We start from the raw sequence: 68,844 nt of genomic DNA, 5'->3' as shown, positions 1-68,844 counted from the left end.
TTTGGTCTGTTTCTGAGATGCTGCTGCCACTGCTGAGGGATTCCTTGGGGTTCCATGGCCTCACACACCTGAACATGGAGTGTTCCAGAACCAGCCACCCCTGTGGTCCCCATGTGCCCAAGGTCATTGTGATGCATGAGCTCTGACTGGGTCCATGGGGTGCTCTGGAGGTGCTGCAGATTCTCTAGGGTTATCCCAAGGATGCTCTGGGACTGCAGAGAGACACAGGCCATGGGATCAAGCTGCTCCAGTGGAAGGTGTCCCTGCCCATGGCAGGGGTTGGATCTGGATGAGCTTTAAGGTCCCTTCCAGCCCAACCCAGTCTGGGATTCCAGGACTCTCTGCTGTGCCAAAGTCGGTCACTCTGTACTTGTCATACGTGGCCGTGACGCCTGTTCCATTGCCCAGGCTGAGCTGTGACCCCTCGCATGCTGCACCTCCGCACCAAAGGCACTGAGGAAGAGCAGCCCCTGAGGGACCTCCCCGAGCCAGCTGGGCAGAGCCTGGTGCCCCCGCAGTGACTCCCGGAGCACCCCTGGGTGCCCAGTGGCCATGGGCACGATGCTGCCGCCATCACAAAGCCCTGGCGGTCGCTGTGGATTTGCCCATTGTGACAAACGGGGCCCCCACGCTGAGCTGAGCGGGGGCTATTGAAGGAGCCAGAGCCCTGCAGGAACCAGTGCAGAGGAGACCCCTCCGTCGGGAGGCTGCGTCTCCCGTGGCTGCCCCGCACATCCGGCTACGCGTTCTTTGACTTTGCGATCCCGTTTGAGTGCGGCTGGAAACGCGTTGTGGGTGCTGCTGTGAAGGGAGGAGAAGCTGTCGGGAGATGCGCTGCTGCCACGGCAGCTGTAGGAGGAGAGGATGGGTGGAGAAGGAGGCACCAGGCTTGTGCCAGTGGTAGGTGGCTGAGGAAAAGGATGCGTGAACGCACCCCTCTCAGGGCCGGGCTTCACTTTCCCCCCACCCGCTCCCTGCCCGCGTCTCTGTTTCTCGGAGCTGTCCCTGCCAGGAGCTGCTGCTCGGTGTCCAGCTCTGCTCCCTCTCAGTACTCCCAGAGCCAAGAACGCTTTTCCTTCCCTGCCGGGGGTTGTTTCTTCCCCCTCTCAGCGCCAGCAGCGGCTTAGAACCGGTGCGGACCAGGGGAATCTCCTTCCCCTGGGCCAGCCTAGGGGTGGGGGGGTGGTACGGCGCTTGCCTCCCCCTGTCGCTGCTTGGCGGCTGCCCTCTCCTCCGCCAGGTAGACCTGGCGTGCGCCGGGGGGGGGGGGGAGGGAAGCTGTCGGCTTGTCGGAGGTAGACCTGGCATTGGCCTCCTGCCTTCGTTTCTCGCCGTTTGGTAGACCTGGCCTCCGCCGGCTCGCGGTTGGGGAGCCATGTAGTGCCGTGCCGGAGGTAGACCTGGCATCCGCCTACTGCCTATGTGTGCGGCATTCTTGCCGTTGGTAGACCTGGCCTCAGCCATCTCGCAAGGTGGGGGGGGGGGGTTGCCCGCGGTTAGAGCTCGGCCTTCTTTTTTCTAGGTTTCCTTCGTGGTTTGTGGCGGCGGGATGGCTGTCTTTTTTTGGGGTTTTGGTTTTGGTTGTTTTTTTTTCGGTTCGTTTTTCTGTTTCGGGTTTGTTTTCGATTTTTTTTTATTTTTATTTCCTCTCTTTTTTTAGGTTAGTCGAATCATCCTCCAATACTGTGGGGTGTTCAGTACGGATCCCACAATGGGATGCAGACAGGCTGGTCGGACACAAGGGTCTCGTCTTTCTTGGGACACTGACAGGCTGATCAAATATAAAGGGGTCAAGGAAATCCCCCTTATAATGTTACAATGTGGTCTGAGCCATAGGGCTCAGGAAGTATTGCTTTTGATTCTCATTGTGTGACAAAAAAAAAGAGGGGGGGAGTATAATGATGGAGCAAACCACTTTGACTGTTAAAAATGTGCAGTCTGTTTCTGCAGCTGCTTCACATTCTGTTTGCACCAGATGCTTCTGCTTTAAGGAGTCACTTGAACCTGTCTACTTCTCAAGAACTGATAACCTGGGGAAGGGGTATATTTGTGTCCTCCTACCTACAGGTCCATGGCGGCTGCCTGTACAGTTTGTCAAGCCTTGCCATGAGTGGCACAGATGAGTGGAAGAACTCGATGCATCAGGTACAGGAGCTGATACCCCAAGCAAAATGAGACAGAGGAAGAGAAAAACGAATGATTGCAAAACATCACTTGGGGGCAACTGAAAATTAACAACTTGAATATGTGTGCTTGTAGATTATTAGAGGTTGTGATTTTGTGTATAAAACCACCTGTATGCCACATGTTATAAAGGTTCAAGTGACTTCAAATCAGACTAATCTTACTGAAATAATGCTTCCTAGAGTAGTGGGTTGTTATGTTACACAAGTCCAGCAGGGATAGAGCAGACACACCAAATTGTAAACTTTTAGTAAAACTAAAAAGGGGGAGATGTGGAGACAGTTCTCACAGGAGAATGGATATTTGGTACATGAGCTCTGAATAACTCTGAGGGATACAGCAAGGCCGTGGGAGGCCTGAGGAAGCTCAAGCAAGCAAGATAAGAAGAAGCTGGAATTCACTGAGTGATGAGAACTGTGGACTGTTGGCAAGTGTTGGAGGTCAAGTTCTCACACCTGTGCTTAACCAATTCTATGTTAGTCACTAAGGGTCTTCAAGACAAGTATCCAATCATGATATGCCAAATTGCTGTAGGTGTGTATAAGCAGTAGGATATAAGGAGTTAATGCTTTGCAATAAATGGCTTTTTGTCTCATCACATTGATCTCTGACTGAGTCCGTTCCGCGGCAGCCATGGGCAGGGGTGCCTTCCATAGAGTAGCCTGCTCCAAGCTGGCCTTGAGCACTGCCAGGGATAGAGAATCCAAACCTTCTCCATCCTTCCCATGCCAGTGCCCCAGTGGGATTCCCTCCCAGGGAAAGCCTTCCTTATCTCCAACCTGCAATTCCCAGTCAGAGCACATCACCCCTTGTACTACGGCTCCAATCCCTGCTCTTCCATTCCCTCCCAGCTTCACCACGCATTGGCTCGTGATGGTCGGAATCACGGACCTGGCTTCTGCCAATTCTGAGAGCATCCCACAGAGCTCCACAGCATCCATAGGGATTCAAATCATCCCAAGGCATTCAGACTCTCCCATCTCCCCATATGCCCCGCCCCCCACGATGGACCTCCCACCCATGGAACCTACTCCCCCACCCACCCACGGAACCTACCTCTATGTAGCATCAGCCCCAGCACCAAGGGACCTGCATCCAGCACCCGTATCCCTGGGGCAGTTGCGCTTTGGGCGCAGAGGTGATTGCAGCTCTTTGGTAGCAGCTCCTTGGTGTCACCCTTAGCAGTGATGGCAGTGATGGCTTTGATTCGTGTCTTCATTCTGCTGCCACTGGCCTGGTTGGTGCATGGCTCATGGGACAGCTGTGGGTGAGCGGCACCAGCCTGCAGGGCTCCTGGTATTCCATAGGGAGATGCTGCTGCTCTCAACCACGGTCACGTCAATGGGCTGGTGGGGTTGGGAGAGCCCCACTTCCTCGCCATCACCCCATGCGCTGGCACAGTGCAGCTATGGGCCCCCCCCAAAGGGTCCTTTCTCCCTGAAGCACCCTATGGAGTGGGATGATGCTTATCTATGGGGCACCCCACATTGTCCCTTGTCCCTGCAGCACCCAATGGCGCGGGAGCATGCTCACCCTTCATCCCTAACCATCAAGTCTTGGGTTTCTGCTTCCAGAGGGAGACAATGGGGGCACAAAATTACAAAACACAATCTAGAAACCTTTAGAATCAGTTCTAAGTAAAGTTTCATGGCTTTGTAACAGTAGCAATGGAAAATTACTGAGGTGCATGATACAGAGAAAAGACAACAGAGGACAGTGAGACAACATCCTGAGAATTCGTGTACAAGAGAAATCGGTAGAGGTGACATAGTTTGAAGAGAAACAGTCTAGAAGAAGAGGACGCAGGGATAAGGAGTATCTGGGAAGGGCAGGGGTCCAGGATGGGCTAGAGTTAAAGTAACTGAGAAGTAGGAGAACAGGAGGATTCTTATGTCTCTGGTGCTAACGAACCAATGAAGCTGTAGGAGCATGTACAGCGCATGCTTCAAACGCTGCCAGGATTGATGAAGACTGTTGGAAGAAGTGAACGGCCCTCAGAGACCACCACATTTGTGTACACATGCGGGGAACTGCCTGGAAAATGATGTCATCCATACGTAGCCTCATGAACATGTATGTATGCCCAGGGCCTATAGAAGGACGGCTGTGTAGCAATGTGGGGACACACGTTCGGAGGAGCTATCCCCCATGTCTGCCAGTGCAGCAATAAAGAATACCTGCTTGTCAGCTTGGAAACTTTGTTAGCGGGTTTGTTCCTGCAGTTGTCTCCGTATCCATTTGTCACCCCAGATGGGACCCTCTCTGCTCGGCTGCAGGACCCGCTGAGGACAGGGCTCCCTAGGGCCCTTGGGAATTTTTCCCGGAGGGACCCGTTGACTCTTTCGGATCACTGCGGGAGCAGACAAGGACCATCTTCATCAAAGGTATTCTTTTCTTTTGTATGGTCTGTAAGGTGCAGGGGGCATCTTGCATAAAGACTGCATTGGTTATTGGGTTGGGTTGGTAAGCGTACATAAGGTTTGGAAGCCTTCCATAAATCGAGATAGGAAATTTCACAGGCAAAGGCGTACAGCCGGCTGCTAGTGTCCATTTGGGATACACCCACAGGAAACAGGGGTTCTTGTGGTTTGGGGCTTGAAAAAAGCAGGGGGTGTCTTGTGGAAATGGTTTTAGATCTTGTTGGTATTTGATTTATTTTGTGGCTTGTTACATGAAGGATTTTGGTATCGGTGACAGACTGTTATAACTGTGTTATTAATTGTGGTTTGATTGAATTTTAGTCTCTGTCTCTGGTTCAAGTGTTGTGACTGTGTGTAGTGTGTCTGTGGGATCCCGTGTGTGTGTGAGATTGATAACGGGATATGGGCAGAGTGATCATGAAAAAGAGTCCTTTACGGTGCATTTTGGCACAGTGAAAAGAACTGGGAGGGTCTCCTGGGGCTCGGTAAATAAGAAAACATTGGTAAAATACTGTAACCGATGGTTATCTTTGTATACTTTGGAAGATCAGGAAAAACGGCCTAAAAATAGAACTCTGAACTATCATACATTGTTACAATTAATGTTGTTTTGAGGCCGCAAGGAAAATGGCATGAAGTAATGTATGCAGATATGGTTTCCACTTTAAGAAACCATGCGGAGTGACAGACTCAATGCAAAATTGATATAGCTCCGCCAGATCCCGTAATTTTGGCTTTGGAAAAGGACAGGGAAAAACTGAAAGTTAAGATGGAGAGAGGCTGTTCAGCCTCTGATATTGGGGAAAGGGGTTTAAAGTCAAAAAAACAGTAAGATAGGTTAGAAAATTATATATCCCCGGTACCTGCGAGAGGAGCACCCTCTGCATCTGTCCTATCTGATACTGATAAGGAGCAAGAGGTTGCTGTCACTGGCACCAAGCGGCAGATGCACATTCCGAGGTCAGAAAGGGTTAAAGCAGCAGTGCTGTTGCAGAGGCATCTGCAGCCCCTGCAGAGCAGGGTGACTGTGAGGGGAAAAAAGGGAAACCAAGGGGGAAAGGAGGGGAGCTCACACAGCTCCTGTGTTTGAGCATGGGATGGGTGCTGGGACAGGCAAACAAGTGGGGACAGACGTGTTGACAGTTCCCAATGTCCTGTCCCTAAATCCTTTGTGTAAAGCCCTTCTCCAGCTCCTAAAGCACAGAATCCCACTAATCCTTGTGTTCCTGGCAAACTATTGGCATTGCTCTTACCATCCAAGCTTGCATCCCAAAAGAATACAAACTGGTGCCAGGAATTCCATGCCTGGAGTAGTTTTCAACAGGGAGTTAGAGACACCTCAGTTACTACAAGGAGCATCCCTCTTTGTCTGAGGAGAAGACTTGGATTATGGATGCCACCAGGTCCCTATTGGAACCAGATTAGCCTGAAGGTCCCTTCATCCCAAATGATTCCATAAGAAATGCAATCCAACTCCCATTTTCTCACTACTGATTGTAACATTTATGAACATTCCCTCTTTTTGCCGTGTTTTCCCTAACAGAATTCCAATTCCCTGACCTTTTCCAATGGATCTGGAAGCCTGGGGAGATTTGGAGCTTCAGTCTTGTGGCTGATCCACAGCGCTCAACCATATTGGAAGCATGGGAACATTTCTTCCCAAGGGATTCTGGAAAGAGGGATGAGGAGATGGGAAGTAGGTATAAGCAGATGGGAGCCTTCCCATTAAAAACCCACTGGAAAAAGGGCTTCTTAACAGGGTTTTAAGGGAAAATGATGGATGAGGACACAAGGGCTAGAGCCAGGCCAGGATTTGGGAAGTGTTTCCACCCCATTCCTCTTTCAATAGGGAATTTTCACTCTAAGCGCTGAGTTGTAAAATGGTTTGGCTTGGAAAGGACCTGAAGCTCAACCAGGTCTTGTAGGGACACCTTCCAGATTGTTCCAAGCCCTATCACTATTCCCTATTGGGAATGTTGCCCTCTTCTCCCCCACCATTCTAGTGGAAGGTGGCCCTATTGGAACTGGATGAGCTTGAAGCTCCCTTCCAAGTCAAACTGTTCCATGATTCCATCATCTTCATTGCTGTTCTTCTTTCCATTATTGCGGGAAATGAAGCTTTATCCAGCCCTTTCTTGGGGTTTTGGAGGTGCTTTTACATTCCAACAATGTTCCCGGCAAAGCAACAAAGAAAACCTGGAAGTCCTGGAACTTTGAAGGGTTTTCCCTGTGTCTGGGATGTGGATAAAGTGGATGCACTTGGATGCGGATAAAGTGAAGTGCTCACCCTAAGGAAAGAACTGAAGTTCTTTGGGCTTCCTCCACAGAACAGGTCTCATCAGGGATGTGGAAAGAGATCCCATGGCATAGATCCCAGTAGGAAGTACGTGGCTTGGGCACTGAATCCAAACCTGTGCCCAGAGTTCCCTTGAGCAAGGGGCAGGAAAAGCCCCAAAGCATTCCAGAAAGCAGGAATCAAAGGGTGGATGAAAGGGATGTGCACAGAGCCAAAGAGCAACCCTGTAGTAGCAACCAAAAGGCAGCGAGGCCAAAGCACAGCTTAAGGAAGCTGGGATTGAGTCAAAAGCCACCTGGAAAAGCAGGAATCCTGCTCCAAGAAGAATTTGGGGGATACTTCCTGCTCTTCCATAGTAGGAGAAGTGATGCTCAACACCTAACTATTGAGTAGGGCTCAGTTAGGTCCAGGTTAACCAGTGCGTGTTTCCCACCAACACCTAAATATTGAGTAGGGCTCAGGTCCACATTAAGCAGCGATGGAGCAGGCGGCACTAGGACCCTGATACGGGAGGCAGCGGACGGGCACTAGGACCCTGATACGGGAGGCAGCGGACGGGAACTAGGACCATGATACGGGAGGCAGCGGGGGGGGGCACTAGGACCCTGATGCGGGAGGCAGCGGACGGGCACTAGGACCCTGATACGGGAGGCAGCGGGGGGGGGCACTAGGACCCTGATACGGGAGGCAGCGGACGGGCACTAGGACCATGATACGGGAGGCGGGGGGGGGGGGGCAATAGGACCATGATACGGGAGGCAGCGGACGGGCACTAGGACCCTGATACGGGAGGCAGCGGACGGGCACTAGGACCCTGATGCGGGAGGGAGCGGGAGGGGCACTAGGACCCTGATGCGGGAGGGAGCGGGAGGGGCACTAGGACCCTGATACGGGAGGCAGCGGGGGGGGCACTAGGACCCTGATGCGGGAGGCAACGGGACGGGCACTAGGACCCTGATGCGGGAGGCAGCGGACGGGCACTAGGACCCTGATACGGGAGCTGCGGAGTGCTCGGGGCCGGGCCCCGCTGGTGATGGAGGCGGTGCGGAGGTGGGGGCAGGAGCGCTGGGTGCGCGCGCAGCTGCCGCCATCGTGGAGGGCGCAGCAGAGGGTGGGTGCGGGAGCTGCGGAGCAGCCATTGCCTGGAGGGGGGGAGAGGAGGGAGAGCGGGAGCAGGGAGAGAGGAGCATGGAGGGGAGGGAGGAGGAGGAGGAGGACGAAGAAGAAGAAGAAGAGAAGGAGCAGTGGTGGAGGCCGCAGCAAGGTGCGTGCTTGTGGCGCTCGGGTGGTGGAGGTTGGAAGTGCTGGGTTGCTGGGGTTCTAGGGGTGCTGTGGGTGCTGGGGATTCTGTGGGTGCTGGGGATTCTGTGGGTGCTGGAGCTGTTGTGGCTGCTGGCAGTGGTGGGAGTAGTATGCATACTATGGGTGCTGCGAGCTCTGTGGGTGCTGGGATTGCTATTGGTGCTCGGGTTCTATGGGTGCTGGGGGTTCTGTGGGTGTTGGGGTTCTATGGGTGCTGTGGGTGCTGTGGTTCTATGGATGCTTTGGATGCTGTGGATGCTGTGGGTGCAGGGGTGCTTTCAGTGCTGGGGATGCTGAGGGTGCTATAGGTACTGGGGTTCTATGGGTTCTGGGGGTGTTATTGGTGCTGTGGGTTTTGTGGGTGCTGCTGGTACTGGGACTGCTGTGAGGTCTATGGGTGGTGGGGGTGCTGGGGTTCTATGGGTGCTGGGTTTGCGGTGGGTGTTCCCTCCCCATCCCAAGTCAGCCCAAGCGCCCAGCCCCAGTCCCCATCCCCTGGCAGCGCCTTCGGGTTCCCGGCCTCCAGCTCTCCCCTTCCCTCCCATAGGACCCAGCGGGAGCCGGCGCCCCCCTGCGGGCAGCAGCGTCATTGCACACCTTGACCTCGACTGCTTCTATGCGCAGGTGGAGATGCTCCGGGCCCCGGAGCTCAGGGACAAGGCCTTGGGTAGGAGGAACCTTCCTGATGTTCCCTATGGGAGCATCCTCCTGGATCTGTTGGGAACTTTCCCTCTCCTCCTGTATCCAGCAGGAATTTCACCCCCCCTGGTGTCCCCCTTGTTGTAGGGGTGCAGCAGAAGTCCCTCGTGGTCACCTGTAACTACGAAGCCCGGCGCCATGGGGTGAAGAAGTTGATGTCCCTCAAAGAGGCCACGGAGAAGTGTCCTCACTTGGTGCTGGTCAATGGAGAAGACCTCACTCCCTATAGGGAGATGTCCTACAAGGTCACAGGTAGAGGACAATCACTTTGGTATATCCCATAATAGCAGCATCTGATGTTCTCCTCCTCTAGAAGGACACCTACTATGGGTTACTCCAACCTGGCCTTGAAGCAGAGGTGGAGCAGCCCCAGCTTCTGAATCCATCCCATGTCCTGCAGGGTGACAGGCAGAGGGCAACTACTTTGGTACATCCTGTAATAGCAGCATCTGATGCTCTCCTCCTTGAGGACACCTACTATGGGTTGCTCCAAGCTGGCCTTGGACCGGGGATGGAGCAGGCCCAGCTTCTCCATCCAACCCATCCCATGGCCTACAAGGTCATAGGCAGAGGGAAACCACTTTGGTGCATCCTATAATAGCAGCATCTGATGTTCTTCTCTTTGACAAGGACACCTACTGGGGGTTGCTCCAAGCTGGCCTTGAGCCAGGGATGGAGGAGGCCCAGCTTCTCCATTGTCCTGGGTTTAGCAGGAGCAGTCATTTTTCCTCCTTGGGAGCTGGTGCAGCACTGTGTGTTTTACTTTTGGCCTGAGAACAGCGCTGATAACACTGATGTTTGTAGTTACTGCTCACATGTTTGGTCTGACCAAGGACTTTGTGAGCCTCACGCTCTGCCAGGGAGGAGGGGAAGCTGGGAGGGAGCGGAGACAGGACACCTGACCCAAACTAGCCAAAGAGGTATTCCATACCACAGCACGTCATGCCCAAGATGTAAGTGAGAGTTACCCAGAAGAGCTAGTTCACTGCGGGGCTGGACCAGGTATCAGTCGGTGCTCAGTCGTGCTGGGTATTATCGGTCGGCGGGTGGTGAGGTGTTGTATTCTCTTCCCTTGTTGTTTCTCTTATCAGTATTATTATTGGTGGTAGCAGCAGTGATTTGTGTTATACCTTAGTTACTAGGCTGTTCTTATCTCAACTTGTGGGAATTACATTCTTTTCGCTTCTCCTCCCCATCCCTCTGGGAGCGGGGGGAAGAAAGGGGAGAGGGTAGGGAGTAGGCTGCGTGGTTCTGATTTACGGTCTGGGCTTAAACCACGACGTCCATCCAACCCATCCCATGGCCTACAAGGTCACAGGTAGAGGCCAACCACTTTGGTACATCCCATAATAGCAGCATCTGATGTGCTCCTCCTTGAGGACACCTTCTACAAGAGGATGCTCCAAACTGGCCTTGGACCAGGAGTAGAGCAGCTCCGTGTTCTCCATCCAACCCATCCCAATGTCCCACCATCCTCATAGGGAAGAGCTATGGACATAGGGATGGGCTGTCCAGAGAGGTTGGAGCATCCTTCTCTAGTAGGTGGCCCTATTGAAACTCCATGAGCTTGCAAGTCCCTTCCATCCATAGGGAGCCGTCAACCTCTTGGAATCAGTTGTATCCCTCTTATCTCAGGTTGTCTTCTCCTCCTAGAGCTCCTGCGGGAATATTGTCCATTGGTGGAAAGACTTGGCTTGGATGAGAACTTCCTGGATATCACAGATGTGGTGGAGCAACGCATAGGCTGCTTCCATCCAAGTGGATGGGCTGGGATCCGTGTCTCAGGCCATGTCTACAAGGACCAAGGTGAGTATCCACCTCGGCTTGGGAATAGCTGGAGAAGTGGACTTGGGAATGTCCAAGTATCCTGGAATTATGGAATAGCTTGGAAAGGACCTTTGGGATCCATGGAGGCATCAGAGTGGCTTCAGTGCATGAAGGGGCTCCGGAAAGATGAAGGGCTTTGGATGAGGAGCTGGAAGGATGGGACCATGGGAAGCTTGGGATGCAATCTTGGGAAGTTCATCCCCATGAGGCTGGTGGTACAGTGGGAATCTTGGGAAGTTCTTCCCCATGAGGCTGGTGGGACTGTGAGATTTTGGGAAGTTTTTGGGATGGGATCTGGGGAAGTTTGTCCGCATGAGGCTGGTGGGACAGTGGGAGGTGGGAGATGTCCCATCCCCAAGGCCAAGCTGGAGCAACCTGCTCCAGTGCAAGGTGGCCCTGGATGCACTCTAAGCTCCATCCATGCCATTCCATGATCTAGGAATGTGCTTCCACTTGATCCAGGTGACCAAACCCTCCTGCAGGGCTGGAATGCTACATGCCCCCCCAGAAAATCCATGGAATTAGGTTGACTCCCCCCATCCTTCCCACTTCTTTCTCCTTCCCAGCCATCAACGTGCAGGATCCAACCCATCGTAAGCTTGCCATTGGATCCCAAGTGATGGAAGAGCTCCGGGAATGCCTTTACTCCACGTTGGGCCTCACCAGCAGCGCTGGGGTGGCCACCACCAAGTTCTTGGCCAAGGTGGTCTCTGGGACCTTCAAACCCAACCAACAAACCCTGCTCCTGCCCCACAGCACCCAGGAGCTGCTGAGGAACCTGGGGTCCATCCGGAAGGTGCCAGGTAGGTGCTGGGGTCTCATCCAGGAGGTGCTGGGCACCCCAGGGAATTCATCCTTGCACTAGACCCAATGGTTGCGGTGTCCTTTAGGAGGCCAGAAGAGCTGTGTTGGGTTGAAGGCACCACCGGTATGGATGGGACATCTCTCACTTCCCATTATCCCATCCTTCCCACGAGGAAGAACTCTCTCAGCTTCCATCCCAAGGACCCCTCGGATAGGATAATGCCATTCCTGTGTCCTTATCCTGACAGGCATTGGCTCCAGGACTGCGGAACGCCTGGAAGCATTGGGTGTGAAGACAGTGGTGGATCTCCAAAGGTTTCCATCTGCTGGCTTGGAGAAGGAGCTGGGAATTGCGCTTGCTCAACGGATCCGGAAGCTTGGCTATGGGCAGGATGAGGCCCCTGTGACACCATCGGGACCTCCTCAGGTAGGAGACTTCCTTGAAGGAATTCTCAAGAAGGTCCTTCCAGAAGGTTCTGAAGCTCTGTGTGTCCAAGGTTCATTCCATATCTCCCTGCTTCTGTTCCTCTGGGGAATCTGGGATAGAATCCAAGTGATGGGATTCCTTCTGCTCTTAGTCCTTTAGCGATGAAGATTCCTTCCGGAAATGTTCCTCAGAGGCAGAAGTCCAGGAGAAACTGGGAACGATGCTTCCAAGCCTCTTGGAAAGGTGATTGTCTCCAGAGCTCTTCCTGATGGGATCATGTTTCTCATGGAGTGGCTTGGAAAGGGCGTTTTCCATGGAGTAAAGAGGGATGGGGGGGGTTCATTGTGGCCTTGAAGGTCATCTCCAAGCTGCCGATACCATGATCCAGTGATCCATGATCCATGCTGTGGCAGCTTCCATAGACCTGGAATAGCACTTACTCCTCGGTGCTCCATAGAATCCGCCGGGATGGGAGGCAACCACGCACCATAAGGTTGAGCATCCGCCGCTTCTCCTCATCAGGAAAGGGGTTCCATCGGGAATGCCGTCAGTGCCCTATCCCACCGCATCTCCTTCCCAAATTTGGGAAAGGTAAGCTTGGAATTTTCCCCTTTGTGCTGCTACAATGGGATTCTTCTCTCCAATCCCATTACTTAAGATCATCCCATTCCCAACTGTTCCAGCTTTGGGAATCTTTTCCATTCCTTGATCCCAAGAAGAGGGGGGCTCTTTGGAAGCTGTTTGCTATGGGGCTGCTGGGACAATGGAATGGGTTGGAAGAAGCTCTGGCCTCCTTTGCCTTTGCTCTATCTGCTCCATGCCCTTATGTTGAGGCCAGCAGGACATGGATGGAGCATCCATGTGGGAATATCTATGAGGGCTGGAATCACCTCCCATTGGAATCAGCTTTAGGGGGACATAGGAGACATTGAGACCAGGATGCTCCCTTTCCTACTGAACTGCCTGTTATTGCATGTGTTCCTTGGGATCCAATCCCTGTTTCCCAAGGGTTTTCCCATCTTGTAGATCCTGGGAGCCTCCTCTCCCCCTTGGGGAGCATCTTAATGAAGCTCCTGCGGAAGATGATCCCAACAGAGCTCCCATTCCACCTCACCCTCCTCAACGTCTGCTTCTCCAACCTCCAGGAGCTTCCCACCAGGAAGGGTTCCATTGGCTTCTACCTCAAGGGCAAGGGCCCAGCACCTGCTTCTGGCCAAGGAGGGAGTGGGAAGGTGCTTGTCTAGGGTGCTTATGGGTGCTGGAATGCTGAGGATTCTATGGGTGCTGGGGGTGCTAGGGTTCTGTGCATGTTATGGGTGCTGGGGGTTCTATGGGTGCTTGGGGTGCTGGGGCTGTTGTGGGTGCTGCAGGTGTTGTGGGTTCTGGGGATGCTGGAGCTGTTCAGGCTGCTGAGGGTTCTATGGTTGCCGTGGGTGCTAGGGTTGTTGTGGGTGCTAAGGGTGTTGTGGGTGCTAGGGTTCTGTGTGTGTTATGGGTGCTGGGGGTGCTGTGTTTGCTGTGGGTGCTGGGAGTGCTTTGATTGCTGGGGGTGGTGTGCATGCTGGGGGTTCTGTGGGTGCTGGAGGTGTGGGTGCTGGTGGTTGTGGGGGTGCTGTGCATGTTATAGTTGCTGGGGGTTCTATGGGTTTTGGGGGTGCTGTGTTTGGTATGGGTTCTACGAGTGCTGGGGGTGCTAAGGTTGCTGTGGGTACTGGGGGCTCTACGGGTGCTGGGGCTCTGTGGGTGCTGGCTTGCTATGGGTGCTGGGGTTCTATGGGTGTTGGGGGTGCTTTCAGTTTTGTTGGTGTTGTGGGTGCTGGTAGTGGTGGGTGTGCTATGGGTGCGTGGAGTTCTGGGGGTGCTATGGGTGCTGACGGGTGCTATGGGTGCTATAGTGCTGTGGGTGCTGGCGTTCTGTGCATGTTATGGGTGCTGGGAGTGCTGTGGTTGCTATGGGTGTTGGGGTGCTATGGTTGCTGTGAGAGCCCTCTCCTGGCCTTGGTCTGCCTGGAGCAGGCTCCAAGGCACCCTTGGCTGTGGCTCAGGCCGTGGCTGGTCCCTGGTTGGTGACGCCCAGGCTGCTCCTGCTTTGATCTCTGCTCTTTCCATAGGAAGCTGCAGATTCCCAAGGGAAGGGGAGCGCCTCTTGCAGCGGAATTCCCAACAGCAGGAAGCTTCTGGAGGGAGAGGAAAGCCCACGAAGACCTGGAACAATTCCCTCTTTTCCACCCATTGCCCAGGAAGTTCTTCCAGAAGCTCTTAAACAAGAACTCCCTTCCCAGCTGGAATTCCAAGCTGGGAATGTTCCCGCTCAGCCCTCACTGCCTTTTCCCAAAGAGATCCCAAACCCTTCCCAAAATCCAATGGGATTAAGCAGTGCTGTTCGCCCTGCAGGGTGTACTAACCCTGTAGGAGCAACACAGGCCTTTGAGTATCCCAGCAGGACAGGGGTCAGGATGGAGAAAGAGCCTCCAGAAGCTGGGATCATCCTGACTGGGTCATGTGCTTCTAGCTGGGATAAGGAGGCCCCTGCAGCAGCATCAATGGAGCAAACCCATTGTAAAGATGTAGTAATTCCTCCTGATGTGGATAAGGAGACTTTCTATGAGCTCCCTGTGGATGTGCAACGGGAATTGTTGGCCCAATGGAAGAGTGGATCCCAAAGGACGGATAAACCCTTGGGAAAGCTGAAGGCAAGGAAAAGGAGGAGGATGGAAGTGCCCTGTGGCTCTAACAGCTTGTGGAGATACCTTAAACCCCGAGAAGAAGGGTTCGGAAGGAGGGAAGCAGCTCTCGGAAGCGCTTTACACCTGGAATGGGGTGGTAGTAAAGAGGATGCTCCAACTCCAGCCATTCCCTTCCCAAAGAGGCCATAACCACGGTATAAACCCATAGTAATCACAGTGTAGACCTATAGTAATACCATTGTAAACCTGTAGTAACCACGTCCCAAAGCATTCCCAATGGCGTTCAGAGTGGGTGTTCCTGTATCATTCCCACCTGGAGCAAAGCAGGAGTTGCTGTGTAACACTTCCCTGTGGTGTGGATCCATCTCAACCCCAATGTAAATCCATTCCTCCTTGGATAGTGGATCCAGGGGGTTGAGAAGTGAATCCAAGGGCAAATTCCATGCGGATGCAGGGCTTGAGGTGCTGCTTCTCTCCACAAAGCACCTCAAGGCCATGGAATGCAAGGGATTACAAGAGGTGGGAAAGCATCCTCCAGATGAAAATTCCTAAAGGAAGAGTTACTCCAAGGTGGGTGAGTTACGCACCCTTTACCCATCCTTCACGTATCCTTTACCCCCCGTCTGGGGTTCGGAGTACTGGGGTCAGGGGTGAGGACCCATTAGGGTTTAGGTGCTGGTATCCCATGGGTGATTCCCATGGATCCAGGGAAGCCCTCAATGACTCCGGTTGGAATCCAAAGGTATCCCATAGGTGATGCAGTGGCCGGCGGAGCTCCCGTCTCCAGCCTGGAGGGAAGGCAATGCCGCGGGGCATGATGGGACTTGTGGTCCTCAGCGCTGCCGGCAATGCCGCCGCGAAGTACGCTGGGAGTTGTAGTCCTAGAGCTCTGCTGTGCCTACCGCTGTCGCACTCGGCTGCGTGCAGCCATCCGGCCGCGGGGCATGCCGGGAGTTGTAGTCCTCCCTGGTACTTCAGTCACTGCTACGCCTACAGCTCCCACAATGCCCTTTAAGCCGACGGCGTTCCGCCGCGAGGCATGATGGGAGTCGTAGTCCTTTGGTGTCGCTCAGTGCTGCGCCTACAACTCCCAGCATGCCCCGCGCCATTTTGCGGCGGAGCGCGGCCCTTTCAAACGCGCTCCGCGGGCTGAGGTGAGAGTTGGGATGGAGGCGGATTCCCGGCATGAATGGGGCCGGATGAGACCCCTTGAAAGGGGGACGTTCTATGGGGTCTTGTGAGGGAAAGGGGGGGGATAATGGCGGCTTGGTGGGGGGGGAAGGGCGGGACGGGGAAGGGGGGTGGTGACGATGTGGGGCTGATGGTGATGATGTGGAGCTGATGCTGTGGGGCTGAAGGGTGCTATGGGGCTGATGCTGATGATGGGCTAACGCTGATGTGGGCCTGCTGATGCTGATGTGGGGCTGATGGTGCTGAGCATCCTCTCTTGTATCCTTCCCCCCCCCCCCCATTCCCGCTGTTATTCCCAATCCCATCCCTTCATTCCTTGCCCTGTGCTTCCCTTTGGGTCCCAATGGTCATCCCAAAGGGACCCATCCTGCTTCATGTAATAGATGCTAAGTAACCCCTTTAGTGCACGTTATTCCTTGTCCTTTCCTTGTAGGTGCATGAGGAAGATTCCCACATGGATCATGGCTGGAAAACCTGGATCACCCCTGCATCCCTGGTGTCCTCCCTCCTTACTCCCTGGAGCAGCTGCTACTCCCAGCCCTATTCCATCCTTTACAGGGAGCATTCCTACAGCTCTGCATTGGAAGCCTTGGAAGCATACATTGAGGACTTCAACCTGAGCCAAGCGTCTCCCTGTGGAAGCATGGGGAAGATCTGCATCCATGGGAGCATTCCTAAGGAAATCAGACTTTCCAACCACTATGCCAAGGAAAAACAAGGTAGCAAATGTTCCTTTTTCCCCCTCTTCTTCTCTTTTCCTTTTTCATCTTCCCTTTTCCCATTCCCCTTTTCCCTTTCCCTTTTTCCCTTTTCCCTTTCCCTTTTCCCTTTCCCTTTTCCTTTCCCTTTTCCTTTCCCTTTTCCTTTCCCTTTTCCTTTCCCTTTCCCTTTTCCCTTTTCCCTTTCCCATTCCCCTTTTCCCTTTTCCCTTTCCCTTTCCCTTTTCCCTTTTCCCTTTTCCCTTTCCCTTTCCCATTTCCCTTTCCCCTTTCCCTTTTCCTTTCCCATTTTCCTTTCCCTTTCCCTTTTCCCTTTTCCCTTTTCCCTTTTCCCTTTCCTTTTCCCTTTCCCTTTCCCCTTTCCCTTTCCCTTTTCCCTTTCCCCTTTCCCTTTCCCCTTTCCCCTTTCCCCTTTTCCTTTCCCCTTTTCCTTTCCCCTTTTCCTTTCCCCTTTTCCTTTCCCCTTTTCCTTTCCCCTTTTCCTTTCCCCTTTTCCTTTCCCCTTTTCCTTTCCCCTTTTCCTTTCCCCTTTTCCTTTCCCCTTTTCCTTTCCCCTTTTCCTTTCCCCTCTTCCTTTCCCCTTTTCCTTTCCCCTTTTCTTTTCCCCTTTCCCTTTCCCTTTCCCCTTTCCCTTTCCTGTCACGGAATGGACTCAGAGATCAATATGATCAGACAAAAAGCCATTTATTGCAAAGCATTAACTCCTTATATACTATTGCTTACACACACCTACAGCAATTTGTCATATCATGATTGGATACTTGTCTTGAAGACCCTTAGTGACTAACATATAATTGGTTAAGCACAGGTGTGAGAACTTGACCTCCAACACTTGTCAACAGTCCACAGTTCTCATCACTCAGTGAATTACAGCTTCTTCTTATCTTGCTTGCTTAGGCTTCCTCAGGCCTCCCACGGCCTTGCTGTATCCCTCAGAGTTATTCAGACCTCATGTACCAAATATCCATTCTCTTGTGAGAACTGTCTCCACATGGGCTTTATGGGGTAATTATGGGGCTCTATGTGGTAATTATTCGGCAATATTGGGACACAATGAGGCAACAATGGGGCTCTATGGGGCATTAATGAAGTTCTATGGGGCGAGAATGGGGCTCTAAGGGGCAATTATGGGGTTCTATGAGGCAACAATTCTGTTCTATCGGGCAATAATGGGGCACTATGAGGCAACAATGGGGCTTTATGGGGTAATAATGGGGCTCTATGTGGTAATAGTTGGGCAATAATGGGGCTCTATGAGGCAACAATGTGCCTTTTTGGGGTAATAATGGGGCTCTATGAGGCAACTATTGGGCAATAATGGAGCTCTATGAGGCAACAATGGGGCTTTATGGGGTAATAATGGGGCTATATGTGGTAATAATTTGGCAATAATGGGGTCTATGAGGCAACAATGGAGCTCTATGGGGTAATAATGGGGCTCTATGAGGGAACAATGGGGCTTTATGGTGTAATAATGGTGCTCTATGTGGTAATAATTGTTCAGTAATGTGGCTCTATGAGGCAACAATGGGGCAACAATGGGGCTCTATGGGGTAATAATGGGGCTCTATGAGTCAAAAGTTGGGCAATAATGGGGCTCTATGAGGCAACAATGGGGCAACAATAGGGCTCTATGGGGTACTAATGGGGCTCTATGAGTCAACAGTTGGACAATAATGGGGCTCTATGGGGTAATAATGGGGCTATATGTGATAATAATTGGGCAATAATGAGGCACTATGAGGCAACAATGGGGCAAGAATAGGGTAATAATGGGGCTCTATGAGGGAACAATGTGGCTTTATGGGGTGATAATGGGGCTCTATGTGGAAATACTTGGGCAAAACTGGGGCTCTATGAGGCAACAATGGAGCAACAATGGGGCGTTTATGGGGTAATAATGGGGCTCTATGTGGTAAGAATTGGGCAATAATGGGGTTCTATGAGGCAACAATGGGGCTTTATGAGGTAATAATGGAGCTCCATGAGGTAATAATTGGGCAATTATGGGGCTCTATGAGACAACAATGGGGCAACAATTGGGTCTATGGGGTAATAATGGGGCTCTATGAGGCAACAATGGGGCTTTATGGTGTAATAATGGGGCTCTATGTGGTAATAACTGGGCAATAATGGAACACTATGAGGCAACAATGGAGCAACAATGTGGCTTTTATGGGGTAATAATGGGGCTCTATGTGTTAATTATTGGGCAAGAATGGGGCTCTATGAGGCAACAATGGGGCTTTATGGGGCAATAATGGGGCTCTATGTGATAATAATTGGGCAATAATGAGGCACTATGAGGCAACAATGGGGCTAGAATGGGGTAATAATGGGGATCTATGAGGGAACAATGTGGCTTTATGGGGTAATAATGGGGCTCTATGAGGGAACAATGGGGCTTTCATGGGGTAATAATGGGGCTCTATGAGGGAACAATGGGGCTTTATGGGGTAATAATGGGGCTCTATGAGGGAACAATGGGGCTTTTATGGGGTAATAATGGGGCTCTATGAGGGAACAATGGGGCTTTTATGGGGTAATAATAGGGCTCTATGTGGTAATCATTGGGCCATAATGAGGCACTATTGTTGGGGGTCGAGCATGGGCGCTTGAACAGGCCTACAGCAAGCTGTGAGAAAGTGAACTTATGACCCCAGGTTAAAAGAAGAAGAAGTGTCAAGATCAGCAAACAGGAATGCAATAACAAGATGCCAGAAGCATGATGTAACGCTAAGCTGAAGCCAAGGTGTGAACCCAATCAGGAGAGGTAAAGGGGAGCGTGTATAAAACCACCTGTATTTACTAGGCAGTTGCTAACAAGAAACAGTACCTTGTATTGTATGGATTTGTCACTTGTAAAAGAGGTGTTAAAGAATGCAAAATTGCAACAGCTGCTAGAAAATGCTAAGGCAAAAGCTAGAAAGATTCTAATATGATGGCACTGTTACAAAGCAGGTAGTGGAACAAATGAAGAGGGTGGGAGAAATCCACTGGTAAGAAGTTTCTTTGGTTAGTCCCTTGCTGTCATCAGCATCTTCAACATGCTGATGCACTCTGTGATAGTTACTCTGCTAATGTAAATCTGTGTGTACTTTGCTGTAGTAGTGACTTGTTAGTGGGTGAAGCAGGTGAAACTCTGCATTGACAACAAGGTGCAAGGACTGAGATTGCTTACCACAGTCAAGGGCAAGACTGGGTTGGCCTCTGTGTCTGCCACCAGGAAGAACCTTTAGCTTCGCTGCTGGCTGCAACCCAGCAGGTGTAGAGCAGTGGAGACACATGCTATGCCAGACCTTGATGTGAGGGATGGCCTCCGCTGTTATCAGAGAGCTATCCAGGAGAAAAGGTTAGGCCCAGCTGTGTACAGCTATCAACAGAACCATACTGACTGCCAGAGAAATACACAAATCCCCAGAACTCAACAACATCAAGAAACAGCAATGACAGAAATCTTTGTAATATCTGTTCTATTATGTGTGACCGTGGGTAATGGACAAGTATACTGAGCACATCTGGTAAATCCTCATTATTCCATCCTGTTACATGGTGTGTAAATAATGGACCAAATTCCTTTGGGAACACCGTTTCCTTCCACAGCAGAGTCCCCTTTCCTGATCCACGGAAGCCCAGAAGGAATCCCTGCATCTTCCTTGCAGGATAACGGGATAAGGTTTGGAGTCCGTGCTGCCTGGATGCTGATGGAGATGGAGAGCAGGGAATGGGAACCTTCGGGCTCCGGAGCTCCTTGGTCCAGGTTTGTCTCTGCCATCCTCTTCCCTAAGGAAAACTGCGCCGTTCCCAGCACCAGAGCGCCCACAGGGTGCAGCATCCCAGGTTCTGCTGCTCCGGTGCGCTCCGGAGGATGAGCAGGGTCTGAGCCGTCAGGGAACGGAGTTCGGGATCGGCCTCTTCCAGCAACACTTCCAGGGCTGTGATCCAAAGAGACCGGGATGAGCCTCCCATAGCCCCCAGCATCCCCCCCCCAGCCCCTGCTCCCTCCTCACCTCTGCAGATCTCCTCCAGTGTCCCTGAGCTTTCCCCTCTTAGGGGCCGCGCAGCCAATCCTGTGCACAGGGATCCATTGGGATCCATCAGCATCCACTAGGATCCATCAAGGATGCAGCGGGATGGGGACCGGGATGGGGCTCACCAATGAACCTGACGGCTGCCTCTCGCAGGGGGACCTGAGCATCCCGCAGGTACTGCAGACTGTGGTGCAGGCATGCCTGCATCCTCTTCCTGCTCCGCTTCACCTGCAGAGGGAAGGGGATGCTATGGGAACGCCCCCCCATTCCCATCCCGATATGGGATGGGCAGAGCGGTCCAACAGGTTCCAATGGGAATAAAGATGGATGCAGGGTCCATACCAAGCATTCCATAACCCTCCACATCTGCTTGGTCTCCAATAGGTGCTGGAGGTCTTCCCATCCCAGGAGCGTCGCCACAGCAAGGAGAGCTTTCCGGGAAGCCTGCAAAGGATGGGATGGGAGATGGCCCCTTGGGAATGATCCCACCCTCTGGAATGTGGGATACAGGATGGGGGGGGGGGGTCCTTACCTTGACCACGCTGTGGCTTTTGTCATTTAGATGGAAGAAGACGGGGAGCAGCAGATCCCAAGTCTTGCTCCGTATCCTCCTCCAGTCACATCCAAGCATCATCTCCAGGAGGAAGCAGACCAGGCGGATGGAGAGCGCCCGGAGCCGCTCACATCCCTGCAGGAAAAAGGTGGGATATGGGGATGGATCCCGACGGGATGCGATGCCCCGGAGCCATCCAAGGGGTGGGGGGACCCCATGCAGCCCTTACTGCATCAAAGAAGGGCCGCAGGTCCTGCACCAGCCCCACGGCAATGGGGCTGGCCTCCTCCCTCGAGAGGTGCTTCATCACATTCTGTAGGATGAGCAGGCCTTTTATCTGGAGCTTCTCTGTGACATCCCAGAGCCTGCCCAGGATGTGGGGCAGGAGCTGCTGCAGTTTCCTTGCCTGCAGGAAGAGATGGGGGCTACTTGGGGGGCAGTCGGAACCCAAGGCTCTGGTGGCCAAGAGGGGCCCCCATGGCCAGGTCCTGCCCCATAGGCAAGAGGGTGCCATTGAGAACAGGGCTCCCCATGACCCATGCCCTGCCCCATGGCTGTGCCCTGCCCCATACCCATGCCCTGCCCCATACCCATGTCCTGCCCCACAGCCCTGCCCCATAGCCATGCCCTGCCCCATGCCCATGACCAGCCCCATACCCATACCCTGCCCCATACCCATACCCTGCCCCATACCCATGACCAGCCCCATACCCATACCCTGCCCCATACCCATACCCAGCCCCATACCCATGACCAGCCCCATACCCATACCCTGCCCCATACCCATACCCTGCCCCATACCCTCCCCACGGCCCCGCCCCCCAGCCCTGCCCCCATTCGTGCCCCCCTCACCAATCTGCATTCCTTTGAGAGCCTCAAGAGCTTTTCCATCAGTGCAGCCACGGTCACCACCCCCTGGGGGCCCTCGGCCCCCCCAGCATCGGAGGCCCTGGGCTAAGGCAAAGGCAAAGGTGCTGGGACCCCCCCCCCCAATCCGGCAGGATCCATAGGGAGCCATGGGGGGGGGGGGGGACTCATGGATGGAGGTGTCCCACGTACCTCGATCATTCCCAGGAGCTCCTGCAGGGTTTCTATGGGCTCAGAGATGCTCAGGACCATGTCCCACATGACCAGGTCGGAGCTGGGAGGGAGATGGAGGAGTCAGGGTGGGGTGGGAATCCCATGGGATGCTCCATGGGGGATCCCCATAGGGGGGATGGAGGGAGGAGATCCTTAGGGATGTCAAAGCAGCAGAAAGGGCGTTAAGATCATCCCATTCCAATCCCATGGATTGGGATAGAGGGACCAGATCCTCAGCATCATAAAGGGCTTTAAGATTATCCCATTCCAATCCCATGGATTGGGATAGAGGGACCAGATCCTCAGCATCATAAAGGGCTTTAAGATTATCCCATTCCAATCCCATGGATTGGGATAGAGGGACCAGATCCTCAGCATCATAAAGGGCTTTAAGATTATCCCATTCCAATCCCATGGATTGGGATAGAGGGACCAGATCCTCAGCATCATAAAGGGCCTCAAGATCATCCCGTTCCAACCCCAGTGCCATGGGGTGGGACGCAGGGACCAGATCCTCAGCATCATCAAGCACCTTAAGATCCCCCCCCCATTCCAGCCCCATTGCCATGGATTGGGATGCAGGGCCCAGGTGCCCAAGCCCTCCAGGCTGGTACCTCTCTCTCAAGGGCACGTTGAGGACCATGGTGACTATCAATTCCCTGGGATACTTGATGGCCATGAGGGTGATGAGCTCATCCATCCTCCACATCTCTTCTATGCTGCTGTTCCGCAGGCATTCGTGGATGCTCCTCACCACGCTGGGTATCTGGAAGCAGGAGCATGGGGCTGGGAGCGCCTTCCCCATCCTTCTCTGCTGCTTTGGGTACCCAGGAGCCCCCCTCGGGTTTGGGATGGAGGAGGAAGGAGCGGATGGGATGGGAACGCAGCCATGGGGCACCCACCTCCAGCAGCCAGAACTCAGGGTCGCGCAGGACCAGCTCCAGGATGTTCTCTGCCACCCTCTTGTCAAAGATGCTCGAGTCCTTCATGGCCTCGATGAGCACGCAGACCATCTCCATCCGCTCCCGTGGGAACAGGAGCACTGCAAACTTCTATGGAAGGAAGGGTGGGAGCCATGGGGATGCATGGTTCCTGCTTGGGGAAGCAGCCCTCCATAGGGTCCAGCCATGGGGGAGCTCCGTTACCATAGTGAGTACTCGGGGGCTTGCGTCTAATTCCAATCTGCGCTCTTCCACTTGCTTCTGCTTTCGCCGTTCTGAAGAGGAAGGGGGAGTCAGTGGGATACAGGAGCATCAATGGGATAGAGGAGCATCAATGGGATACAGGGGAGTCAATGGGATACAGGGGAGTCAGTGGGATAGAGGAGCATCAGTGGGATAGAGGAGCATCAATGGGGTACAGGGGAATCAATGGCATACAGGGGAGTCAATGGTACACAAGAGCATCAGTGGGATACAGGGGAGTCAGTGGGGTACGGGGCAGTCAGTGGGATACAGGAGAGTCAATGAGACACAGAAGCATCGGTGGGATACAGGGGAGTCAATGGGATACAGGAGCATCAATGGGATACAGGAGCATCGATGGGGCACAGTGAAGTCAATGGGATACAGAAGTATCAATGAGATACAGGAGCATCAATGGGATACAGAAGCATCAGTGGGATACAGGAGCATCAATGGGATACAGGAGCATGGATGGGACACAGGAGCACGAATGGGACACAGTGAAGTCAATGTGGCACAGGAGCATGGATGGGGCACAGGAGCATGGATGGGGCACAGGAGCACGTATGGGGCACAGGAGCATGGATGGGGCACAGGAGCATGGATGGGGCACAGGAGCATGGATGGGGCACAGTGAAGTCAATGGGGCACAGGAGCATGGATGTGCTCGCTGCCTGTGGTACCTCTGTGATGCATCAGGTACTTGTAGATGTTCCGGAGCACATCCAGGGCCGTGTTGCTGGTCCCGTCCTCGCTGAACCGGAACAGGAGGAACTGGCCCAGGAGCTGGCCCAGGAGCTGCTCTGGGTCCAGGCGGCTGAAGTGGCTTCCCTGGGCCAGGAACGGCTTCTGGGGGGGAGCGGAAGGGGAGGAAAGCAAAGGATGAGCAGGGGAGGAGGAGGAAGAGGAAGAGGAGGGGAAGGAGATGAAGGAGAAAAGAGAAAGGGGAGAAGGGAAGGAGGGAAAGGAGAAGGTGAAGGAGAAACAAGGAAAATGAGAAAGGAAAGAGGAGGAGGAGGAGGAGATGAAGATGAAGGAGGAGGAGAAAGAAGGAGAAGGACCAGAAGAACGTGAAGAATGAAGGAAGAAAGAAGAAAGGAGAAGGAAGAGCAGGACCAGGAGCAGAACCAGGAACAGGACCAGGAGCAGGAACAGGACCAGGAGCAGGACCAGGACCAGGACCAGGACCAGGCCGAGCACCGGACGCGCTGCAGTTCCCGTCTCCCCCCGCAGGGGTCGCTGCCGCCCCGTCCTTACCTTCAGCGTGTAGTGGCGCAGTCGCAGGACCCGGCTCAGGGCCTTGATCCTGCCCAGGGCCCGGTTCCTCACAGTGCTGCTGGGGTTGCAGCTGAAGCACAGCAGGAGCTGGGCAAGGGGGAGAAGCCTCGGGTGAGCCCCGGGGCTGCAGCAGGGGCTGGACCCATCCCGCTCCCATTGCAGCTCCCGTTGGAGCATCCCTGGGATGCAGGCGATGAGGGTTTGGTCCCCTCGCTGCGGGTGATGCTCTGGCCACAAGGACCAAGGCACGGTCCCTATGGATGAGGAGCATCCCACATAGGACAGACCTGCAGGATGCTCTTCAACTCCTCGCCGGCCTCGGGGTCTGCAGAGTTGACGACCAGGCTCTTGAACATGCCATCCATGGCTTCCAGTGCCTGCAGGGACAAGAGCAGAGCCCTTCGGGTACCAACTGCGGGCATCCCACAGCCCCAGTGTTCCAAAGGGAGCTGCGGGCTCCTGGAGCACCTTACATGTTCATAGTAGAAGGTCTCCACCTCCGAGAACTCCTCTTCTGGAGGCAGGAAGAAGATGCTCATGCAACAGATCTCTGCGAAGCTTGTCCCCAGGTCCTCAAGCCCTGGCTGCACTGAGCTGCAAAGGGAAGAAGGCTCCGGTTGGATGCTGGGGATGGGAGCAGTGTGGTCCATCCAGGAGGGATGCGCACTTGTGGTACCTCAGTTCCACGATGGCTTCCATGGCGAGATGCCACACATCCGTGTGTACCTCGGTGACGGGCTGCTCTTGGAGTATTGCCTATAGGGCACAATAGGCATAAGGGATCTCGGGGGCCACCAGGCTTGGGGGCTGGAGGCCTTTGCCCCATAGCATCCCCATAGCATCCCCATAGCATCCCCACAGCATCCCCACAGCATCCCCATAGCATCCCCACAGCATCCCCATAGCATCCCCATAGCATCCCCACAGCATCCCCATAGCATCCCCACAGCATCCCCATAGCATCCCCATAGCATCCCCATAGCGTCCCCATAGCATCCCCATAGGATCCCTTCACCTGGATGGTCTGCACGAGCTGGTTGTTCTTGCAGAAGGTATCCAGGCCCTGTTTCAAGCCGCGGCGCCTGGCGGTGTAGAGCAGGAGGCAAATGCTCCGAAGGAATTCAACCTTCTCCTGCTCAGACTGGAAAGCAGTGGGGATGGAGGCACAAAGAGGGAGGGTGAGAGGGGACAGGGGTACCGGGGTGCTAAGGGTGGAGGCAGCACCCACCAGCACTCATCAGCACTCATCAGCACCCATCAGCATCCATCAGCATCCACCAGCACCCATCAGCACCCACCAGCACCCATCAGCACCCATCAGCATCCATCAGCACCCACCAGCACTCATCAGCACCCATCAGCATCCATCAGCATCCATCAGCATCCATCAGCATCCACCAGCACCCACCAGCACCCATCAGCACCCAGCACCCACCAGCACCCATCAGCATCAATCAGCACCCACCAGCACCCATCAGCATCCATCAGCACCCATCAGCATCCATCAGCACCCATCAGCACCCACCAGCACCCACCAGCACCCACCAGCACCCACCAGCACCCATCAGCATTGCTCACCACAGCTGCAGTGTTGTCAAAGGCCTCTATGAGGTCCACCTTGTCCTGCTCCAGTTCGTACACTGGTAACCAGCTGGCATCTGATGGAGGAAGAGGAGAGGTTTGGGCAGCATCCAAGGAAAGTGCTGCTGGTCATGGAATCATGGAATGGGTTGGGAAGGCCCCAGAGAGCATCCATTGGCTGTCACCAAGGCTGTGTCCAACCCAGCTGTGGATGGAGCATCCCCCCTGTGCCAGCGCCTCGGCCCTTCCATAGGGAACAACTTCCTTCCATCCCAGTGGAACTTCCCCTGTTCCAGCCTGATCCCATCACCCCTCGTCCTGCTCCCAGCCCAACACTCACGAGGCTTCAGTAGCAGAACTGGGGACTCCTCACAGGCCTCCAGTGAGGAGGTGCTCCCATTGGAATCCTCATCGCTCTCCCAGGCCTGCCGGGGGGCTCCTGGGGGTGTCTCCATCATCCCACGGGATGCGGAAAGGGATCGGGATAACCAAGGGGAAAGCTTGGATCAAACGCAACAGGGCTTGAGCTCGGAAGCAACACAACAGCTCCTTCCTCCTGCTCTTCCCTGCTCCACTGCTGCTCCCCTGACACAGGCACTGAAATAGGGGGACCCAAATGACGTCACAAAGGGCCCCCGTTCTGACCCGTTGCCATGGTGACCTGGCTGGGTTCCGGAATGGAGCTGCAGGGCCACGAGCTGCATCCCTGCATCCCAACATGCTCTGTGTGGGGACCCGTATGGGGCTCCATCAAGATGGGGTTTGGGGGCATTTAGGGGTACCAGCAGTGATGGGAGGGATGGAGATGCCCGGGGTGGGTTGGGTTTTGGGGTGGTTTAGGGGTACCAGCAGTGATGGGAGGGATGGAGATGCCCGGGGTGGGTTGGGTTTTGGGGTACAAGGTGGGTTTTGGGGTGGTTTAGGGGTACCATGGGGGTTGGAAGGGATGGAGATGGCTGGGGTGGGTTGGGTTTTGGGGTACCCTGTAGTTTGAGGGTGGCTTAGGGCTACTGGGATGGATGGCAATGGCTGGGGCAGGGTGGGTTTCTGGGTACCAGATGGTTATATGGTTATATAATGATTATATTGATGGTTATTATACAGTTTAGATGGCTATATTATTCTATGGTATAGATGATTATATAGTTTAGATGGTTAGATGATTTATAGGGTTATATAGTTTAGATGGTTATAGAGTTTAGAGGGTTACATGGTTCAGATCGTTTAGATGGTTGAGATCATTTAAGTGGTTCAAGACCATCTTAAGAACCTGAACATGCACAAGTCCATGGGACCTGATGAAATCCATCCCCAGGTCCTGAAGGAGCTGGTGAATGAAGTTGCTGAGCCACTGGCCACCATATCTGAAAGATGATGGCAGTCAGGTGAAGTTCCCAACGACTGGAACAAGGGAAATATAACCCCTATTTTCCAGAAGGGAAAATGGATAACCCAGGGAATTACAGAGCAGTCAGTCTCACCTCTGTGCCTGGCAACATCTTGGAGCAGCTTCTCCTGGAAGGTTCTGTTAGGACACATGGAAAACAACGAGGTGCTTGGTGACAGCCAGCAGGGCTTCACTAAGGGGAAATCCTGCCCCACCACTTTGGTGGCCTTCTATGATGGGGCTATGGGACTGATGGACAGGGGTAGAGCAGCTGATGGCATCTACCTGGACTTGTGCAGTGTCTGACACTGTCCCACACGACATCCTTGTCTCTAAGCTGGAGAGACATCAATTTGATAGGTGGAGCACTTGGTGGATAAAGAAGTGGATGTATGGGTGCACACAAAGAGTTGTGGTCAATGGCTCCATGCCCAGTTGGAGACCATTTCTGTACTGATCCATCCCTCATTTCCTTACTGACCCATCCCTCATTTCTGTACTGACCCATCCCTCATTTCTGTACTGACCCATCCCTCATTCCTATACTGACCCATCCCTCATTTCTGTACTGACCCATCCCTCATTTCCTTACTGACCCATCCCTCATTTCTGTACTGACCCATCCCTCATTTCTGTACTGACCCATCCCTCATTTCTGTACTGATCCATCCCTCATTTCTGTACTGATCCATCCCTCATTTCTGTACTGATCCATCCCTCATTTCCTTACTGACCCATCCCTCATTTCCTTACTGACCCATCCCTCATTTCTTTACCTGACACAGCATTCAGTAGGGCAGAGACCTCAGTGTTTCACCCAAAGCTCCCCATTCCCAGCTTTAAGGCTCGCCAGGGCTTTCACTCACTTCCACCATGGACCTGTGAGATAGGAATTCCCTCCTCTAAACAGGATAACAAGGTTTTATTGAGGGACAAAGTCAATAAAGCAAAAGCAACCAGCGCTGGGTGCATGACCATAGCCAGTGGTGTGAGTGATTAGGGTTTGTTATAGGTTTCTATATGTTCACTATTGCATTGGTCCCATCCATAACCATAATTCCTTATAGGCAGAGAACATTATAACTAATAATTATAACTATAAACAATTATAACAATTATAATATTATTATATTGTTATATTGTTATAACTATTAATAACTAATAATGATAACTATGACCCTAAATCTCCTCTCGGTGCCTGCGCACTGCTCTGCAGTGAGTGCGGGCAGGGGTCCTGAGGATGAAGGAAGCAGTCTTCCTCCCAGTGTGCTCTTCCCCTTTGGCCCAGCTGGACCCAGCAATCCCCCAGATGAGCTCAAACCAGCCCTATCTGTAATAATTGTGATACCAAGCACAGACTGAGGAGAGTGGAACCTCCCTGCAGGATGGGCAGGCAAGGAGCATCCCAAGCTGGCTGTGGCTCTAAACAGAAGGATGGGGTGGAAGAACCCATTCATGTGAACTACATAGAACTAAATAAATATAACATATATAAATATATATTATTATAACTAAATAAATATAACATATATAAATATAGATATCTATATAAATATATAAAAATAGAAATATAACATACAACTAAATCCTGTTATTGCAGATTTACAACACAACCCTTGTCCTTTAAGGCTACTTTAGGAGACTGCAGTGAAACCATGGGGTTTAGTGGGGCCACTGAAGTCCACACACTCCCAACACAGACATTGATTGCTCTCTTCCTACAGCCTAAAGTAAGCTAAAAAGTACAAAAGCAGATGTTTGGTTCCATTGATAAGGGACAAAAGCAGGTGTTTGGTTCTATTGATAAGGGACAAAAACAGATGTTTGGCTCTATTGCTAAGCAGGGAAGAAGCAGACTGGGCACCAACCAAACCCTAAGGCCATGTGTGAAGATTAAAAGGTGAAAGGTTGAAGAAGAGGAAGACTCATTTACTTCATCTTGAGACCCCTACTCACAAGAGGAAGACTCTAGAATGACCTTCTAGCTCACTATAATATGAAGTGGGGGTAGATAATAAATATGTATAGGTGTCTTGAGTAACCTAATCATATGTATACCTTCAGAGAAGCAATGTAAAGGGAAACCAACCCTTTGGAGCTATCCCCATGCACCTCAGTGCTGGATAAAAGCATACCTACTTTATGGGCTGTGGAGTCCATCCATGCAGCAGGGAGAGCCTTGTTCCCGTTTCCCTTGGCATTGATCCGGAGGAAACTCCAGGACCAACCTTCCCAACAGTTCCAAGGTGACAGCAGGTATTCCTCATGGCAGCAAAGGGAGACACGGGGGGATAGCTCCTCCTCATGTGTGTCCCTGTATTGTTATACATGGCATCCACATATGGGCACTGGGAATACGACATCGTTTTCCAGGGAGTTTCCCGCATGGATACAAGATTGGGATGGTGGTTTTAGGGTCTTTTATTTTCCCCAGCTTCATTAATATTACGGACATAGCAACATCCCATCCTTCTACTTACCAGTTAGTGTTAAGTGTGCCCATCCTGGCCAGCAGGAGTCCCGGATATTCCCCATTCCCAAGTCCTGCTTTTCCACTGTTTTCCTTACCCCTTTTGTCCTAAGGTCCTAAGGACCTGAAACTAAACCAGCTCCCTTCAGGCATCCCAATCATTTTCCATTCCAAAGCCACCAAACTCCCCATCACTGAGAACTGAGGACATTCCTGCTTTCCTGCCTCCTCGCATCAGAACACAGGGGAGCAGGGAATGAGATATCACCTTTCATAACAAAACCCATGCCATTTCCCGTGGAAAATAGGGCACCAAATGCTAAAACCCAATGGATTTCACCAGGAATCAACTAACCCCCCCCCTTCCTGTGCCCTTTGCCTTTCCCAATCCATGCAGAGCATCCTCAATGACACAGGGGTCTAACCCCTGTGTCCCCGTGGGCCCCCCTCTGTGACCATGGGCCCCCCTATGTGACCATGGGCCTCCCTATGTCCCCATAGGCCCCTCTATATCCCCATGGACCCCCCTATATCCCCATGGGCCCCCTATATCTCCATGGGCCCCCCTATGTCCCCATGGGCCCCCTATATCCCCATGGGCCCCCCTATGTGACCATGGGCCCCCCTAAATCCCAATGGGACCCCTTTAGTCTTCATGGGCCCCCTTTAGTCCCCATAGACACCACTATGTCCCCATAGGCCCCCCTATATCCCCATGGGCAACCCTATGTCCCCATGGGCCCCCCTTTGTCCTCATGGGCCCCATATATCCCCATGGGCAACCCTATGTCCCCATGGGCACCCCTATGTCCCCATGGGCCCCCCTTTGTCCTCATGGGACCCCCTATATCCCCATGGGCCCCCTTTAGTCCCCATGGGCCCCCCTTTGGCCTCATTGGCTGCGCTGTATCCCCATGGGCACCCCTATGTGACCATGGGACCCCGTATATCCCCATGGGCCCCTTTAGTCCCCATGGGCCCCCCTTTGGCCTCATGGGACCCCCTATATCCCCATGGGCCCCCTCTATCCCTACAGGGCCCCTATGTCCCCATGGGCCCCCCTATGTCCCCATGGGCTCCTTTTGTCCCAGTGGGCCCCCTCTATCCCTATAGGGCCCCTATATCCCCATGGGCACCCCTATGTCCCCATGGGCACCCCTATATCTCCAGGGGCACCCCTATGTCCCCATGGGCTCCCTTTGTCCCAATGGGCCCCCTCTATCCTTATAGGGCCCCTATATCCCCATGGGTACCCCTATGTCCCCATGGGCTCCCTTTGTCCCAATGGGCTCCCTTTGTCCCAATGGGCCCCCTCTATCCCTATAGAGCCCCTATGTCCCCATGGGCCCCCCTATGAGGCCCTGTACCGGAGACACCGACAAGGCCCAAGGCTCCGAGGGCTCCGATGGGACCCGGCCCCACAGCCCAGAGCCCCCCGAGGGGTCCGGAGCCCCCGAGCCCCGCCCCCCGCTCCCTCCCCAGCCAATCAGCACGCAGCTTTCCGCGTGGGGCAGGTGCTGCGCATGCGCACGGGGAGAGCGGTGAGGGGCGGGGCTTTACCTCAGGGTGGGCGTGGCTTTACCTCAGGGTGGGCGTGGCTTTACCTCAGGGTGGGGGGGGCTTTACCTCAGGGGTAGGCGTGGCTTTACCTCAGGGTGGGCGGGGCTTTACCTCAGGGGTGGGCGTGGCTTTACCTCAGGGGTGGGCGGGGCTTTACCTCAGGGGTGGGCGGGGCTTTACCTGAGGTAAAGCCCCGCCCCTTGGCACGGCTGGGGGGGGGGGGGGAACCCCCATTGTGGGTGCCGGGGTCCGGTTTGAGGTAATGGGGTCCCGTTTGGGGTACCTGGGTCCCATTGTGGGTGCTGGGGTCCGGTTTGAGTTATGGGGTCCCATTTGGGGTCCCTGGGTCCCGTTGTGGGTGCCGGGGTCCGGTTTGAGGTAATGGGGTCCCATTTGGGGTCCCTGGGTCCCGTTGTGGGTGCCGGGGTCCGGTTTGAGGTAATGGGCTCCCATTTGGGGTCCCTGGGTCCCGTTGTGGGTGCCGGGGTCCGGTTTGAGGTAATGGGGTCCCATTTGGGGTCCCTGGGTCCCGTTGTGGGTGCCGGGGTCCGGTTTGAGGTAATGGGGTCCCGTTTGGGGTACCTGGGTCCCATTGTGGGTGCTGGGGTCCGGTTTGAGTTATGGGGTCCCATTTGGGGTCCCTGGGTCCCGTTGTGGGTGCCGGGGTCCGGTTTGAGGTAATGGGGTCCCATTTGGGGTCCCTGGGTCCCGTTGTGGGTGCCGGGGTCCGGTTTGAGGTAATGGGCTCCCATTTGGGGTCCCTGGGTCCCGTTGTGGGTGCCGGGGTCCGGTTTGAGGTAATGGGGTCCCATTTGGGGTCCCTGGGTCCCGTTGTGGGTGCCGGGGTCCGGTTTGAGGTAATGGGGTCCCATTTCGGGTACGTGAGTCCCATTGTGGGTGCTTTGGTCCAGTTTGAGGTAATGGGGTCCCATTTGGGGTCCCTGGGTCCTATTGTGGGTGCTGGGGTCCGGTTTGAGGTAATGGGGTCCCATTTGGGGTCCCTGGGTCCCATTCAGGGTGCTGGGGTCCGGTTTGAGGTAATGGGGTTCCATTTGGGGTACCTGGGTCCCATTGTGGGTGCTGGGGTCCGGTTTGAGGTAATGGGGTCCCATTTTGTGTCTTGGGGTCCGATTTTGGATGCAGGGGTCCGGTTTGAGGTAATGGGGTCCCATTTGGGGTACCTGGGTCCCATTGTGGGTGCTGGGGTTCCGTTTGAGGTAATGGGGTCCCATTTGGGTTACCTGGGTCCCATTGTGGTTGCTGGGGTTCGGTTTAAGGTAATGGGGTCCCATTTGGGGTACCTGGGTCCGATTTTGGATGCAGGGGTCCGGTTTGAGTTAACGGGGTCCCATTTGGGGTCCCTGGGTCCCGTTGTGGGTGCCGGGGTCCGGTTTGAGGTAATGGGGTTCCATTTGGGGTCCCTGGGTCCCATTGTGGGTGCCGGGGTCCGGTTTGAGGTAATGGGGTCCCATTTGGGGTACCTGGGTCCCGTTGTGGGTGCTGGGGTCCGGTTTGAGTTAACGGGGTCCCATTTGGGGTCCCTGGGTCCCGTTGTGGGTGCTGGGGTCCGGTTTGAGGTAATGGGCTCCAATTTGGGGTACCTGGGTCCCGTTGTGGGTGCCGGGGTCCGGTTTGAGGTAATGGGGTCCCATTTGGGGTACCTGGGTCCCGTTGTGGGTGCTGGGGTCCGGTTTGAGGTAATGGGGTCCCATTTGGGGTACCTGGGTCCCGTTGTGGGTGCTGGGGTCCGGTTTGAGGTAATGGGGTTCCATTTGGGGTCCCTGGGTCCCATTGTGGGTGCCGGGGTCCGGTTTGAGGTAATGGGGTCCCATTTGGGGTATCTGGGTTCCATTGTGGGTGCCGGGGTCCGGTTTGAGGTAATGGGGTCCCATTTGGGGTACCTGGGTCCCATTGTGGGTGTTGGGGTCCGGTTTGAGGTAATGGGGTCCCATTTCGGGTACGTGAGTCCCATTGTGGGTGCTGGGGTTCCGTTTGAGGTAATGGGGTCCCATTTGGGGTCCCTGGGTCCCGTTGTGGGTGCTGGGGTCCGGTTTGAGGTAATGGGGTCCCATTTGGGGTACCTGCGTCCCATTCAGGGTGCTGGGGTCCGGTTTGAGGTAATGGGGTCCCATTTTGTGTCTTGGGGTCCGATTTTGCATGCAGGGGTCCGGTTTGAGGTAATGGGGTCCCATTTGGGTTACCTGGGTCCCATTGTGGTTGCTGGGGTTCGGTTTGAGGTAATGGGGTCCCATTTGGGGTACCTGGGTCAGATTTTGGATGCAGGGGTCCGGTTTGAGGTAATGGGGTCCCATTTGGGGTACCTGGGTCCCGTTGTGGGTGCCGGGGTCCGGTTTGAGGTAATGGGGTCCCGTTTGGGGTACCTGGGTCCCATTGTGGGTGCTGGGGTCCGGTTTGAGTTATGGGGTCCCATTTGGGGTCCCTGGGTCCCGTTGTGGGTGCTGGGGTCCGGTTTGAGGTAATGGGGTCCCATTTGGGGTCCCTGGGTCCCGTTGTGGGTGCCGGGGTCCGGTTTGAGGTAATGGGCTCCCATTTGGGGTCCCTGGGTCCCGTTGTGGGTGCCGGGGTCCGGTTTGAGGTAATGGGGTCCCATTTGGGGTCCCTGGGTCCCGTTGTGGGTGCCGGGGTCCGGTTTGAGGTAATGGAGTCCCATTTCGGGTACGTGAGTCCCATTGTGGGTGCTTTGGTCCAGTTTGAGGTAATGGGGTCCCATTTGGGGTCCCTGGGTCCTATTGTGGGTGCTGGGGTCCGGTTTGAGGTAATGGGGTCCCATTTGGGGTACCTGGGTCCCATTCAGGGTGCTGGGGTCCGGTTTGAGGTAATGGGGTCCCATTTGGGGTACCTGGGTCCCATTCAGGGTGCTGGGGTCCGGTTTGAGGTAATGGGGTCCCATTTTGTGTCTTGGGGTCCGATTTTGGATGCAGGGGTCCGGTTTGAGGTAATGGGGTCCCATTTGGGGTACCTGGGTCCCATTGTGGGTGCTGGGGTTCCGTTTGAGGTAATGGGGTCCCATTTGGGTTACCTGGGTCCCATTGTGGTTGCTGGGGTTCGGTTTAAGGTAATGGGGTCCCATTTGGGGTACCTGGGTCCGATTTTGGATGCAGGGGTCCGGTTTGAGGTAATGGGGTCCCATTTGGGGTCCCTGGGTCCTATTGTGGGTGCTGGGGTCCGGTTTGAGTTAATGGGGTCCCATTTGGGGTACCTGGGTCCCATTCAGGGTGCTGGGGTCCGGTTTGAGGTAATGGGGTCCCATTTTGTGTCTTGGGGTCCGATTTTGGATGCAGGGGTCCGGTTTGAGGTAATGGGGTCCCATTTGGGGTCCCTGGGTCCCGTTGTGGGTGCCGGGGTCCGGTTTGAGGTAATGGGGTTCCATTTGGGGTCCCTGGGTCCCATTGTGGGTGCCGGGGTCCGGTTTGAGGTAATGGGGTCCCATTTTGTGTCTTGGAGTCCGATTTTGGATGCAGGGGTCCGGTTTGAGGTAATGGGGTCCCATTTGGGCTACCTGGATCCCATTGTGGGTGCTGGGGTCCGGTTTGAGTTAACGGGGTCCCATTTGGGGTCCCTGGGTCCCGTTGTGGGTGCTGGGGTCCGGTTTGAGGTAATGGGCTCCAATTTGGGGTACCTGGGTCCCATTGTGGGTGCCGGGGTCCGGTTTGAGTTAACGGGGTCCCATTTGGGGTACCTGGGTCCCGTTGTGGGTGCCGGGGTCCGGTTTGAGGTAATGGGGTCCCATTTGGGGTACCTGGGTCCCATTCAGGGTGCTGGGGTCCGGTTTGAGGTAATGGGGTCCCATTTGGGGTCCGTGGGTCCTATTGTGGGTGCTGGGGTCCGGTTTGAGGTAATGGGGTCCCATTTGGGGTACCTGGGTCCCATTCAGGGTGCTGGGGTCCGGTTTGAGGTAATGGGGTTCCATTTGGGGTCCCTGGGTCCCATTGTGGGTGCCGGGGTCCGGTTTGAGGTAATGGGGTCCCATTTGGGGTATCTGGGTTCCATTGTGGGTGCCGGGGTCCGGTTTGAGGTAATGGGGTCCCATTTGGGGTACCTGGGTCCCGTTGTGGTTGCTGGGGTCCGGTTTGAGGTAATGGGCTCCCATTTGGGGTCCCTGGGACCCGTTGTGGGTGCCGGGGTCCGGTTTGAGGTAATGGGGTCCCATTTGGGGTACCTGGGTCCCATTGTGGGTGTTGGGGTCCGGTTTGAGGTAATGGGGTCCCATTTCGGGTACGTGAGTCCCATTGTGGGTGCTGGGGTTCCGTTTGAGGTAATGGGGTCCCATTTGGGGTCCCTGGGTCCCGTTGTGGGTGCTGGGGTCCGGTTTGAGGTAATGGGGTCCCATTTGGGGTACCTGGGTCCCATTCAGGGTGCTGGGGTCCGGTTTGAGGTAATGGGGTCCCATTTTGTGTCTTGGGGTCCGATTTTGGATGCAGGGGTCCGGTTTGAGGTAATGGGGTCCCATTTGGGGTACCTGGGTCCCATTGTGGGTGCTGGGGTTCCGTTTGAGGTAATGGGGTCCCATTTGGGTTACCTGGGTCCCATTGTGGTTGCTGGGGTTCGGTTTGAGGTAATGGGGTCCCATTTGGGGTACCTGGGTCAGATTTTGGATGCAGGGGTCCGGTTTGAGGTAATGGGGTCCCATTTGGGGTACCTGGGTCCCGTTGTGGGTGCCGGGGTCCGGTTTGAGGTAATGGGGTCCCATTTGGGGTCCCTGGGTCCCGTTGTGGGTGCCGGGGTCCGGTTTGAGGTAATGGGGTCCCATTTGGGGTCCCTGGGTCCCATTGTGGGTGCCGGGGTCCGGTTTGAGGTAATGGGGTCCCATTTGGGGTACCTGGGTCCCATTGTGGGTGCTGGGGTCCGGTTTGAGGTAATGGGGTCCCATTTGGGGTCCCTGGGTCCCGTTGTGGGTGCTGGGGTCCGGTTTGAGGTAATGGGGTCCCATTTGGGGTACGTGAGTCCCATTGTGGGTGCTTTGGTCCAGTTTGAGGTAATGGGGTCCCATTTGGGGTCCCTGGGTCCCGTTGTGGGTGCTGGGGTCCGGTTTGAGGTAATGGGGTCCCATTTGGGGTACCTGGGTCCGATTTTGGATGCAGGGGTCCGGTTTGAGTTAACGGGGTCCCATTTGGGGTACCTGGGTCCCGTTGTGGGTGCCGGGGTCCGGTTTGAGGTAATGGGGTCCCATTTGGGGTCCCTGGGTCCCGTTGTGGGTGCTGGGGTCCGGTTTGAGGTAATGGGGTCCCATTTGGGGTACGTGAGTCCCATTGTGGGTGCTTTGGTCCAGTTTGAGGTAATGGGGTCCCATTTGGGGTCCCTGGGTCCCATTCAGGGTGCTGGGGTCCGGTTTGAGGTAATGGGGTTCCATTTGGGGTCCCTGGGTCCCATTGTGGGTGCCGGGGTCCGGTTTGAGGTAATGGGGTCCCGTTTGGGGTCCCTGCGTCCCCTTGTGGGTGCCGGGGTCCGGTTTGAGGTAATGGGGTCCCATTTGGGGTATCTGGGTCCCATTGTGGGTGTTGGGGTCCGGTTTGAGGTAATGGGGTCCCATTTCGGGTACGTGAGTCCCATTGTGGGTGCTTTGGTCCAGTTTGAGGTAATGGGGTCCCATTTGGGGTCCCTGGGTCCCGTTGTGGGTGCCGGGGACCGGTTTGAGGTAATGGGGTCCCATTTGGGGTACCTGGGTCCCATTCAGGGTGCTGGGGTCCGGTTTGAGGTAATGGGGTCCCATTTGGGGTACCTGGGTCCCGTTGTGGGTGCTGGGGTCCGGTTTGAGGTAATGGGGTCCCATTTGGGGTCCCTGGGTCCCGTTGTGGGTGCTGGGGTCCGGTTTGAGGTAATGGGGTCCCATTTGGGGTCCATGGACCACAATTGCATATTTAGAATCAGTCCAAATATTTATCCTTTTGTCTTTAGACAGTTCCAGGCTCTTGTTCAGCATGTTCCAGGTTTCTGTCAAATTTGGTAAAAACAAAAACCAAAAGAAAAAAAAAACCATGAAGGAGATAAGCAGTGGGCTTCTTTCTGTTCCAGAACTGCTAATACAACATGAGACACTAGTACAGTAATCTTTTGTCCCAAGGTAAATTTGCAAGCCTCTTCAATGTTCATGACAACTGCAGCCACAGCTCTTAGGCATCTGGGCTATCCTTTGCTTGCTTCATCCAGCTGGTTTGAAAAATGCACCACTGTCTTCTTATAGGGTCCTAGTTTCTGAGCAAGGACCAAAGCTATTCCCTGCTCTTCACAGGAATATAGCCAAAATGATTTAGTCACATCCGGAAGTCACAGAGCTGCAGTTCTCATTAGCTCTGTTTTAAAGCCCTCCTCTACAGAATCAGTTTATTCCAAAGAGAGAGGTTTCTTTTAACAGTTCATATAGTGGTCTTACCAGAACACCATAATCATGTATCCATGTCTGCATCATCCAGTCATTCCCAGGTACGTACTCCTTGATGGCTGATGGTCGTGGTGTTTGATAAATGGCTTCTTTTCTAGCAGTTGCAACTTCTATGTTCTCCTGTTGTTTCATATCCTAGGTAGGAAACTCAGGTTTGAATTAGTTTGGCCTTTTGTCTGGATACCTGATAATCATTCAGTCCCAGAAAATGCAACAATCCCACCATTAACGAGACATATTCTTCCTTTGTTCCTGTAGCAATTAATAGGTCATTCACATATTGTAAGAGTCCCTCTGAGTGGGTGGATCAAAACTTGTTGGACTGGTTTTAAACCCTTCAGGTAATACTGTCCAAATTAGTTGAGTTTTTCTTACTGTGTCAGGATTTTCCTTATTCAAAAGCCAATAAATTCTGGTTTTCTTTGGCCAATATTAAGCAAAGAAAGAGTCCTTTAAATCCAAGACAGCAAACCATTTGATTATTATTCAATTTAGTAACAAATGCCTATACCCCCCTTCCTTTCAGTTCTGTAAAGTCAATCTGCCATTGTTGGCCTGGTCCATTTGTTCCCTTTTAGATTTTTCCAGACTGCAGGGTCACTTACATTACTCTCCATTGCCTCCCAAGGCCATCTCTCTCCCCGGTTATTTCCCCCACAAACACAGCAGTTAGTTACATTCAATGCTTTAGCTATATTTTCAGCAAGATTTAAAGATATTTTTTTTTTTTTTTTTTTTAGCAACTGTGGGAATTCCATATTGGACTCCAGTTTCCATTTAAAATTTACAGGAGTCAATATGAATTCCTTCAGTTACTTATCCGAGTCCTCTTGAGGGTCAGCTTGGTGTCTCCGGGTTCAGTCACAATTTTCCTTTTATGGATCCTTTTATCCATGACGCGTGTGTCCACCCTTTTTCAGCAGTTCTTATTGACGTTTCTGTAGTTAAAAGAACAAGAAATGGTCCCTCCCAACGAGGGGATAAACTCTCTTCTTTCCAGCTTTTATGTCATTCTAGTTCTAATTAATTCACTGCAGCCCCCCCCATGGCACTCCCCTCCAGGGCAGTCTCACTTCCAGGGTCCAGACTCCCCATAGCACACACACCGATCTGGTTCCACAGAAGAGCCTACTCCCCCACCTCTGCTCAACATTCCTTCTCCACCAGTTTCAAAGCAACCGCTTTCTTTTTATCCACTTTCCATGTTTCCTCCTTTACTCCCAGTCCGCATTTATCAACATGTCTGTTTCCACTTGTTTGTCTATCCCGGCACCCATCCCATGCTCAAACACAGGAGCTGCTCCAGCTCCCTCCTTAACTTTAAACATCTTTCCCCAGTATCACAATCTGAACAACATCTCTTTAGCTTTTAGTTTTTCCTGTCCTTTTCCAAATCCAAAATTAAGGGATCAGGAAGAGGTATATTAATTTTGCACTCTGTCACATCTGCATACATTACTTCATTCCATTTTCCTTGTCACCTCAAAACAACATTATAACAATGTATCATAATTCAAAGTTCCATTTTTGGGCCATTTTCCTTGATCTTCCAAAGTATATGAAGGTCAGTATTGGTTACAATATTTTACCAACGTTTTCTTGTTTACAGAGGCCCCAGAAGATCCTCTCAGTTTTTTCCAATGTGCCAAAATGTAACCCAATGGGCTTTTCTTCAGAATTTCCTTGTTTTGACCGGCTCCCATTTCAGCCAATCTTTTACAAATCTCTATAGCTTCTTTCTCAGTGCTCTGCAAATGCACTTATGAAAATATGAGAGCACCTACACACAAGTTTTACGATATTAAGGGGATCAGTACAATATCTCTGAGTTCTGCAGATCAGCTCCCCTGTTGTTAGATCATAGTTTCAGTTACAGCAAAATTTCCTTTGCAATCATGCCTCTTAAATTTTTTTTTTTTTTTTACATTTTTACAATTTTTTTTTCCAGTTTGTGTTTTTTTCTTCTTTTTTTTTTTTCTTTTCTTTTAATCTTATACACAGGACAGAGACAGGACCACAAAACATAGACACTTTGTCCGTCTCCGGCCGCTCTCCTCGCGGAGACACGGAACCGCGGATTGGGACTCCACACTCGCTTCGTAGCTATGCTACGTCTCAGTCACACAGAAACACAAAGTTACACATGGGATCCCCCACTCACACTATGGTTCCGCTTACCATCCTCACGGTTCTCAGAATTTGAGATACAGCAGAAACCTGGTGGGTTCGCTTACCCTTCACCTGCCCCCCTAGCAGGTCCGTCCTGGCTCCCAAAACTTGGGATACAGCGAAAACCCGGGCTCACCCGATCCGCTCCCAGGATCGCTAGCAGCCGCTCTATCGGTCGGCGAGCCCCCCGCTTGCAAGCCATACCAACCAAGGGGAACTTCGCTGTGCGCCAGACATCTCTGCGCGCCTTACCAGCAGCCCCGGGCCACGCGTACGCCTTACAGGCCACCTAAATTACCAAAACCTAAATTACCAAAACCCAAATTACCAAAACCCCAAACATACCGTTTCTCCGCAGCTGGCACAGGTTGTTGTCTGTCCCCGCAGTGAGCAGACGAGAAGTGGAGGTCCTCCAGGCAAACAGCCTGTGGCGCCGAGGATGTCCACCCCTTGGCCGATCCTGCAGCTGGACAGAGGTCTCCTGCCTGGCTCGCCAAATTGATGCGCGGATAGACTCCACAACTAGTTAAAGTTGTAAAGTAGGTGTGCTTTTATTCAGCGCTGAGGTGCATGGGGATAGCTCCTCCAAAGCATGCACGCCTCAGGGTTGTTGTCCCTTTACACTTATTCTCTTAAGGTATACATAGACATGAGGTTGCTCAATCCGCCTATACATATTTATTATCTATCCCCGCTTCGTATTATAATGAGCTGGAAGGTCCTTTGCACTTGCGCAGTGCCCCTTCTGATCATGGGCAGGGGTCTCAGGATGAAGTAAATGAGTCTTCCTCCTGTGGGCAGGGGTCTTCAAGATGAAGTAAATGAGTCTTCCTCTTCTTAACCTTTTCACCTTTTAATCTTCAGACATGGACTTAGGGTTAGTTGGCGCCCAGTCTGCTTCTCCTGCCGCTTATCAGTAGGAACAAACATCTGTGTTTTTGTCATGGTCTTAAGGCTTGATCGCCCAGTCTGCTACTCCCCGGCTTATCAGCAGGACCTTTCATCTGCTTTTGTCAGCAGAACTAGCATCTGCTTCTCCCCCTCCAGCAGTAATCAATGCCTTGGCAAGGTGGCAATGGCAGATACTTAGGACAGACAATACTTTTGTTTAAGCAAAGGAATTCCTTTAACTCCCTTGTACAATTTCTCTGTATTACCCCCCTGTACATTGGTTACCCGTGTATCATCAGTAAGGAAATGAGGGATGGGTCAGTACAGAAATGAGGGATGGGTCAGTATAGGAATGAGGGATGGGTCAGTACAGAAATGAGGGATGGGTCAGTACAGAAATGAGGGATGGGTCAGTAAGGAAATGAGGGATGGGTCAGTACAGAAATGGTCTCCAACTGGGCATGGAGCCATTGACCACAACTCTTTGTGTGCACCCATACATCCACTTCTTTATCCACCAAGTGCTCCACCTATCAAATTGATGTCTCTCCAGCTTAAAGACAAGGATGTCGTGTGGGACAGTGTCAGACACTGCACAAGTCCAGGTAGATGCCATCAGCTGCTCTACCCCTGTCCATCAGTCCCATAGCCCCATCATAGAAGGCCACCAAAGTGGTGGGGCAGGATTTCCCCTTAGTGAAGCCCTGCTGGCTGTCACCAAGCACCTCGTTGTTTTCCATGTGTCCTAACAGAACCTTCCAGGAGAAGCTGCTCCAAGATGTTGCCAGGCACAGAGGTGAGACTGACTGCTCTGTAATTCCCTGGGTTATCCCATTTTCCCCTCTGGAAAATAGGGGTTATATTTCCCTTTTTCCAGTCGTTGGGAACTTCACCTGACTGCCATCATCTTTCAGATATGATGGCCAGTGGCTCAGCAACATCATTCACCAGATCCTTCAGGACCTGTGGATGGATTTCATCAGGTCCCATGGACTTGTGCATGTTCAGGTTCTTAAGATGGTCTTGAACCACTTAAATGATCTCAACCATCTAAACGATCTGAACCATGTAACCCTCTAAACTCTATAACCATCTAAACTATATAACCATATAAATCATCTAACCATCTAAACTATATAATCATCTATACCATAGAATCATATAGCCATCTAAACTGTATAATCATCTAAACCATATAACCATCTGGTACCCAGAAGCCCACCCTGCCCCAGCCATCGCCATCCATCCCAGTAGCCCTAAGCCACCCTCAAACTACAGGGTACCCCAAAACCCAACCCACCCCAGCCATCTCCATCCCTTCCAACCCCCATGGTACCCCTAAACCACCCCAAAACCCACCTTGTACCCCAAAACCCAACCCACCCCGGGCATCTCCATCCCTCCCATCACTGCTGGTACCCCTAAATGCCCCCAAACCCCATCTTGATGGAGCCCCATACGGGTCCCCACACAGAGCATGTTGGGATGCAGGGATGCAGCTCGTGGCCCTGCAGCTCCAGTCTGGAACCCAGCCAGGTCACCATGGCAACGGGTCAGAACGGGGTCCCTTTGTGACGTCATTTGGGTCCCCCTGTTTCAGTGCCTGTGTCAGGGGAGCAGCAGTGGAGCAGGGAAGAGCAGGAGGAAGGAGCTGTTGTGTTGCTTCCGAGCTCAAGCCCTGTTGCGTTTGATCCAAGCTTTCCCCTTGGTTATCCCGATCCCTTTCCGCATCCCGTGGGATGATGGAGACACCCCCAGGAGCCCCCCGGCAGGCCTGGGAGAGCGATGAGGATTCCAATGGGAGCACCTCCTCACTGGAGGCCTGTGAGGAGTCCCCAGTTCTGCTACTGAAGCCTCGTGAGTGTTGGGCTGGGAGCAGGACGAGGGGTGATGGGATCAGGCTGGAACAGGGGAAGTTCCACTGGGATGGAAGGAAGTTGTTCCCTATGGAAGGGCCGAGGCGCTGGCACAGGGGGGATGCTCCATCCACAGCTGGGTTGGACACAGCCTTGGTGACAGCCAATGGATGCTCTCTGGGGCCTTCCCAACCCATTCCATGATTCCATGATTCCATGATTCCATGACCAGCAGCATGTTGCTTGGATGCTGCCCAAACCTCTCCTCTTCCTCCATCAGATGCCAGCTGGTTACCAGTGTATGAACTGGAGCAGGACAAGGTGGACCTCATCGAGGCCTTTGACAACACTGCAGCCGTGGTGAGCAATGCTGATGGGTGCTGGTGGGTGCTGGTGGGTGCTGATGGATGCTGATGGGTGCTGGTGGATGCTGATGGATGCTGGTGGGTGCTGATGGATGCTGGTGGGTGCTGGTGGGTGCTGATGGGTGCTGGTGGATGCTGATGGATGCTGGTGGGTGCTGGTGGGTGCTGGTGGATGCTGATGGATGCTGGTGGGTGCTGGTGGATGCTGATGGGTGCTGATGGGTGCTGGTGGGTGCTGGTGGATGCTGATGGATGCTGATGGGTGCTGATGAGTGCTGGTGGGTGCTGCCTCCACCCTTAGCACCCCGGTACCCCTGTCCCCTCTCACCCTCCCTCTTTGTGCCTCCATCCCCACTGCTTTCCAGTCTGAGCAGGAGAAGGTTGAATTCCTTCGGAGCATTTGCCTCCTGCTCTACACCGCCAGGCGCCGCGGCTTGAAACAGGGCCTGGATACCTTCTGCAAGAACAACCAGCTCATCCAGACCATCCAGGTGAAGGGATCCTATGGGGATGCTATGGGGATGCTATGGGGATGCTATGGGGATGCTATGGGGATGCTATGGGGCAAAGGCCTCCAGCCCCCAAGCCTGGTGGCCCCCCAGATCCCTTATGCCTATTGTGCCCTATAGGCAATACTCCAAGAGCAGCCTGTCACCGAGGTACACACGGATGTGTGGCATCTCGCCATGGAAGCCATCGTGGAACTGAGGTACCACAAGTGCGCATCCCTCCTGGTTGGACCACACTGCTTCCATCCCCAGCATCCAACCGGAGCCTTCTTCCCTTTGCAGCTCAGTGCAGCCAGGGCTTGAGGACCTGGGGACAAGCTTCGCAGAGATCTGTTGCATGAGCATCTTCTTCCTGCCTCCAGAAGAGGAGTTCTCGGAGGTGGAGACCTTCTACTATGAACATGTAAGGTGCTCCAGGAGCCCGCAGCTCCCTTTGGAATACTGGGGCTGTGCGATGCCCGCAGTTGGTACCCGAAGGGCTCTGCTCTTGTCCCTGCAGGCACTGGAAGCCATGGATGGCATGTTCAAGAGCCTGGTCGTCAACTCTGCAGACCCCGAGGCCGGCGAGGAGTTGAAGAGCATCCTGCAGGTCTGTCCTATGTGGGATGCTCCTCATCCATAGGGACCGTGCCTTGGTCCTTGTGGCCAGAGCATCACCCGCAGCGAGGGGACCAAACCCTCATCGCCTGCATCCCAGGGATGCTCCAACGGGAGCTGCAATGGGAGCGGGATGGGTCCAGCCCCTGCTGCAGCCCCGGGGCTCACCCGAGGCTTCTCCCCCTTGCCCAGCTCCTGCTGTGCTTCAGCTGCAACCCCAGCAGCACTGTGAGGAACCGGGCCCTGGGCAGGATCAAGGCCCTGAGCCGGGTCCTGCGACTGCGCCACTACACGCTGAAGGTAAGGACGGGGCGGCAGCGACCCCTGCGGGGGGAGACGGGAACTGCAGCGCGTCCGGTGCTCGGCCTGGTCCTGGTCCTGGTCCTGGTCCTGCTCCTGGTCCTGTTCCTGCTTCTGCTCCTGGTCCTGCTCTTCCTTCTACTTTCTTCTTTCTTCCTTCATTCTTCACGTTCTTCTGGTCCTTCTCCTTCTTTCTCCTCCTCCTTTATCTTCATCTCCTCCTCCTCCTCCTCCTCTTTCCTTTCTCATTTTCCTTGTTTCTCCTTCACCTTCTCCTTTTCCTCCTTCCCTTTTCCCCTTTCTCTTTTCTCCTTCATCTCCTTCCCCTCCTCTTCCTCCTCCTCCTCCTCCCCTGCTCATGCTTTGCTTTCCTCCCCTTCCGCTCCCCCCCAGAAGCCGTTCCTGGCCCAGGGAAGCCACTTCAGCCGCCTGGACCCAGAGCAGCTCCTGGGACAGCTCCTGGGCCAGTTCCTCCTGTTCCGCTTCAGCGAGGACGGGACCAGCAACACGGCCCTGGATGTGCTCCGGAACATCTACAAGTACCTGATGCATCACAGAGGTACCACAGGCAGCGAGCACATCCATGCTCCTGTGCCCCATCCGTGCTCCTGTGTCCCATCCATGCTCCTGTGCCCCACCGTGCTCCTGTGCCCCATCCGTGCTCCTGTGCCCCATCCATGCTCCTGTGCCACATCCATGCTCCTGTGCCACATTGACTTCACTGTGTCCCATTCGTGCTCCTGTATCCCATTGATGCTTCTGTATCTCATTGATGCTCCTGTATCCCACTGATGCTTCTGTATCCCATTGATGCTCCTGTATCCCATTGATACTTCTGTATCCCATTGAATTCACTGTGCCCCATCGATGCTCCTGTATCCCATTGATGCTCCTGTGTCTCATTGACTCTCCTGTACCCCATTGACTCTCCTGTATCCCACTGACTCCCCTGTATCCCACTGATGCTCTTGTGTACCATTGACTCCCCTGTATGCCATTGATTCCCCTGTACGCCATTGATGCTCCTCTATCCCACTGATGCTCCTCTATCCCACTGACTCCCCTGTACCCCACTGACTCCCCTGTATCCCATTGATGCTCCTCTATCCCATTGATGCTCCTGTATCCCACTGACTCCCCCATATCCCCCTTCCTCTTCAGAACGGCGAAAGCAGAAGCAAGTGGAAGAGCGCAGATTGGAATTAGACGCAAGCCCCCGAGTACTCACTATGGTAACGGAGCTCCCCCATGGCTGGACCCTATGGAGGGCTGCTTCCCCCAGCAGGAACCATGCATCCCCATGGCTCCCACCCTTCCTTCCATAGAAGTTTGCAGTGCTCCTGTTCCCACGGGAGCGGATGGAGATGGTCTGCGTGCTCATCGAGGCCATGAAGGACTCGAGCATCTTTGACAAGAGGGTGGCAGAGAACATCCTGGAGCTGGTCCTGCGCGACCCTGACTTCTGGCTGTTGGAGGTGGGTGCCCCATGGCTGCGTTCCCATCCCATCCGCTCCTTCCTCCTCCATCCCAAACCCGAGGGGGGCTCCTGGGTACGCAAAGCAGCAGAGAGGGATGGGGAAGGAGCTCCCAGCCCCGTGCTCCTGCTTCCAGATACCCAGCGTGGTGAGGAGCATCCACGAATGCCTGCGGAACAGCAGCATTGAAGAGATGTGGAGGATGGATGAGCTCATCACCCTCATGGCCATCAAGTATCCCAGGGAATTGACAGTCACCATGGTCCTCAACGTGCCCTTGAGAGAGAGGTACCAGCCTGGAGGGCTTGGGCACCTGGGCCCTGCATCCCAATCCATGGCAATGGGGCTGGAATGGGGGTGGGATCTTAAGGTGCTTGATGATGCTGAGGATCTGGTCCCTGCATCCCACCCCATGGCACTGGGGTTGGAACTGGATGATCTTAAGGCCCTTTATGATGCTTTGACATCCCTAAGGATCTGGTTCCTCCATCCCACCTCATGGTATTGGGGTTGGAATGGGGGGATTTTAAGGCCCTTTATGATGCTGAGGATCTGGTCCCTCTATCCCAATCCATGGGATTGGAATGGGATGATCTTAAAGCCCTTTATGATGCTGAGGATCTGGTCCCTCTATCCCAATCCATGGGATTGGAATGGGATGATCTTAACGCCCTTTCTGCTGCTTTGACATCCCTAAGGATCTCCTCCCTCCATCCCCCCTATGTGGATCCCCCATGGAGCATCCCATGAGATTCCCACCCCACCCTGACTCCTCCATCTCCCTCCCAGCTCCGACCTGGTCATGTGGGACATGGTCCTGAGCATCTCCGAGCCCATAGAAACCCTGCAGGAGCTGCTGGGAATGATCCAGGTACGTGGGACACCTCCATCCTCGCCTTGGTTGTGAGCCCCCCCCCCCCCCAGGCTCCCTATGGATCCTGCCGGATTGGGGGGGGGGGGTCCCAGCACCTTTGCCTTTGCCTTAGCCCAGGGCCTCCGATGCTGGGGGGGCCGAGGGCCCCCAGGGGGTGGTGACTGTGGCTACACTGATGGAAAAGCTCTTGAGGCTCTCAAAGGAATGCAGATTGGTGAGGGGGGCACGAATGGGGGCAGGGCTGGGGGGCGGGGCCGTGGGGAGGTTATGGGGCAGGGTATGGGTATGGGGCAGGGCATGGGTATGGGGCAGGGTATGGGTATGGGGCTGGTCATGGGTATGGGGCTGGTCATGGGTATGGGGCAGGGTATGGGTATGGGGCTGGTCATGGGTATGGGGCTGGGTATGGGTATGGGGCAGGGTATGGGTATGGGGCTGGTCATGGGTATGGGGCTGGTCATGGGTATGGGGCTGGGTGTGGGTATGGGGCTGGTCATGGGCATGGGGCAGGGCTGTGTGGCAGGACATGGGTATGGGGCAGGGCATGGGTATGGGTATGGGGCAGGGCACAGCCATGGGGCAGGGCATGGGTCATGGGGAGCCCTGTTCTCAATGGGTCATGGGGCACCCTCTTGCCTATGGGGCAGGACCTGGCCATGGGGGCCCCTCTGGCCACCAGAGCCTTGGGTTCTGACTGCCCCCCAAGTAGCCCCCATGTCTTCCTGCAGGCAAGGAAACTGCAGCAGCTCCTGCCCCACATCATGGGCAGGCTCTGGGATGTCACAGAGCAGCTCCAGATAAAGGGCCTGCTCATCCTACAGAATGTGATGAGGCACCTCTGCTTGGAGGAAGTCATCCCCATTGCCGTGGGGCTGGTGCAGGACCTGCGGCCCTTCTTTGATGCAGTAAGGGCTGCATGGGGTCCCCCCACCCCTTGGATGGCTCCAGGGCATCACATCCCATCGGGATCCATCCCCATATCCCACCTTTTTCCTTTTGCCTGCAGGGATGCGAGCAGCTCCGGGAGCTCTCCATCCACCTGGTCTGCTTCCTCCTGGAGACGATGCTTGAATGTGACTGGAGGAGGATACGGAGCAAAACTTGGGATCTGCTGCTCCCCCTCTTCTTCCATCTGAATGACCAAAGCCACAGCGTGGTCAAGGTAAGGACCCCCCCCCCATCCTGTATCCCACATTCCAGAGGGTGGGATCATTCCCAAGGGGCCATCTCCCATCCCATCCTTTGCAGGCTTCCTGGGACGCTCTCCTTCCTGTGGCGACGCTCCTGGGATGGGAAGATCTCCAGCACCTATTGGAGACCAAGCAGATGTGGAGGGTTGCGGAATGCTTGGTATGGACCCTGCATCCATCTTTATTCCCATTGGAACCTGTTGGACCGCTCTGCCCATCCCATATCGGGATGGGAATGGGGGGGCATTCCCATAGCATCCCCTTCCCTCTGCAGGTGAAGCGGAGCAGGAAGAGGATGCAGGCATGCCTGCACCACAGCCTGCGGTACCTGCAGGATGCTCAGGTCCCCCTGCGAGAGGCAGCCGTCAGGTTCATTGGTGAGCCCCATCCCGGTCCCCATCCCGCTGCATCCCTGATGGATCCTAGTGGATGCTGATGGATCCCAATGGATCCCTGTGCACAGGATTGGCTGCGCGGCCCCTAAGAGGGGAAAGCTCAGGGAAGCTGGAGCAGATCTGCAGAGGTGAGGAGGGAGCAGGGGCTGGGGGGATGCTGGGGGCTATGGGAGGCTCATCCCGGTCTCTTTGGATCACAGCCCTGGAAGTGTTGCTGGAAGAGGCCGATCCCGAACTCCGTTCCCTGACGGCTCAGACCCTGCTCATCCTCCGGAGCGCACCGGAGCAGCGGAGCCTGGGATGCCGCCTGCGGGCGCTCTGCTGCTGGGAACGGTGCAGTTTTCCTTAGGGAAAAGGATGGCAGAGACAAACCTGGACCAAGGAGCTCCGGAGCCCGAAGGTTCCCATTCCCTACTCTCCATCTCCATCAGCATCCAGGCAGCACGGACTCCAAACCTTATCCCGTTATCCCGCAAGGAAGATGCAAGGATTCCTTCCGGGCTTCCGTGGATCAGGAAAGGGGACGCTGCTGTGGAAGGAAACGGTGTTCCCAAAGGAATTTGGTCCATTATCACTATAGAAATCTGTGGGGTTCTTAAAGAGCCAAGGCTACATAGTAAGTGATTCCGATACCCTGAGTCTTGCTACTTGAAGATAAAAAGAGCCTTTGCAGGCCTAAACTAGCTCAGTTGTCTTGTTATTCCTCTGTAACTTCCCATGTTTTCGTGCAGAGAATGATCCCTGCCAAGGCTGTAGTTTCCCCCTGTATTTTTAGAGTAAGGTATTTAATCCCAATTATAACAAGTTATAAACATTAGCTCTGCAAGCAATGGTAACCTCTAGAGTAACCAATCAGAGCTCAGTATCCAAGGCTGTTACATAAGGGAGTAAGGGTACAAGAAGAGCACCGTATCTAATAAACTTTGGCAATCGTTTGATCACATTGATGGTCTCTGCATTGTCCGGGACTCCAGCATCGACAAGCGGTGCCCGAACAGGGACCCTCACATCGGTGACCTCCACAGAGGGATTGAAGTCCCATCAGGAATGAGGGGTAGGAGCCGGCGCTGCGGAAGTTGGGATCTTCATCTCAACGATGAACAGGCAGTAATGGAGCTCCTCCAACAAGTTCTCTCTAAGAGAGGAGCAGAACACGACAGTGCTGCCTTACAGAGGCTGTTGAAATGGTCCCGAGCCCGTGGTCTTCTGCTCACTGTGCAGGCAGCGTTTGAAGTTTCCTCATGGGAACGTATAGGACTGATGCTGTGGGATTGTCATGGTTTAAACCAAGTCCCCCAACTCCCGGAGAGCTAGGAAGGAAAATCCAAAGAATGTAGCCCCCACGGATTGAGATAAGAACGGTTTAATAGCTAAGGTATAACACAAATCACCACTGCCATTACTACTACACATAATAATGGTACAGCAAACAACAAGTGAAAAGAATACAACACCCACCAGCCACCGACCCATAACTCACCCCACCCTGCCCGGCCGAGCACCGCGTGCTCCCTCCTCCATTTTCCTCTAGAGCTCCCCCCCTCCTGCTCTCTCTCTCCCAGCTGCATCCTGGGCATCATGTGCTATGGTATGGAATACCTCATTGGCTAGCCTGGGTCAGGTGTCCTGTCTCTCCTTCCTCCCAGCCTCCCCTCCTCCACCTGGAGCATGTGCTCAGAACAAGCCTTGAACACAAACACCCCCAAAACATACTTGTTATCAGCAACTGTTCCAGCCCAGAGCTCAAACCACAGACTGCACCAGATACAAGAAGGAGATAAATGACTGCTATGGATGAACCCATGACAGGGATGAAACCAGTAACGGGTCCAAGGAGGCCCCTAAATGTGCTGGTTTGAGGTGGTCAGTGACAGAGGCGCTGGCCGAGGTGAAGCCCCAACGGAGGCAGTGGCTTCAGTTCTGATGGGCACCGCACCGAGTGAGGAGGTGTCCGGACGGGGGCTGATGATGCAGCAGCCATGGGGTTTTCACTGCCCCTTGTCCCAAAGTCCACAGCATCAAAGATCTCTGGAGGTCAGAAGGGGACATCGATGCCACCATCACCGCCGAGAAAGGGGATGGGCGGACATCGGACAGTGATGATCCTGAGGGCATCCCATAGGAGAAGCAGGACAAGGTGGTTTTGGGCTGGTTTTTGGGGTATTTTTGTCCCATTTTGGCCTGTTTTGGGCCCGTTTTGATGCTCTGCCCCTGCATCCCATAGGAGAAGCAGGACAAGGTGGTTTTGGGCTGGTTTTTGGGGTATTTTTGTCCCATTTTGGCCTGTTTTGGGCCCGTTTTGATGCTCTGCCCCTGCATCCCATAGGAGAAGCAGGACAAGGTGGTTTTGGGCTGGTTTTTGGGGTATTTTTGTCCCATTTTGGCCTGTTTTGGGCCCGTTTTGATGCTCTGCCCCTGCATCCCATAGGAGAAGCAGGACAAGGTGGTTTTGGGCTGGTTTTTGGGGTATTTTTGTCCCGTTTTGGCCTGTTTTGGGCCTGTTTTGATGCTCTGCCCCTGCATCCCATAGGAGAAGCAAGACAAGGTGGTTTTGGGGTGGTTTTGGGGAATTTTGGCCTGTTTTGGAGTGTTTTGAGCCGTTCCAGGGGTGATTTTGGGGTGTTTTGTTCTGTTTTGGGGGTGTTTTAAGCTGGTTTTGGGCTGTTTTGGGTTGGTTTGGGGATGTTGTGGGGCTGTTTTCAGTTGTTTGGGCCTGGTTTGGGGGGGTTGGCTGTTTTGAGGGCATTTTGTGGCTGTTTTGGTGTATTTTGGGTGATTTGGGGCTGTTTTGGGCTGCTTTGGGGCTATTTTGGGCTGGTTTTGGGGCATCTTGTGCTGGTTTTGAGGTATTTTGTGCTGGTTTTGGCCTATCTTGGGCTGCTTTTGGCCTATTTTGGCCTGATTTGGGGCTATTTTGTTCTGGTTTGGGCTGGTTTAGGGGTATTTTTTTGGTTTTGGGCTGGTTTCGGCAGGTTTGGGGCTATTTTGGGCTGGTTTGGGCTGGTTTGGCCTATTTCGGGCTGGTTTTGGGGTGCTGACATACCACACCAGCCCAGCTCCTGGTGCTGAGCCCTGACCCCCCCAACCCCCGCATAGGCCACAGGGGCTGCCCCCCCCATGAGGTACAGGACCTCCCCTACATGGGGACCCCCCTCATCTGTGGGTCTGGGACCCACATATAAGGGGCTGGGACACCCATATGTGGGGCTGGAACCCCCATATATGTGGCTGGGACCCCCATATAAAGGGCTTCGATCCCCATATATAGGGCTGGAACCCCCATATATGGGGCTGGGACCCCCCCCCCCCCCATTGCCCTTTGCCCCCCCACAGCCCCCCCACAGCCTTGGACCTCCCTGAGAAGGTGTTGCAGCTCAAGGCCATGTTAAAGCAGCTCCACAGCGACCTCCAGAATGCACCAGTTTGGGGTGAATTGGGGCTGTTTTGGGTCCTCACTGGGTGCCCCCCATCGGAGAAGCAGCACAAGGGGGGTTTGGGGTGGTTTTGGGTTAATTTGAGGTGGTTTTGGGGCCATTTTGGGCTGGTTTTTGTCTCTGACCAAGATGGCGCCGAGCACAGAGGTGAAGGGCGGGGCGAGGATGCTCCTGGCAGGGAGAGAGGGAGCACAAGAAGGGAATGGGGGGGGTGCAGGGGGGACACTGATCCGAGGGCATCGGGAACAGTGTCCATGATGGACACACACCCCCCGAGCAGAGGAGCACAGGAATGGGGGGGGTGCAGGGGGGACACTGATCCGAGGGCATCGGGAACAGTGTCCATGATGGACACACACCCCCGAGCAGAGGAGCACAAGAAGGGAATGGGGGGGGTGCAGGGGGGACACTGATCCGAGGGCATCGGGAACAGTGTCCATGATGGACACACACCCCGAGCAGAGGAGCACAAGAAGGGAATGGGGGGGGTGCAGGGGGGACACTGATCCGAGGGCATCGGGAACAGTGTCCATGATGGACACACACCCCCCGAGCAGAGGAGCACAGGAATGGGGGGGGTGCAGGGGGGACACTGATCCGAGGGCATCGGGAACAGTGTCCATGATGGACACACACCCCCGAGCAGAGGAGCACAAGAAGGGAATGGGGGGGGTGCAGGGGGGACACTGATCCGAGGGCATCGGGAACAGTGTCCATGATGGACACACACCCCCGAGCAGAGGAGCACAGGAATGGGGGGGGTGCAGGGGGGACACTGATCCGAGGGCATCGGGAACAGTGTCCATGATGGACACACACCCCCGAGCAGAGGAGCACAAGAAGGGAATGGGGGGGGTGCAGGGGGGACACTGATCCGAGGGCATCGGGAACAGTGTCCATGATGGACACACACCCCCGAGCAGAGGAGCACAGGAAGGGAATGGGGGGGGTGCAGGGGGGACACTGATCCGAGGGCATCGGGAACAGTGTCCATGATGGACACACACCCCCGAGCAGAGGAGCACAAGAAGGGAATGGGGGGGGGTGCAGGGGGGACACTGATCCGAGGGCATCGGGAACAGTGTCCATGATGGACACACACCCCCAGCAGAGGGAGGGGTGACCCAAAAGGGGAGGAACAGCCCCGCCCACCGGAGAACCGGGTGGGGTTGGAACCCGAGCAGAGGGAGGGGCGAACCCAGAGAGGGAACGGCCAACACACAAAAGTGGGCGTGGCCGGAGCCCAACAAACAGGCACCGCAAACCGGAAGTAGCCGTCAGTCGAGTTCCGGCTCTGAACCAAGCACCGGGGCGGGACGAGCGGTTCACAACCGGTTCAAGGTTAGAGGAGGAGGGAACAGAGATAAACAAAATCAGGAGCCAAAGGATTCCCACCCGAACTAAACAGGGACCACGAGGGGAAGAAATCCTCTGACAGAGTGGAAGGAAACACAAACTGCCTGTGCCGACCGGAGCTCAGCAGCCACATGAACGGTCCCGGTCCGTGTGGCACCTGGGGGACAGAGGTACTATTCGCCAGTAAACCCCAAGGACATACAAGTGATTGTTAAGGCAATTGCAGATAAAGGGCTTAACTCTGCCATGAGTTTCTATCCACAGGACTGGATTATCGGACGTCCCCGTAACCTGTATACCCGGTGACAAGAGAGGACGATAAGCCAACAAGCATCCAGCCTGCACCTGAGAGTTCTGCACTGATTAGATCCAAACGACAGCCAACACAGTGCCTTTATATACTGAATAAACTCATGTCGTTTGTAAAGAGCCGGTTAGAGAGAGTTAACATCATGTTAGTAGAACACCAGCAACTGCTTTAAAAACGCAGCCAACAACTGCTTAAAAATGTTCTTGTTCAAAACTTCCTTTACATATCCCCAGTTATATCCTGTTATTCCCAGTTATCCTCCTGTTACCTCTTGCTTACTGTGCCTTATGTTTTCTATCCAAGTTTCTGGTATACATCCTAAGTCTGTTGTAGAGCAGAGAATAGGAGTAGAATGCATTTAGTATATTTTTACGATATATACTTTAAGATTGTTACATTTTAGCCAATTTAATTAAGCATAGGGAGGGGGGAAATGTAGGCAGATAGGGCCTGACGGCCGGAAGATACTGTGCTGTACGGAAAGATAAGACCCCTCTCCAGGTAGCCAATAGCATTTAGGTGATGATACCAGTTTTACGATGCAAGCAGACGGAAATGACATCGTAAACCTAGGCTATATAACACCATGTTCTCTCTCAATAAACGCCATTTGCCGTCCACCACATTGGTGTCTGTGAGCATTTGGACCGAGCGGCCCAAGGGGCCGTCGCGCTGTTCCTGAACCAGGTCGTCATGCCTCATGAAGGCAACACAGGAGGGCACGGGAAGCGGGGCCTGACCCAGCAGGGGAAGTGCAGGCAGGGCTGGAACCCACTTGGAATCCCTCTTGCAGGGAAGGATCAGCAGGAAGGAGGCACAAATACTGTTGTAGAAATGACATCAGGGCTGAAGAAGAGCTTTGAATCCAAGGAAAAACTTCTCTGACGTGTTCATGAGAAACTTTGATCCTCAAGGTTTGGTTTGCATTTCAGGATGGTTTTCATGAGGGTGCATTTCATGAAGGAACTTGGAAAGTTACCAACATGTTTAAATACACCAACTCTACTTGCACTTAATTCTATGCATGTGAAATACGAATTCACTTCTCTAAACAAGATAACAAGGTTTCATGAACGGACAAAGTCAATAAAGCAAAAGCAAACAGCGCTGGGCGCGTGACTCTAACCAGAGGGGCGAATGATTAGTATTTGTTACAGGTTTATATGCTTTCACAGTTCCATTAGTCACATGCATATTCATAATCCCTGCATATAGGCAGGGAACATTATAATTAAGTCCAGTAATTTATTATCAGAAGTCTCCTCCTCTTGGCGTCTGCGCACTGCTCTTCAATCATTGTGGGCAGGGGTCTTCCTCATGTGAGTAGGGGTCTTCAAGACGAAGTAAGCAGTCTTCCTCACAGTGTACTTTTCACCTTTGGCGCCCCAGTAATCACACAACTGGCTAAAACCAGCCATATCGGTAATTATTCTAATAACTAACACAGATTTGAAACAGTTGTGACCTTCCTGCAACATTGATAGCAGGACAGGAGCATCCCAAGGGAGCAGATGGTTGGGAGGCTCTGTCTCTGAACTGACTGATAAGTACAAGGATGGTGTGAAATAACTCATTCATGTTTAGCTGTGTCACTAAATCTTGTTATCTCACCACAGACTTACAACACAAACATTGTTCTTTAAAACTAAAGACACTTTAGAGGACCAGTGTGAAACAGTTCACTCACATTTAGTGGGGCCACTCAATTCCACAGGTTAACAACATAAACATTGTTCTCTTTCTACAACCTAAGTTAAGCTCAAAAGTACTTTAATTCTATATTTTACAGGCACTAGCTTTTCTTATATCAAGCATGCAAATCCCACCCCCCTTCTTCTTTTAACTTTACAGATTCTTTTAATATACTACTCGGGTTTGCTCATCTTATGTCTTTATTGAGCTTTATTTTTATTACTATAAACTTGTATAGTTATATCCACATAACCATACCTATGATTTGCGAAAGCCAGTACATTTATGTGTTTATCACAATGCATTCAGACAATATTACTGACATATCAGTTATTTCACACATGGCAGCAGTCTTGATTGAGTTCAAGATCAAGTTCTTCAGCCGTTGCATTTTGATTTGACTGCAAAACCCAGTGTGTGAAAGTATAGTGTATTTTATGAATTGTTCCTCCGCATCCTCTGTGGATCCTTGGCCTTCACCCCCAGCCCAGGAGATGAACACCTGAGGCTGAGAGAGCTGGGCTGGGTCAGCCTGGAGAAGAGAAAGCTCCTTAAGGGGAGACCTTAGAGCAGCTGCCAAAGCCTAAAGGGGCTACAAGAAACCTGGAGAGGGGCTTGGGACAAGGGCCTGTAGGGACAGGCCAAGGGGAATGGCTTTTAGCTGCCAGAGGGGAGACTGAGCTGAGCTCTGAGGCAGAAGCTGTTCCCTGTGAGGGTGCTGAGGCGCTGGCACAGGGTGCCCAGAGCAGCTGAGGCTGCCCCATCCCTGGCAGTGCTCAAGGCCAGGTTGGACACAGGGGCTTGGAGCAGCTGCTCCAGTGGAAGGGGTCCCTGCCCATGGCAGGGGTTGGGAATGGAGGAGCTTTAAGGTCCTTTCCAACCCAAACCAGTCTGGGATTCTGGGATTCTGGGATTTTGTTCAATACCTTTAGCACTGGGTGTAATTGTTAAATGATGGGCAAAATGAACCATAGATTCCTTCAAGTGCCACATATGTCAGTAAGGGTAAGACTGGAAAAGTACATTGTGTTTTGTTTGCCAGTGTCAGGAAACACGACCAAATTCAGGTTCCTCTGGATGCTGCAGCAACAGCCACTGCATCTTCAGGAAGTGCACATGCATCTTGTTCTAGAGCCAACTAGTGCAGTTAGTCAGTAACTGCTGCTTGTGTCATAGCTGTAGGATCATGCCTCAGGCCATGAACAGTGGCAGGAGTGGGCATATATGTAAGAGCACCAAGTTTTTACAGTCATGCCTCTAACTATTTTCTCTCTGCATTTTTAAATTTACTGAAAATTCACTTAGTCCCATTCTGGCCTAGTTTCAGTTGTCAGTAAAGTCACTCTTTGCAGTTGTCTTCCTGTTCTCTCAATAGCCTTTGATCTGTAAGCATCAGTACCAGCAGCTGTGGTTATCAGCTGCTCTGCTTCTAGAGACTTTGCTGTTGCAGATTGTAAACAGGAAAATGTGGAAAACCTCTCGATAGCCTTAATGCCATGAAGTGATGTGTCTTGTTCTTCAGATGGCACCATGTCTTGAATGCAGACATCTGCTGCCAGTGAATGCACCTACTTGCACTGGATGGGAGTCACCAATAGCTCCACAGGTGCAGCCCCAGACCAAAATCTGCATAAAGGTAACTGAGAATAAATCTAACAGAAGAGCAGTTTACCTGCTGGCAGCATGTTTCTGACAGATGACTTCTTTAAAAATAGCTTGATCCAGCTTGGGTCTCTTTAATTACATTGTGAGAGCGTTAAGGGTCAGTAGGATTCAAACCACCTTAAATAAAATAAATAATAATAAAACAAATGAAACCGATTCAGTAAACCCAAAGAAACTGCCTTTCTGCTCTTCCTTCTCCCTATGTCTCTTCTTTCTCTCCAGGAAAAGATTCCTTGAATCCTGGAAGAACTCAGGTTTTAAGAGCCCCCTGAACATCCTCTTGTCTCTCTGCCCTGCTCAAGGCAGGGTTAACCCGGTGAGATCATTCCAAGGCTCTTCCTTTCCTGCTGCCATCCACCAAGGAGCTGGAAAGGCTCCATCCTATTAGACAGGGAGTCAACAAAGACATTGCACAGTGTTGGCCCAACTGCTTGCACTGAGGCTGTCATTGGGTAATGGGCACCAGGAGGAATTCTGCACTTGTTTCCTCCCCTCACTCTGTTCATTCAGAGTCCTCTCCCCCAAGCTGCTGCTTTGAGCTTCAGCCCATAAAGGCTTGCAAGTCTTTCTATGGTCTGATTGTCTCCTTGGACAACTCTTCAATCATGTTCACAGCCACCTCTTTCTACCCACCTGTGCCTCTAAACCCTTCCTCATGAGATTACCCTGTGCAGGACCAGGACCCCGTGAGCTGCTGCTTGCACCAGGCACGTGGTGCCCGAGTGTATTTGACTGTGTAGGACACTTTTCCTTGCTTCCCTCCATGCTGGAGCTGTGCACAGGAGCTGCAGCATCAGACACCAGATTCAATGGAGAATTCCGGTGTGAGGAGAAGTGGTGCAAGTCCCGGGTGGACGCTGAGAGCAATGTTGGGTGGGGAGGTGAGGAGCGAGGTGCTCAGTGCAGCGCTGGACCTTAAGGGTTGCTTTTCCTGCCTGTGCAGCCTCTGGAAGAGACACTCGGGATCAGTGGCAATGGAACAGGAATTTCTGAACGGAAAAGTGATAAAATAAACCCTTTCAAATCACTTTTATCAGATGCTCTTTGTAATGTCCCTGCACTCAGAAACCTCCAAATTCCCTGGAAGACAACCTGGAAGACTTGACAAAATGCACAGGGTGAGACATGGCTCGTCAGGGTTTAATGAGCCCCATGGTGTATTTGGGCTGAGCCCATGAACCTCAGGTGCTGAGAGGAGACTGAAGAAACCTCTCAAGAAGTCCAAGTCAGAAACAAAGCCCCAAGTCCCTTCAGCATTAATAGGCCCCACTGAGGGCTGCTACTGACAAAGCTTCCCCAGGACTCATTAAAGCAAGTACCTGTAGGCTGTGATTACAGCAGACAAAGGCAAAGTGCAGGTGTCTGATGGTGAGAACACCCTTGGTGTGTTTGATGAAGCAGAAAGGCCAAGCCCTGAGCACAGCCCTTGGAGAAGTAGAGCCTGAAATGCTGAGAATGAAAGTTCTCCTCCCAGGCCTTGATGAAAGAGGCAAGTGCCATAGGGCAGGGGACAGAGACCTTTTGTTCTCTGGGGCCTTTCAGCCTTGCCAGAATCCTCCCTCATCTCTGCTGCAGGCTGTCCTGCACTGGCCCATGCCTGCACCTCTGTCCCTTCAGGCTGCTGACACCCATCTTGCTTTCCCAGCCAGCTCTCCCCTGGCATTTCTGTCCCTTCAGTCCCATCTCTGCACCCATGGCTGTCTGTTCCTTGAAACACAAAGCCATGGGCTGAGCCAGACTCCCTCTGGGTCACCTCTTGCACCACAAGTCCACCTTTTGACACACATTTCTCTTTCCTAACCTGGAGTCTGAACCTTCCAGGCTGCACTCTGTAGAGGTTTCCTTCTCTTCCTGCTAGCAAGAAAACCTCCATCATCTCTGAAGCCACATCTCAAGTAGTGTTATACTGCTACACTAGTGTCAATCCATAAGGTGGAGTGAATATCCCTCATCAAGCTGATCTAAAGGAGGCTTCTAGAGGAATGGGGGATGCCATCAGGATAGAGAACTGAGCACCATGGGAGAGCAGTGGGAAAAGCCAATGGTCTGGATTGAGAACTTGCTGGCAAGAGCCAAGAGGAAAGGTGTTGTCCTTGGGTGCAAGGTATCCCATGCTGTGGGGACAGGGTACCTCATCTGGGACAGCTTCCTGCCTGTAGCCCCCTCTCTGCTGCGCACACCCCACTCTCTGCCCGCACTCACCAGTGTCTCACAGGAGCTTTGCACTTCCCCTGCAGCAGACACCTGACTGCAGGAGGTTCCTGCATCCTCCAGGCTCAGGGATGGATCCTGCATTCCAGGCGAGTTTGGGCAGTGCAGGAGAGGGAGACAGGAAGGTCGGCTCATGGGGCAGATGAGCAGTGTTCAGGCACCCCCAGCTCTGGGCATTCCCCATGTGCCACACTGAGGCATGTTCCCATCAGGGAAACTTCTCAGACAGCCTCTGGTGTGTCCAGGGCCTGCAGCCACACTGCAGGAACACCTACTCCTCCTCCACCTACAGACATCAACTGCTCTCCATTGCTGGGCTCTGTCCTGCTTGTAAGGGTTTGTTAAAGCCCTGAACCATCACCTTGCTTCTTGCTGACTTCCCTCCAGCCTCCCTCACCTCCCTGCACTCTGCTCATTGCCACCAGGAACCAACTGAAGAGTCCAGAAGCTCTCAAGGCTTCCTCAGGGGTGACCATGTTTCTCCATTCCCCATTGCTGGATCCATGGAGTGCCAGGTGTGAGGTTCCTGCAGAGGCAGAGATGCCCCTGGGCAGAGCCCTGCTGCCGGGAGGGGTGTGCAGGGCAGAGCTGAGCACACAGCCCATGGGATGGGCTCTGGCAGCACTGAGAGGGAGCAGAGCTGGGCACAGAGCAGCAGCTCCTGGCAGGGACAGCTCCAGGCAGCAGAGCCATGGGCAGGGAGTGGGGGGAAAGTGCAGCCCAGGCCTGGGGAGGCTGCGTTCAGGCAGCTCTCTTGGTGTCTGCACTGCAGGTGGCTGCTGGACATGCTCTGATGGGCACAGTCCTTTGCTTCTCCCCATGAGAGCTCCTTGATCTGCCCTCTGAACCCTGCTGCCCTGCTCTCAGCACAGGACACGTGTTTGTGGGGGTTCTTCAGATCCATTTGTGTGTGAAGGCATCTTACAGGCAGTGCAGGTTTGAGCACAGGGCAAATGGGAAAGGACTGATGGACACTGCAGCTCTCCTGGCTCAGCTCTGAGCTATAAAGAGCTGAGAATTTCTCCCTGTTCCAACACTCTTCCAATTTTCAGCCATATGTAGAATATTTTATACCCTTATAAAAAACTCTCAGCAGTGTTATACTAGTAAATAAACAACAGACAAAATGATTCTAAGGCCATGCCGAGCCTCTCTTGTGTAGCCCAGACTCATCTGAATCATGAGTATCAGGAGCGATCTTCACAATCAAGTTGGATTTTATCTGACATCCCTTGTGAACATCAGAGATGGACAAAGTAGTGGTGGAGAGCAATGCTAACTAACATCCATCCTGGCCTTGAACACTACCAGGAATGGGGCAGCCACAGCTTCTCTGGGCACTCAGTGCCAGTGCCTCAGTAGAATCACAGGGAAGGATTTCCACTTAATATCCAAGCTAAATCTTTTTTTTCATCTTAAAATGATTCCCCCTTGCCCTGTCACTGCACATCCTTTTAAAACCCCCCTCTCCAGATTTCCTGTAGGCTCTGTCTAGGTATGGGCAGCTTGCTAAGATGTCTCCCTGCAACCTTTTCCAGGCTGAACACCTCCAGCTCTCTCAGCCTGTCATCATTGGAGATGTGTTCCAGCTCTTAGAGCATCTTTGTGACTCTTCATAAGCACATCATTGTAGGATCATAAGAGAACAGAGATTGGAAAGGGAACCCACAAGGTCTCGAGTCCAACCCATCAGGAACAAGGTCAGAGCAAGTGGTTCAAGGCTTGATACAGTCTGAGCTGGAAAATCTGAGAGCCAGAGACTGCACAGCCTCTCTGGGTGACCGGATGCAGCACTCGGCTGAGCCTATTGGAACAAGGTTTCCTGTCCTGGCTCAACGTCTCCTCTGTCACTATCAACCATTGCCTTTTGTCCTCCCTCCAGGCACCATAGAGAGGAGCCTGGCTCTGTATTCTCCATGTCCTTCTTGCCAGTACAGGCAGCCAGTCCCCAACAGCCTTCCCAAGATCACAGGTCCCTATCAGCCTTCACTTCTCCAGGCTGGACAAGCCCAGCTCCCTCAGTCTCCTTTCACAGATACAGTGCTCCAATGGCTGCCTGTCCTGAGGGCCCATTGCTAAACCCAGATATCATTCCTAAATTGAGGATCTGAAACCTGGCTGCAGTATCCCAGAGCATCCCTTCCCTTGTTCTCCTGCTGTGCTCCTGCTCATACAGCCCACGATGCTGCTGTCCTCCCTTGCTGCCAGGGCACAGCTGCCTCCTGTCCAGCTCCTGCCCACACAGACCTTTCCCATGGGCTGCTCCCAGCCAGGCAGCCCCAGCCTGGGCCATTGCAGGGCAGTCCCCTGCAGGGACCCCTGTGTCCCCTGCTCTCCTGCCCAGGACACCCTGAGAGCTCTGCAGCCCCCCCCATGCCATCCCATCTCCTCACACCAGCACAACAGCTCCGGCCCTTGTGCTCCTCAAGAGCTCTTCCTGCTCCAGGCACAGAGCAGCCATCCCAGAGCTGGAGCAGACAGAAAGCTGCTTTCATTCCCCTTCATTCCTGCCATGGAAGGACATAGCACAGAGAAGAAGTTGCTGCAGCATCATTTATTTCCCTTAAATCCAATTAGAGACCCAAGAGAGACACAATGACTGGTTCAAATGGCATGAGTGGCTATTTAAGCAGGAGGAGATGAAAACTGACATTTCTATGAAAACAGCATCATCACAAATTGAAATAGAAAACAAACATAAAGCAGCAAAGACAGACTTGGCCCTTTGTTACCTACTCTGGGAACCCTTTCCAGAGGACAGCAGGCAGTGAATGGCTGTTCGAGCACATCCAGTCAGCAGCTTCCTCACAGCATCCTTGAGCTCCTGGTTCCTCAGGCTGTAGATGAGGGGGTTCACTGCTGGAGGCACCACCGAGTACAGCACTGACACCACCAGATCCAGGGATGGGGAGGAGATGGAGGGGGGCTTCAGGTGGGCAAAGAGGCTAGTACTGACAAGAAGAAAGAGCACAGCCAGGTGAGGGAGACACGTGGAAAAGGCTTTGTGGCGTCCCTGCTAGGAGGGGATCCTCAGCACAGCCCTGAAGATCTGCACATAGGAACCCACAATGAACACAAAGAAGCCAAACACTAAAAAGCAACTTAGCACAAGAAGTCCAACTTCCCTGAGGTAGGAATGTGAGCAGGAGAGCTTGAGGATGGGGGGGATTTCACAGAAGAACTGCTCCACAGCATTGCCTCTGCAGAGGGGTAGTGAAAATATATTAGCTGTGTGCAGCAGAGCATTGAGAAAGCCACTGCCCCAGGCAGCTGCTGCCATGTGGACACAAGCTCTGCTGCCCAGCAGGGTCCCATAGTGCAGGGGCTTGCAGATGGCCACATAGCGGTCATAGGACATAATAGTGAGGAGATAAAACTCTGCTGAAATGAAGAAGAGAAAGAAAAAGAGCTGTGCAGCACAACCTGTGTAGGAGATGGCCCTGGTGTCCCAGAGGGAATTGGCCATGGATTTGGGCACAGTGGTGAGGATGCAGCCCAGGTCCAGCAGGGAGAGGTTGAGCAGGAAGAAGTACATGGGGGTGTGGAGGTGCTGGTCGCAGGCTGTGCTGGTGATGATGAGGCCGTTGCCCAGGAGCGCAGCCAGGGAGATGCCCAGGAAGAGCCAGAAGTGCCAGAGCTGCAGCTCCCGCATGTGTGCGAATGGCAGGAGGAGGAAGTGGGTGATGGAGCTGCCGTTGGACATCTGCTGCCTCTGGGTGTGGGCACTGTCCTGGGAGAAACAGGCAGTGATGGGTTAGGACAGGAGGGTTGTCAGGTACAGAAGTGCAATTTACACACTCACGACTGTGAACACTTTCAGGTTGCAGAGGAGCGGCTGAGAGTGACTTGGTCATGATTGTCTCTGATTTTTTCTGGTTTCCCAGTGTCACAGCTGACAAGTGACTTTTTCAGGGATACAATTCCTCAGTATGTTTTTTAAGGCAACTCTGAAAAGTCTCAGCTTGATAAAAAAGGCTCAACTGTCTGTGGGTCAGTGCCTATTCGGGTCCATCAAATAACAGTCCATCTGGTTCTCAGCTGCCCTGCACTTTGTAGAGAGAGTCAGCTCCTTGCCCAGCAGAGCATGTCCAGCAGCCACCTGCAGTGGAAGGCAGACACCAAGAGAGCTGCCTGAACGCAGCCTCCCCAGGCCTGGGCTGCACTTTCCCCCCACTCCCTGCCCATGGCTCTGCTGCCTGGAGCTGTCCCTGCCAGGAGCTGCTGCTCTGTGCCCAGCTCTGCTCCCTCTCAGTGCTGCCAGAGCCCATCCCATGGGCTGTGTGCTCAGCTCTGCCCTGCACACCCCTCCCGGCAGCAGGGCTCTGCCCAGGGGCATCCCTGCCTGTGCAGGGGCTCAGGAGCAGCTCACACAAGTCCTGACAAGACTCTCGCTGCCTTCTCCAAAGCACAGAAGTGAATTCCCAGCTCCCACTGCCCAACCTGCCCACCAAGAGTGAAAACATCAAAGTTCAGAATCTTGCCTTCAAAGGTGAACGCTGCCTCAGTGTCTTTCAGAAGGACCCTCTGCAAACGTGCTCAGAGTGATGTGGAGCTCTGAGCAGCCCTGACCCACACAGCACCCTCTCCATGCACAAGAACATTTTCCTTTCCCTGACAGGAGTTGTTCCTTCCCCTCCTCAGCTTCCTCCTCAGCACCATGTGGAGCTCCCAGTCAGGCTGAGTGCTGACCCTGGCAGGCAGCAGAGTCCCTGCCCCTGCACACAGCCCCTGGGCTGCAGGGACCCTGCTCGCAAGGACAGCGCTGGACATCCCTGGCTGCACACCCACATTCACAGCCTGCAGCCAGCACAACCCGGCACAAGGGACCTGCCTGGTCCTGTCCCTGCCATGGTGCAGAGGGAAGCCCTGCTCTGCACCACATCCTCCTCCTTATCTACACACAGAAACCAAGAGAGTCCTCCTGACACATCCCATGGACTGTCCCAGGCAGCAGCTTGAGGAGATCCCTGCAGCAGCTGCAGCTGCATTGCCCTGCACCCACAGCCTTACCATGCACAGGGCTGGGAAGGTTCCTCCTGCAGGGAGCTCTCAGCATCCTCCACTGCCAAGTGCCTTTAAGCTCTCTGAGGCTCACAGGTCTGCCCTGGGTCCCAGCTCATCAGAAGAGACCCAGCCCAAGGTGGCTCTGCCTCTGCTGCTTTGGGTTCCCTGCAGGGCTCCCTGGGGCTCCAGGGGAACCCCATGGGAAACAGCCTGAAGCAAGCACTGATGCTCCCTCCCTCAGCTGGGAACAAACTGCCTTCCTGCACTGTCATTGCTCTGAGGAGACACAGTTTGGTCTAACAACAAGAGTCTGTAGAATCATGGAACCATTTAGGTTGGGAAAGACCCTTAAGAATATCAAGTCCATCATTAACAGAACACTGCAAGTCAACACATTAACCATGCCCCTTAGAACATGTCTTTTATATACCTCCACAGATGGTGACACAACCACTTCTGTGGGCAGCCTGTTTCTTGTGCCATCATCAGACAGGACAGGCAGGCCAGGACAGGCTGGGATCTCCTTTACCCCTGCTGAAGGAAGGGATCCAGCCTGGTCAGTTGATACATCTCATCCTAGGATTGTAGGCCTGGGGCTGGAAGGGGACTCAGCTCCTTCCCATGAACACCACAAACCCACAGGAGGTCTCACTTCCTCAGAAGGTGAAAATGTACCAGTATATAGATGAAGTCTTAATTAGTGGAGATTGCCCCCAGGAACTGCAGCAATCACACTGTGGCAAGCACTCCATGGTGCAGAAGTTGAAGTTCCACCTAAGCAATGTCAGAAACCAAGCAGAAACCAGTCAAATCAGGGGGTACTTGGATAGCAGCAGTGCACTGATTGCTACAGACACCTTCAGAGAAACAGAACAAGGGCAGATGCCCCACTCTGGGAAGGAATTACAACAGCCTGTGGGTCCTCCAGGATGCTGGAGGAAATATGGCCTTGGATTCTCTATCATTGCTCTCCCACTGTACTCACTGTTATGAAAGGGAAAAACATGGGAATGGAATCCAGAGCATGAGGAAGCAGGAAATACCTAATATAGGAATTAAAATCATACAAGTCACTGGGGCCTGTACATCCCCAACACCCTTTCATAGCAGAATGGGGTTTTGCTGAGCATGGCTCTTCCTGTAACCTATTCAAACTGGCCCTGATGGAGCAAAAAGAGCTTTAATATTCAGGTCGCCTCTTTCAAGGACACTGAACAGAGATATTTGGAGTGGGAAAAGGGATTCTTGTCTTTAGTCCCAGCAGTAAAACAAATTGAGTAAAACAAAAACATTGATCAAGAACAACCAGTACAAGCCATCCACTCAATCCATTCAATCCATTCAATTGGCTTGATAGGATCCCAAAGTGTACTGCTCCTCTGGATGGATTTATACAAAACCTCAGGCAGAAAATGGCATGTCTGCCTATGGGGGGGGAAGTGAAATTACCTGAAGGACAGACTGAAGGTTCCAAACTACTGCATCTGGTTGCAAATGCAGAGCCATGAGCATCACAACCTTTCAAACCCTCAGCAGGTTTAGAAGCACCTCCCTTCACCCAGAGAACACCAACAGAAAACCCCTGGTTCACCAGTGCCTCAGCAGAAAGGGTCACAGAATCATGGAATCAACCAGGTTGAAACAGACCTTTAAGCTCATCCAGTCCAGTCCTTACCCCAGCACTGCCGAGGTCACCACTAACCCATGGCACTGAGGGTGTGTGCACACTTGCAGGGATGGTGCCTGCAGCCCTGCCCTGGGCAGCCTGTTCCAATGCCTCAGCACCCTCTGGGGCAGGAATTGTTCCTCAGCTCCATCTAAACCTGCCCTGGTGCAGCTTGAGGCCGTTTCCTCCTGTCCCATCCCTTGTTCCTTGGGAGCAGAGCCCAGCCCCTCCTGGCTCCATCCTCCTGCAGGCACTTGAAGGAGCCATCAGGTCCCCCCTGAGCCTTCTCTTCTCCATCTGAACCCCCCAGCTCCCTCAGCCATTCCCCATCTCTCTTGTGCTCCAGGCCCTGCACCAGCTCCATTGCCCTTCTCTGGCCCCGCTCCAGCACCTCAAGGTCTCCCTTGCAGTGAGGGACCCAGAACTGAACACAGGATTCAAGGTGCAGCCTCCCCAGTGCCCAGTGCAGGGGCCCTAACCCTAACCCTAACCCTGCTGCCGCACTGGTGCTGATCCAGCCCACGATGCTGGCCTTAATCCCAGTGCTCATCCCATTGGCCCCAGCCCATGGATCCAGCCTGTCCAGATCCCTCTGCAGAGCTTCCTACCCTCCACCACATCAATGCTCCCACCCCAGCTGGTGTCATCTGCACATTTACACATCCCAGTATGGAGCAGTACAGACCAGTCTGCACCAGTACAGACCACTGTATAGGCCACTACGGCCCCAGATACTGCTGGGGTTTCAATATCCCAGTGTTCCCAGTCCCTACTTCAGGTGCTTCTACTCATCCCCCACCTGACCTCCTTCTTAGTGGTCTTTTGGGGGAACACCCCAAATTAGGCACCCCCCAACTCTGGAGATTCCCCCCAGTTCCCTGATATGGATGGGGTGTTGCAGTCCCTCAAGGGGTGTGGTTTGGGGGCAACAAGCAGGAATTTGGGTCTGGTGGCTTTGGGAGGGAGCAGCCTTTTGGGGGCATCCCCATTTGGGGTGGGGGTGTTTGGTGGGTCCCCTCCAGGATTTTGGGTCCCTGGGTTCATTTGGGAGTGCCTGGGGTGGTGAGGTAGAGAGGGTCACTTTTGGGCTGCCCCAGACCCCCATTTGGGGGTCCTCCCTGCTCTTGCAGTGCTTCAGGGAGATTTGGGGTTACCCCAGGATTTTTGAGTGCACCACTATTGCTTTGGGTGCCTCCAAGGCCCTTTGCTGTGGCAGGGTGGGTCTGGGGTGCCCCTTTATTGGGGTGCCACTTTTGGGGGCTCCACACCCTCTGGCAACCTGAATTAACTACTGATACCATAAATTCTCCATAGAGACACCATAGAGAAAACATAGAGACACCATAGAGATACCATAGAGAAACCATAGAGAGATACCATAGAGGCACCATAGACATACCATAGAGACACCTTAGAGATACCATACTGACAACATAGAGACATCATAGAGGCACCATAGAGACACCATAGAGACATCGTACAGATACCATAGAGACACCATAGAGATACCATAGAGACACAATAGAGAAACCATCGAGAAACAATAGAGACACCATCGAGGCACCATAGAGACACCATAGAGATACCATAGTGACACCATAGAGACACAATAGAGACACCATAGAGATACCATAGAGACACCATAGAGACACCGTACAGATACCATAGAGACACCATAGAGCCACCATGGAGACACAATAGAGACACCATAGAGACACCTTACAGGCACCATAGAGACACCATAGAGATACCATAAATTCTCCATAGAGACACCATAGAGATAACATAGAGACACCATAGAGATACCATAGAGAAACCATAGAGAGATACCATAGAGGCACCATAGACATACCATAGAGACACCTTAGAGAGATACCATAGTGACACCATAGAGGAAACATTGAGGCACCAAAGAGGCACCATAGAGACACCATAGAGGCACCATAGTGACACCATAGAGACACAATACAGACACCATAGAGATACTATAGAGACACCATAGAGACATCATAGAGACACCAAAGAGGCACCATAGAGACACCGTAGAGATACCATAGAGACATCAGAGACACCATAAAAACCCCGTAGACACCTCATAGAGACACCATAGAGACACCATAAAGACCCCATAGAGACACCATAGAGACACCATAGAGATACCATAGAGACACCTTAGAGACACCATAGATATACAAAAGTGACACCATAGAGACACCATACAGGCACCATAGAGACACCATAGAGATACAATAGTGACACCATAGAGACACCACAAAGACCCCATAGAGACACCATACAGACCCCATAGAGACACCATAGAGTCACCATAGAGACACCATAGAGTCACCATAGAGATACCATAGATGCACCACAAAGGCCCCATAGAGACACCATAGAGACCCCATAGAGACTCCATAAAAACCCCATGGAGACACCATACAGACCCCATAGAGACACCATAAGGACATCATAGACACACCATAGAGACACATTAGAGATACTTTAGAGACACCATAGAGATATCATAGAGACATCATAGAGAGACACCATAGAGACACCATAGAGACCCAATAGAGACCCCATAGAAACACCATCGATATACCATAATGACACCATAGAGGCACCATAGAGGCACCATAGAGCCACCATAGAGGCACCATAGAGGCACCATAGAGACAGGATAGAGATACTATTGAGACACAATAGAGACACCATAGAGACACCGTAGAGAAACCATAGAGACACCATAGATGCACCATAGACACACCATAGAGGCACCATATAGACATCATAGAGATACCATAG

The 68,844-nt window shown here is 53.3% G+C and overlaps 3 protein-coding genes and 1 pseudogene across 11 annotated transcripts; 2 read left to right on the top strand and 2 right to left on the bottom strand.

Moving 5' to 3' along the window:
* The first annotated feature begins 7,986 nt into the window (after positions 1-7,986).
* Positions 7,987-19,270, top strand: LOC101868682 (DNA polymerase iota). Of its 9 annotated transcripts, none has more exons than XM_034074063.1 (12): positions 8,114-8,164; positions 8,750-8,869; positions 8,989-9,153; positions 10,555-10,707; positions 11,295-11,531; positions 11,781-11,959; positions 12,111-12,202; positions 12,417-12,550; positions 12,986-13,191; positions 14,071-15,216; positions 16,271-16,556; positions 19,220-19,270. In XM_034074063.1, exons 2-10 carry the CDS (start codon positions 8,833-8,835, stop codon positions 14,833-14,835), a joined length of 1,968 nt encoding a protein of 655 aa, XP_033929954.1. In that variant the 5' UTR covers positions 8,114-8,164; positions 8,750-8,832; the 3' UTR covers positions 14,836-15,216; positions 16,271-16,556; positions 19,220-19,270. The 9 variants fall into 9 exon arrangements, with proteins under 9 accessions (XP_033929956.1, XP_033929954.1, XP_033929953.1 ...); XM_034074062.1 differs by lacking the exon at positions 19,220-19,270 and adding an exon at positions 17,454-17,511; XM_034074067.1 differs by lacking the exon at positions 19,220-19,270 and having other exon boundaries at positions 14,071-14,840; positions 15,130-15,216; positions 16,271-16,557.
* A 1,069-nt stretch (positions 19,271-20,339) lies between these two features.
* LOC117438581 (uncharacterized) lies at positions 20,340-26,718 on the bottom strand. The gene is made up of 18 exons (XM_034074053.1): positions 26,604-26,718; positions 26,261-26,340; positions 25,698-25,823; positions 25,359-25,438; positions 25,156-25,276; positions 24,970-25,059; positions 24,662-24,769; positions 24,088-24,253; positions 23,366-23,436; positions 23,123-23,272; positions 22,835-22,986; positions 22,200-22,281; positions 21,993-22,094; positions 21,370-21,546; positions 21,120-21,275; positions 20,930-21,031; positions 20,713-20,815; positions 20,340-20,491 (listed from the first exon to the last, which is right to left on the bottom strand). Exons 1-18 carry the CDS (start codon positions 26,716-26,718, stop codon positions 20,340-20,342), a joined length of 2,133 nt encoding a protein of 710 aa, XP_033929944.1.
* A 16,164-nt stretch (positions 26,719-42,882) lies between these two features.
* On the top strand, positions 42,883-50,823 carry LOC117438580 (uncharacterized). The gene is made up of 16 exons (XM_034074052.1): positions 42,883-42,997; positions 43,277-43,356; positions 43,727-43,852; positions 43,991-44,070; positions 44,153-44,273; positions 44,370-44,459; positions 44,660-44,767; positions 45,161-45,326; positions 45,929-45,999; positions 46,093-46,242; positions 46,379-46,530; positions 47,032-47,113; positions 47,845-48,021; positions 48,123-48,278; positions 48,581-48,683; positions 50,711-50,823. The coding sequence occupies exons 1-16, from the start codon at positions 42,883-42,885 to the stop codon at positions 50,821-50,823; spliced, it is 1,890 nt and encodes a 629-aa protein (XP_033929943.1).
* Positions 50,824-62,097: 11,274 nt separating this feature from the next.
* On the bottom strand, positions 62,098-63,072 carry LOC117438579 (olfactory receptor 14A16-like; annotated as a pseudogene).
* Between the last annotated feature and the right edge of the window lie 5,772 nt (positions 63,073-68,844).

This window comes from Melopsittacus undulatus, unplaced genomic scaffold (assembly GCF_012275295.1).
Source record: "Melopsittacus undulatus isolate bMelUnd1 unplaced genomic scaffold, bMelUnd1.mat.Z mat_scaffold_49_arrow_ctg1, whole genome shotgun sequence".
Taxonomy (NCBI): Eukaryota; Metazoa; Chordata; class Aves; order Psittaciformes; family Psittaculidae; genus Melopsittacus; species Melopsittacus undulatus.
Note: the sequence above shows the minus strand (reverse complement) of the source record. Positions and strands in the feature narration are given on the sequence as shown.

What these genes read in the sequence shown, in the direction of transcription:
- LOC101868682 (XM_034074063.1), top strand. Translation starts at nt 8,833, where the DNA reads ATGCTCCGGGCCCCGGAGCTCAGGGACAAGGCCTTGG. An exon ending in CCATGTCTACAAGGACCAAG is followed by an intron (nt 10,708 to 11,294) that starts GTGAGTATCCAC and finishes TCTCCTTCCCAG; the next exon opens with CCATCAACGTGCAGGATCCA. An exon ending in GCCAAGGAGGGAGTGGGAAG is followed by an intron (nt 13,192 to 14,070) that starts GTGCTTGTCTAG and finishes CTCTTTCCATAG; the next exon opens with GAAGCTGCAGATTCCCAAGG.
- LOC117438581 (XM_034074053.1), bottom strand. Translation starts at nt 26,718, where the DNA reads ATGGAGACACCCCCAGGAGCCCCCCGGCAGGCCTGGGAGAGCGATGAG. An exon ending in AACGTGCCCTTGAGAGAGAG is followed by an intron (nt 22,282 to 22,834) that starts GTACCAGCCTGG and finishes TCTCCCTCCCAG; the next exon opens with CTCCGACCTGGTCATGTGGG. An exon ending in TCTCAAAGGAATGCAGATTG is followed by an intron (nt 21,547 to 21,992) that starts GTGAGGGGGGCA and finishes CTCTTCCTGCAG; the next exon opens with GCAAGGAAACTGCAGCAGCT.
- LOC117438580 (XM_034074052.1), top strand. Translation starts at nt 42,883, where the DNA reads ATGGAGACACCCCCAGGAGCCCCCCGGCAGGCCTGGGAGAGCGATGAG. An exon ending in GTACCTGATGCATCACAGAG is followed by an intron (nt 45,327 to 45,928) that starts GTACCACAGGCA and finishes CTTCCTCTTCAG; the next exon opens with AACGGCGAAAGCAGAAGCAA. An exon ending in TGCGGCCCTTCTTTGATGCA is followed by an intron (nt 48,022 to 48,122) that starts GTAAGGGCTGCA and finishes TTTTGCCTGCAG; the next exon opens with GGATGCGAGCAGCTCCGGGA.